General features: G+C 37.5%; 3 protein-coding genes and 2 long non-coding RNA genes across 6 annotated transcripts in view; 4 read left to right on the plus strand and 1 right to left on the minus strand.

Annotated features, from left to right (window-relative positions):
* Window positions 1-9,901: 9,901 nt before the first annotated feature.
* LOC145133656 (uncharacterized) lies at window positions 9,902-23,658 on the plus strand. Its single transcript, XR_013718673.1, has 2 exons — window positions 9,902-10,055; window positions 22,781-23,658. It is a non-coding gene; the product is annotated as an uncharacterized LOC145133656 (long non-coding RNA).
* Window positions 10,398-14,544, plus strand: LOC145133655 (receptor-like protein EIX2). The gene has a single exon (XM_079068591.1). It carries the CDS (start codon window positions 11,058-11,060, stop codon window positions 14,340-14,342), a length of 3,285 nt encoding a protein of 1,094 aa, XP_078924717.1. The 5' UTR covers window positions 10,398-11,057; the 3' UTR covers window positions 14,343-14,544.
* A 24,417-nt stretch (window positions 23,659-48,075) lies between the features above and the next one.
* On the plus strand, window positions 48,076-48,810 carry LOC145131532 (uncharacterized). Its single transcript, XM_079066208.1, has one exon. The coding sequence runs from the start codon at window positions 48,076-48,078 to the stop codon at window positions 48,808-48,810; it is 735 nt and encodes a 244-aa protein (XP_078922334.1).
* Window positions 48,811-65,798: 16,988 nt separating this feature from the next.
* On the plus strand, window positions 65,799-69,056 carry LOC145134271 (uncharacterized). 2 transcript variants are annotated; one of them, XR_013719054.1, is made up of 4 exons: window positions 65,799-66,139; window positions 66,888-66,938; window positions 67,709-67,832; window positions 68,514-69,056. It is a non-coding gene; the product is annotated as an uncharacterized LOC145134271 (long non-coding RNA). The 2 variants fall into 2 exon arrangements; XR_013719053.1 differs by lacking the exon at window positions 68,514-69,056 and having other exon boundaries at window positions 67,709-67,950.
* A 259-nt stretch (window positions 69,057-69,315) lies between these two features.
* Window positions 69,316-72,089, minus strand: part of LOC145133791 (uncharacterized) — a 3,704-nt gene continuing 930 nt past the window's right edge. Inside the window, exons 1-2 of the mRNA XM_079068752.1 lie at window positions 69,654-72,089; window positions 69,316-69,511 (exon numbers count right to left, since the gene is read on the minus strand). The exon at window positions 69,654-72,089 is cut by the window's right edge and continues 930 nt beyond it. Coding sequence (XP_078924878.1) covers window positions 69,666-72,089 — 2,424 coding nt within the window. The 3' untranslated portion in view covers window positions 69,316-69,511; window positions 69,654-69,665. The remainder of the gene's footprint in view (window positions 69,512-69,653) is intronic.

Here is a 72,089-nt window from a genome sequence, read left to right on the forward strand (position 1 = left end):
CAAAATAACTTGTATTCTCAGGTCGCTAGTAGACAGGTACCGATGACCAGGTTTTGAGAAGATGGAGCACTTTCAAGACTCATATTTTATTTTGATTATTCAATTTGGTGTCTTATAAACTTCAGAACACACTTGTATTAAAAGTATTACTATTAATGCAATGGATGATGTTGTTGCTTGTTTACTATTATTCCTTGTTGTGATACTGTACATGACGTCTTCCGCTCCCGAACGTTTCCGTCGTTCCGGTTTTGGGGTGTGACAATAACTTGTCCTCAAGTTATAGAAAATGAAAAGTTTTTCTTTTAAAGAGATCATTAAAATCATAGGTTATGAACTTGAAGAGTCCTTTTCCCATAAATGGTTTTATAAACTTCATAACTTGTCCTCAAGTTATGGATTTTCAAGAGTCTTTTCATTAAAGTATATATTAAACTCATATGTTATGGATTCCAAAAGTTTTTGAATAGTTCAAAACTTGCCCTCAAGTTTTGGAATTTGTAAAGTTTCACTTTTTGAATACTTTAGTTCCAAACCCTAGAGTTTTAAAAGTTTAAAATTCAACCGTTATGCTATTATAATATTATAGGTTTAATATATATATATATATATATATATATATATATATATATATATATATATATATGTATAAGAGTAAAGTCAGTCTTACCGTTAGTAGGCCTCATTCACGAAGCCGGTCTATAAGGGGGTATAAGGTTACTGCCTATAAAATGGCAGTTTAATGGGTGTCCACTCTCATCCACCGCTTCTTTGACTGGTGGAGGATCGTTAGCCGAACGGGTTTGATAGGACATTTAAATTCTCATTAAAAGTATAATGAAATACTAAGTAACTAAACACTTATAAATTCCCAATCCTAGTTACTTAGGAAAATGTGAATTTGGTGCTAACCCATGAAATTGCACTTTGCACCTTGTTAAGTCGTTAGTGGAGCGCGTGTGGTTAACTAACACACTAATCTGGGATTGACAGTGCGTGGAAAAGGGTAGCTTGATGTTAATCATAGATCAATGGAGCGTGTGTGGTTAACCGACACATTGATTAGGTGGTTGTAACATTGGGTGTACCAAGCTAATCTGCATGGTTATTCACACCTTGTTTGTGATCCTCGGCATCCCAGTCACAAACTTGAAGGGCACAATCGAGATTTAAACATGCCATTGAAAAGTTCAATGAATCTCAAAGGATCTAGGAGTTTCAATTCACTTAAAACCTAAAATTCGTTTTCGTGGTGGAAATTGGTAAATCGTCATTTACCTACCTTCAAATATTTTGCAATTTGGATTACGACATCCCTCTTCCGAATTGTAAAGTATTGTGTTGGGTCCTAGCCTTAATATTTCATTTGGGTGTTATATTAAGGACTAAAATCAACTAAACTTGAATTTCTCCCTCATAAATGTCTAAGTTCAGACAACTAGTCTTCCAAAATGTTTTGGAAAAAACTTTCTTTATAAAGATGATTTTCCACAAGGAAATCAAGGTGAAAGGTTAATCCCTTCTTTGTACTTTAGTAGAACTTCACTTCCTTCGCCTCCTCCAATAATTATCCCTAACTCACAAGTTCTAGGTCACTCAAAGCCATATTGGCAAGAAGGAAAGTCTGTATGTGCTCACGTCTTGGAGATGAAGTTACATATTGACAAGCTGGGAGACATGGGTGTCGAAGTCTCAAGGAAGTTTGCGGTTGACTGGGTTCTTCAATCACTTCCTAAGTCATATAGCGGGTTCCCTTAAGGACTACTATATGGGTGACCATGACATGACCCTTATTGATCTAACATATTTGGTTGTTGCTGCTGAATCAACAATGATTTGGCGCACTCGTAAATCAGATTTGATTGGAAGATCTACTCTCCAAGCATCCATGGACATTGACAATGGTAACATTGGAAGTCCAGAAAAGCTTTCTTTTCCCAATGGAAAGAGATCGGCCATGGTCAAGTCATTTGACCAAATGGTAAAGATAAAGGTCAAGTATGAGATAGTCCCGTGTACCATTCCAAAGATTCCATATGTTTCTATTGCCAAGAGAAGGGGCATTGGTTGCGAAGCTGTCGTATCTACCTGAAGGACCACAAGGATGGTAAAGTCAGAGTGTATGACTCTGCTTCAGGAAAGTACACTATCTAACTCTATTAAGTTCCTATGAAAGGAAGCTTAAAAGAAGAGTATGTTGAGTCTGATCGCGAAGAGATGGATTTCGATCGCATGGTTTGATGATCAGACTTGTGATCTGCTGCTTAATAATTATGATAGATTGCTTAACAATAGATAACAACATATTTTCACTTGTATTTTCATTGTAAGGATAAGTTTTCTACAATTTTTATAAATAAAGAAAAATTTTGAAATTTATCTTATTTTAAAAATTTCCTTACAATGGCATTTGTGAAAAATTGTTGCTTATATGTTTCCATTGATAGCAATATTGGAATATGAATTTGATTCTTTCGTTTGTGGTAGTGTCAAAATTTACCAAGTAAGGAAAGATTCTCATCACCCAAGTTTCAATTGGATAGAAACTTGGAATTATGCAACTTGTATTTATGATGAATGAGAATTTTCATCTTTGGTAAATTAAGACTAATTCCTTGTTCACATGTATATGTGAGTCAAGTGAAGGACTAGGGGATCGGGTACACTTGGTTGTGCGCTGGTCAGGTCCACCACAAAGAACAATAAGACTATTCGTTATGGTTTACTAAAGTTTAGTAAATATGGTTATACTTACAAGATTAAGTGTAATTCTGAATCGTTGGAAAAGTTTCAATGTGTAGCAGAACGAATAAGAAGAATCAAATTAGGCAGAAAGATAAAAGTTTCTCCAATCTGAAGAGATAGGAGAGTACTTGCGTATCTTGTTTTAGGATTATCTTAAAGATTATGGAAAGCCATATCACAATTGATCCTCTAAGGACATCTTGGTGCATTTGTTTGGCTAAGAAGAGGAATCATGAATTATTGAAAAGGTTAAATCAAGAAGATGAGTCATACTTCGTCTCAAAACAAGTCTTAGAGTCATACTCCAAGATTGTGCCTTGAGTGACATAATCTTAAGAAAGGTTTAAAACACTTATCAAATGTAGAGTAAAAGTTTTTTACTCTTGTACATTTGAAATTGGTAAGTTGTGATGTTTTGGATAAAACAAAAACCAACTAAGGCGAATTGTGTGAAGTGTTTGTCTTGATAAGAATCCGCACTAACTCTTGAATATTTGTTTTGTCAAGGAATGGTTCTTGACAGAGAATCTTATATGTCAAGAGGTCAGTAGGAGTCTTAAAGATCTTGAAAGTTTCAAGAGCTAATCAAGAGTAAACCTATTGTTAAACACTAGCACACGACTTGAGGTTTGTAACCTATCGTGTTGACATATTCTTATTTCTGTGCCCATTCCAGTTAAATTTGAATATGTATGTGAGTTCTATGAGTACTCAATTGTTTGCATGACAGTCTGGAAGCAATGGTAGGCCCTTGCGCTGCCAAGTGGCAAGAAATTAAGATTGAACTAGTTCAATCCATATGAGTTTGGATTTGTCACTAACCTTGTCTTTTGATTATGGTTTGACAAATTCACATGGATAGGAACACATACACCATAAAATATAAGTGTCATAAGGTTTCTCTCCGATTCATGAAAATGATGGTGAGGAAACGCTTTCACTAAGTAGATTTTAAGGAGATAGCAGTTGTGATATTTGTATTCTCAAATTTGATTATGATTGCGGCATACCTTTTCATAATTCGAATTGTGAGGAATGACAAAAATTATAAACACTTGAGACTTATTGCTGTAAGTTCTTAAATTTTTTAGACACGCATGTGAGCTATCTAAGGAAAGGTGTATGAGTTTGAGAAGCCTAGATAAAGTCTTATCAAAGCATCTCGTATCAGAAATCTGAACTTTGGTAATGAAAGTCAATAAGTATTGATTTCTAGAAGTCCAACTGATTTCTGGGTACATGTCATAGCTAGTGGGAGCATAAGTGTTATGCTAGTAAAGTAATTATTATGCTAGTGGAAGCATAATCAATTATGGTAAGTGTTGCAAGTTAGCAATGTTAATTATAGAAAACAAAGGTTTCAATTCGCCAAGTTGCAGGGTTTGAAAAGTTGTTTTGCTATAATTAAGGGAGAGGAATTCATACTTCATTTCAATTTTAAAAGCTTAGATTGAGATTTTAATTAAATTTAGTCAAGTATATATATGAATGTTCTGTTGGAATGCTTCAACATAAGGAAATTCTATATATGAAAATATTATTTGCGTTCTAAAATTCGATTATGATTACGGCATCGCTTTTCATAATTCAAATTATGAGAACATGGCAAATAGAAATATAAATATTATAGCAAAAGACTAGTCTAGTATCATGCTTTATGTGAGACATCATGAATCGTGTCCCATATGCTTCAGATATAGGATCGATTACATGTGCTATAATATTCATCCGTTCTAAATTTTCCAAATGCCTAGGGCAGTAAGAGGGAAAAAGGTCTAGAACCGGATATGACTAAAATGGTTAAGGAATTATCGAGGACAATCTGAGGTTTACCAAAGATTGGTTGCTCATGGACAGTTAGAAGTATATTTTAAAATTTTGGAAAGGACCATATTAACATACTCTGAGAAGAGGTAACTCTTGTTCAGAAGTGATAGTCAAAATGGGAATATGAAAATGTTTCCATAAGTGGAAGTTATTCTTTAAATCTGTGAAAGATTAGAAAACTTAATGCAAGAAGGATGTTCAAAGGAATGTACTTTGAATTTGAGACTTCGCTTCCATGGAATTGTCTTGCAACAATCTCCAAAGGAATACTTTGTAATATCGTTGGTCAAGTCTCTGTGACTTTTGGTACCTAGACATTACAAAGGACTCATTGCATGATAGTTTAAAATCTAACACATTTTGGGAGTGACAAGAATTTAGAATTCTTACACTGGTGATAAAGATTTGGAATTCTGAAATGAGTTTCATTAAAGATGTGTTCAATTGATCTATTTCACAAAGTAAGGACCATAGAAAAACATATTGTGCATTCTTGGAGCAGGGCATAACTATTGTTTAGACAAACATAGTGTGCATGCTTGGAGCATGGCATAGCTATTGTTTTAATTCAAGTATTAAGTTGATTATTCGAAACATTATACAATGAATAATGAGTAATCAATATGACTCAAAAGTTTTTGGGCCATATAAGATTAGTATTATTCTTGTGTTTCACTTTGCATGTTTTGACTTCCCGAATAACTAGGTTATTCAAACCATCCACAGTCGATCATACTTTGGAAGTAGGTATTGAGGCAAGACTGTCATGAATGGGTCTGTAGTTTGTCTAGGACATAGTTGCAGTGTTCATGAGTGCTCATGCAATAAGATTCAAGTATTGGATTAAACCCACGCTCATTTGTATCACTTCTTGGATTTTATCACGAGTAATCATGAGACGATAATATCTTATATTCTTAAAACCAAGACGTGTGAGTTGTAGTTACAAGTCGGTTGCACATTGACATATGTAAACGCACCAGTAACTTGGTGTTATAAAACATATTGTTGTGTGTGATTTGATGTGTAAACACAAGCAAGCATTTGAGTCGAAGTTTATCCATTCCTTTTACCCTTGGAGGGATAAAAGTGATATCTGTGGGCCCCTCGATGATTTAGTGATGACAAACCTAAGTGCTCGGCTGAGCCTGGATTGATTTGATTTGTTCAATTAGTCGGTCGTCATAAATCAGAAATCGGTAAACAACAGATGGACAGAGAGAATGATCCTAATCCATGCCTTGTAGAATGGAGGAATATATGATCCCTTATCTAATGGACGCGTCATTGACTAGATCAGACTTCGACAACGACTTTTAAGAGCTACGATTGCTAGTAGGGTTGTGGAGTCGTACTTGCAATAATAGTTATTAGACTTATCCAAGTGGGAGACTGTTGGATTAGGTGTCTAAGCCCATAACTATAATTGGTATGTACTTGACCCGAGAGTAGCATGGTCCATTTGGGTTGCATATCATCAGGACAATTTGTTAGGATGGACTTTTGAGAAGAGGTTATTTATGATTTATTAATATATTATAAGTTCTAATATATTAATATGAAATCAAATGATTTAATTAGTATTGATCAAGAATTGGTTTGGAATTAATTTAGTGATCAAAAGAGACTAATTAAATCAATGGGGATTAATTGTGTAAATTAGTTATATTTATATGTTGGGCTTATGATCCATGTTGGACTAAGTTTATGTATGGATACATAAAGAGTTGGGCCACATGAACCATGGATCATAAACCCATGGGTATGGATTAGGGTTAACCCATGACCCTTAGAATCCCACATATAAATATGTGACTCCATAGCCAAAATCGTACACTACTAGTTCTTGGAGTTCATGGACGCTTTTGGGTTCAAGATTCTCTCTCAAAATGTCATCCTTTGTCCTAGATGTGTTGTGATTCCATTTAAGGCATTCACACTATTGGTGCTAAGTTCTTAAAGGCCAAATACATCAAGGGCAACAAGCTACAACAAAAGGTATGTTATCTAACTTGTTTTATTACCCAAGTATCAAAGTTTTGTATGCTAGTTAGGGTAATACCTTGGAAAATGAAAGTTTGCATGTATAATAGACAAAAAAAAATAGATCCAAGGTATTTAGGGTTGTATGTACACCTTAGGAGTGTTAGAATGCTCAAATCCCATCAAACCATACATAACGCTGGACCCTATAGACTTTCGAATACCTGATCCTACCCTAAGCCCTTCATCAAACAAGAACAGGAAATAAGGCCAAACCAAACATTCTCAGGCTATTAGATCTTAATTATGTACGACCGTTATGCATACACTAAGCAACTACAGTAATGATGTCAATTTCATATAAGGAAAGACCCTAGGCTATCAGGCATCATATAATCAGGCAATTCTATCATGCAATTCCTGAAGATCCCCAGCCTAGTACTAGCATGTTGTTCTAACATATCACATAATCAAATAATCTGTAAGGTATTTTGGGGTCTATCCGCGAGCTCCGGCTGATCGTACACTTTCATCCTCCTTTATTATTTTGAAAACATTTTAAGAAAATCGTTTTAAAATCTTGTCCTCAGTTTGAGACTGGAGACACGCGAGTGTTTCCTCCAATTCACTCAAAACAAGGCTCCGATACCAACTTGTAACATATCACAAAAATCATGCCAAATTTAAACTTTTTAAAACAACTCAAAACCTATGATTATTACAAAATTTGTTTTCAAAATAGTATAATGTCAGAGTATCCCAGAATCAAATCACAAAATCATGAAATATGAGGAGCTGTACGATCACGCCTTCGCTTTCCCGCGATCATCAGAAGTACCTGAAACAATAATCGATAAATGTAAGCTCGAAGGCCTAGTGAGTTACCCCCAAAATACCAACGCCATAAAACATATCAATAACATATAAACAAACAACATGCAATATGAGCCTTCATCTTGCCTGGACCGCCTCATAGGCCTTCAGCCTATCTAGAGCGCTCTCCGAGCCTTGGGCACGTCTGGACCGCCTCGCAGGGCCTACAGCCTATCCGGACCGCTCGTCGGGCCTTCGGTCTGACTAACATGCCCTCCTGGACCCGTCGTCTATCCGGACTGCCATGGGTATGTTGGCCTTCAGCACAAAGCAGGACCGCCTCAACCCAACCCCTAATCAAGTAAACATGTGCACATAATATCATACGCTAGCATATATAACAGTCAAACCGATCTAACAGATCATCAATCATAGCAACATCCTATTACCAGGATACAGACCTAACCGATCACTAACATAGCATCATCCTATATACCGGGATACCGACCTAACCAGGTCACTAACATAGCATCATCCTATATACAAGGATACCGACCTAACCAAGTCACTGAGCATATCACCATCCTAACTACCAGGATGTAAATCAATAAGCATATCATGCAATAAACCTGGATACAAATCCGATAAGGGCCGGCATTGGTGCCTTAGACCCTGTTGATATAGTAAGGAGAACTCACCTCGCAAGTAGCTCGAAGTGATAAAGTCAAACTCCTCCAAATGCAGCTCCAAGTCCAACACCTACAACCACCGGTGATCCTTTTCCATAAATTCCTAATTACCAAAAACGCCCTCAGAAGTCAAACAGGTCAACCCTTGCTCCAAGTCAAAGTCAAAGGTCAAGGTCAACAGTCCATGATGACCCGACTCGTCGAGTGCAATATACTGACTCGTCGAGTTCCTCCAGAACTTACAGAGTCATAAAACCCTAGTCGACTCGCCGAGTTTCCAGGCAACTCGTTGAGTTCAAGCATGTCCAAAAGTCGGGAAAACTCCAACTGACCCGTCGAGTCGTCTCACTGACTCACCGAGTCCATGCAGAAACCATCCTCAGGCAATCTTCATCCGACTCGTCGAGTTGACCATGCAACTCGTCGAGTCCCTTCAGTCCATTACCCATTCAGATGATTTTAAGCCACCCCAAAGCTCCAAATTATAGATATAGCTTCCCAAGGCATAGATTCCACGTAAAGTTGCAAACTTTACGTGCATGCAAGGTCTTAAAGGCTTAGAACCACCAATACCAAGTCTAGAATGAGATTTATGATAAGATAAGATGTCCATATGAATTAAAGCTGAGAGCTTTATGCATTTGGGGCCTGTAGAAGTCCAGATCTGAAGCCTTGTTCTTGTGACAAGCTCAAACCCAATGTGGCTCCTTTAAACCCTAAGTGTCCAAAGAATAGATCTAAGTATGAAAGGGTCAAGGTACAAGCTGTTTACCTCATGGTAGCTCCCAAAACGATGTAGATGGCAGATCCACTTCCTCTTCTTCAATCCAAGCCTCTAAATCTTTGAGTGTTCTTAATGAAGGCACTAAAACACACTTTAGCTCCTCAAACTCTCAAGAATGGAGTCTAGATCGATTAGGGTTTCCTTTTAGCCGTCAATAAGTGATAAGGGGGCTAAAGGAAGGGACTTAAGGTCCTTTAAATAGGGTGCAAACCCTGAAATTAGGGTTTTCTCATTCCAGCTCCAACTCGTCGAGTCGGGTCTTCCAACTCGTCGAGTTGGTCACTTAATTCCCGCGGTCAAACCGGTCCCTACTCGATGAGTTAGGCAATCCAACTCGTCGAATAGATCTTACAAAATGAACATAAACTTGTAAAGCTTTTACCTGGGAGTGGGGGATCTTACATTTTTCCATCTTGAATTTGCCAGGCGTTGATGGGATATTATCAAGATAAGATGATTTCATAATTTCCAAGGAAATCTTGAAATGGAACACACCCAACTTTTTTTTTTCCTAATTCCAAACTAGGTTAGATTTGATTTTCTTGGAATGTGACCAGAGTATGAATAAACCTCAAATAATATGTGTGTGCGTGTGTGTGTGTGTGTGTGTGAGAGAGAGAGAGAGAGAGAGAGAGAAAGACCCTTCTTATTTTTTTAATTTTTAAAATAAACAAATAAGTTTTAAAAAATGAAAGAAAAATGGAAAATAAATACCTCAAGGGTATTATAGTCATTTCAATATTCGGAGGGACTAAATACACAACGAAACTTGATCAAAAGAACCATCAATCCAAAAAAGTCGGAGTTTGGACCAAAACCCAGAAAAAATGCATACCATGGAGCATTTTTGCAGTTTTTAATGTGAACCAAATCCACATAGAAACATGGTCAAAAAGACCACCAAGCAAAAAAAATTAGGATTTAGACTAAAACTCTAAAAAAAATAAATACAACATGAACCATTTTTGTAGTTTTGTCCATAAAGAAATTTAAACTTTTCATATCTATAATCTTAAAAGGAATAAGGAAACAAAAAAGGACTTTCCCCTACAATTTTTATTCCTCCCCAAAACGAGTTGCTTTCCCAAACACTACCCCCTCCATCCAGTCCTCCTCACCACCAGCGATGCAGTTGACTTAACATTTTCATTCTCCACCACTCAAGTCATCTCTCTCCACCCACTCTTGATTTCTCAGTCGTCGATGATCACCTCGTAAGTTTCCCATTCTTTTCTCTGTCTCACTCAATTAATTCTCATCGCTTAGTTATCCAGATGCATTCCAAACTTGCAAAATTTTAATGGTAGGCGGACAAACACATAATTCAGTTTTTACCTGTTAATGGGAGAAAATGCATAAAACTCGATAATTTTCCATACTTTTAAGTAGACCCTTTGGTACTTACACAAATGACTCATTTGGTTTTGCGTCAAATAATCTCCTGATTTCATCACAGTATTCATGATATGTATTTCTATTTGATCTTGCACCCGATTACTGTTGGAGAAAATTGAAAAAAAAATCTTTTAATTCTGCTAGATACATAATCAGTTCTTCTTCATATGCTATGATCTAGCTGTTTCTACAAGTGAAATTGTTATAACTGTATATCTCAGCTTAACATATGCAAATCATCTAAAGTCTAAATGATGTATGAATATTACATGATATCATCATTATATCATTGAAGTTGTGAATATACATATATATACACACACACACATGCATATCATTTTCATCGAGAAGTGAAATTGATATGCTATGATCTTTTAATTCTGCTAGATACATAATCAGTTCTTCTTCATATGCTATGATCTAGCTGTTTCTACAAGTGTAGCTGTTTCTACAAGTGAAATTGTTATAACTGTATATCTCAGCTTAACATATGCAAATCATCTAAAGTCTAAATGATGCATGAATATTACATGATATCATCATTATATCATTGAAGTTGTGAATATACATATATATATATATACACACACACATGCATATCATTTTCATCGAGAAGCCGAACAATAGGCCAGGACTAACAACGTACTAATTTGTGGATACAACATGTCCATTGACTTCCAAGTCTTCCATGACAAACAATTGGTCTTTGTTTATTGCATTATAAATGAACTATTTTCAGTTCTTCATCACTTCATTATAACAACCCATCTTTCCAGTTCAATATTTTTTTTCTTCTATTTGATACTGAGTCAGGGTTGATAATGGGCAATCAGTGGAGTTTGGGGCTCCATTTCATTTTCATAAGTATTTTTTTGTTAGCAACCACATGTACTTGTTTGGGTGTGGGAAATATAAGTGTTGTTTGCTCTAAGGAAGAGCGAGTTGCTCTTCTCAAGTTCAAACAGAGCATCAAAGACGACTCTAAAATGTTGTCATCATGGGTTGGAAATGAGTGTTGCCTGTGGGAAAGAGTCCGTTGTGATGATGATTCTGGAAATGTCAAAAGTCTTGATCTCAGAGGAGACAAGCATTCTGGTGAAGGCTACTACTACTTAGTTGGTGGTGAGGTGAACTCTTATTTGGCTCAGTTGAAGCATCTAACGTATTTGGATTTGAGTGGGAATGATTTTGGAGGAAGCCGGATCCCTAAGTTCATTGGATCCTTGAAGCAACTGAGCTACCTCAATCTCTCTCATGCTGGATTTCAAGGTATTATTCCTCATCACATTGGAAATCTTTCTAATTTGAAGGTTCTTGATCTTAGTTCAAACCAAGGGTCTATGCCAGACGACGAACCACTGGTGGCAAATGATGTGGCATGGACTTTTGGCCTTTTGTCACTCGAGCATCTCGACTTGAGTGATGTAGATCTTAGCAGAGCACAAAATAGGGACATGCTGCTTTACATGATTCCTTCGTTAAAAATTTTAAGTTTATCAGGTTGCAGACTTCCGAGTGTTTTTCTTGGTCTTTTTCTTAATTCGAGTAAAATACTTCCCAATATTAAACACCTCGATCTTGGCTTGAATTCTTTTGAAGGTCCACTTCCTAGATTTTTTCAAAACCTGACATCGCTAGAATTCCTGGATCTTTCAGGCTTTGAGCCAAGTTCGTCATGGAACTTTGCAAACTTGGTAAAGATGATCCCTTCTTTATCAGAGCTGCATTTGTCAAATTGTGGGATCGATAAAACGTTTCTATCTTTTCCCCATCTTAATATCAGTACACTATCTAAGATCCAACACCTGAATCTTAGGTCTAATTCAATTCAAGGTGTATTTCCATCTGTTTTAACCAACATGAGTTCCCTACGAGTCCTTGACCTCACTGGAAACAATCTGAATTCCTGGATTCCTATTATGCCTAACCTTCTAGAGCTTTATCTTTCTGAAAACTCGTTTCATCGGATTGAAGATGTTGGAATCTGGAGACAATGTCACCTTAGACATTTAAGTGTAGCGGAAAATGCAAATAGTATGGAAATGATCGACTCATCAAGAAACGTATCTGAGTGCTCTCAATATGCTTTGGAGGGGTTGGATTTGGAGGGGAGTATCATAAATGGTACAATTCCAGAAGCACTTGGAAGAATGGTGAATTTAAGGTTCATATATCTAAGTAGGAATGGATTGACAGGTTCAATCCCAAAATCACTAGGAAGATTAAGATATTTAGAACTATTATATCTATCTGCTAATGAGTTAACAGGTCCCATTCCGACATTCCTTGGGAAACTTTCTGTAATTGACCTTTCTAGGAATCAATTGCATAGTTTGATTCCAGAATCCTTTGGAAATTTAACAGATTTAAAAGAAATGAATCTAGAATTCAATCAGTTAACAGGCCCCATTCCAGCATCTATAGGAAGGCTTGTTTCGTTACGAGCAATGAAGCTATCTAGAAATTTATTAAATGGGAATATTCCAGTTTCGATTGGGGAACTTGCCAAACTGCAATCTCTAGACATCTCTTACAATTTTCTAGAAGGAGTAGTTTATGAAGCCCATTTTGCTAACCTTTCAATGTTGAATAACTTCGATGCTTCTTTTAACATGAAGTTGACATTCAATGTTTCACGTGAATGGATGCCTCCATTCCAGTTGGTAACTCTTCAACTCGATTCTTGCAATATAGCAAATGGATTTCCACAGTGGCTTCGAAATCAAAGGAAAATTGAGATGCTAGTTTTGTCGAATGCTACAGTTTCAGGACCGCTCCCCACATGGTTGCAGAAGATGCCCATCATTCCTTTCTTAGATCTCTCTCACAACAAACTTATCGGACCTTTGGTGAACCTTCCCAATGGGGGAAATGTTAACTTTTTTGGGCAGGTATTTGCCCGCGGATTGCTTCTACAAAATAACCTTTTCAATGGGTCGATTCCTAGGTCATTGTGCACAAGGACAGATTTGCAATATCTCGATCTTGCTAAAAATAGGTTAACTGGGAAAATTCCCAACTGTTTTGAGAACCTGAGAAACTTGGTTGTCATGAGATTTAACTCAAATCGTCTTCGTGGTGTGATTCCAAGTTCCGTAGCTCTTAATTCTTTAAAGCGGTTAAGACTCAACGGAAATAACTTTATTGGTGAACTTCCTCGAGAATTAGGGAATTTAAGAGATTTAGAAGTCTTAGATGTCGGTGATAATAGATTGTCTGGAAAAATACCCGTTTGGATTGGTGGAAATCTTACATCTTTAATCATTTTGAGGTTGCACAAAAATAACTTCACTGGAAGAATTCCTCGAACTTTATGCAAAACTCCAAAACTTCAAATTTTGGATGTTGCATACAACAACTTAAGAGGAACCATCCCTCATTGCCTAGGGGAGTTGGCTGCCATGGTTAGGAGTGAAATTGAATTTCTTATCGATCCTGATTTTGATGAGAGTCTAATTCAGGTCATGAAAGGTGTTGAGCTTGAATATACAAAAAATTTGGCTTTACTTTTTAACATGGACCTTTCAAGCAATAAACTTGTTGGAGAAATACCAGTCAAGTTAACTGCGCTTTCCATGTTGGTGGGTCTGAATTTGTCAAATAATCATCTCAGTGGGGCAATTCCAAGCAGCATTGGAAACTTGACGGCGTTAAATTCTCTCGATTTATCTAGAAACGAGTTGACTGGGAGGATCCCTCCGAGCATGGCATCTTTGACCTTTTTGAGCCATTTGAATTTGTCACAAAACAACTTGTCCGGGCGAATTCCAACCGGGAATCAACTGCAAACCCTTATTGATCCATCAATATATATGGGGAACAATGATCTATGTGGACCTCCATTGTCAAAGGGTTGCTCAAATCCGGAAGACCCAACAACAACAACAACAACAACAAGCAAGAAGAAATACGAAGCAGCTGATGAGCCTATGAAGATATGGTTTTACGTGAACATAATGAGTGGCTTTGGAACAGGGTTTTGGGGTGTTATTGGAGTATTGTTGTTCAAGAAGCATTGGATACAGAAGCTTTTCATGTTTGTTGAGGATACCATGGAGAAGATATACGTTGCCTTCGTGGTTATAGTTGCCAAGATGAAGACATGAAGAGAAGCCGCATCCTCTCGAATGCAAGTAGTGTAGTTTGTGAATGTGTATCACCAATGATTTTTCTTTTTGCCTTTTCATATGTAGTATTATTGTCCTTATCATTTATACATATTTTGATTTCATATTTGCATGAGAATTTGTAACATGGTGTTGTTTAAGCTGTCAAATTGGACTTATTTTTGTGTTAAGTTTTATCTCTAACGAGTCAAGTAAATAATTTTAGCTAAAGGGAACACGTCAAAATAGGTCGAAAGTTACCTAAACTGTAGCTGCATACAATCTCTTTAATCATTTTATCAAAACAATTAGATTGTTATTATAGTAACATAGTTTTTGAATCATATTGAATAAGTTGATAATCTATTTTACTTTTGAGATGATCGACAGAATCTATTTCCCTCTTCTATTTTTTCCTAATTATATATATACACATGCATATGTGCATTTGTTTTTGTTCTTGACTAGCAATTTTCTGAGGCATTTGTCTCTTCTTTTTACTATCTTAATAAGCTTTTGGAAAGGGTTATTTGTATCAGAAATAACGACTTATAGTGTAATAAGTGGTTGATAAAAAACCCTTTTTGTTAACTGATAAATGTTAATTTTTAAAGAAAAACTTAATTTTGAAAAGTTATGCATTCGAAAAGGTCTCTGCAGATAGGGTTTCTTGTTGAATAGAAGTTTAGGTGGCCTTTGGTTCGCTAGAATCCTTGGGAATTAGACAGAATTGAAATCTAATTTCACCATATACTCATGTTTGGTTCAATATTTGCTAAGGAATTAGATTCCTAAATGAGGTTAACTTTCCATCAAATGAGGAAAAGTCCATTCCATCAAAACTAGGATGGAATTAGATTATAATTCGTGACAGATTACAATTCTGCGAACTAAACGTCACCTTAACAAAAAGAAAGTTTTTTAATTATTATTATAAAAATAATGGTGGAAACATCGATGTTGATTGCATTCATTTCTATTTTCCAAATGATCTCGTTTTCGATGGTTTTATATCTCATATTTGTTTTCCTGTCTTTCTCCGGGAAGAGAAGATGTAATTCTGTGATAGCCTTGTAAAATCTGAACTTCATTTTTCTGTTATACCTTGAAATTATATTATACCCTTTCACTGTATTATGGAGTTTGTGGATGCAAACTAGGTGATTGATATGGAAAGAAATTTAACTTGTTGATTGTAACTAAACTAAAGCTCGAGGTTTACTGCTAAAGAAACAAATTAGTGTTCGCACAATTCTCAACTGGTTGTGTACGTGAACCGTATAGAATGCAAATTAGATTGTAAAAATATTTATCTCAACTATGTAAGACAGGTTGTCAATCTCCAGTGTGTGAAAAATACGTGAATGCACTGTGTGTGCGTGTATTTGCTCCACATCGTTAGGCTGCTTGCAAGCTCTATTATGGCACCCGGCTGGAAACTCCCAAAAGTAGGAAACAAAAAGAAATTGTCCACGAGAATTTGAGATTTCAGTCCAACTTATGGTTTTGTTACCAATCAGTCCTTACCTTTGATGTTGTTATGGTTTGGGTTCTTACCTTTATGAGATCCATTCTATTCTATCTCTTCTAACTAAAAGAATCAGAAATTTGCCAGTTGTCATTTTTTTTAAAACCCATCTTTGCCACATGGCATGTTGTAGTTCTACATGTATTTTGCTTTCCCGCTTATTTTGAATCTCCATTTATAATTAATCGTATCCCAACAAATCAGCAAAACATTCTTTCATTCCTATTGTACCTAATAAAATCATGAAATATGATCCATTCCAATTTTAAATTTTGATGGTAGCCTTCCTACGAAATCAACAAACATTCCATGAAAACTGATCCCCCAATCACGACTGTATCTTTGGAAATCAAATCACCATTAATCCGTCGTTTCATTATTCAAAAAATAAACACAGAAGATCATCAGTCTCCATTACTCGAATGCTCACATTAATCTGATGAGGAATGCCACAAGCTCACACATACGCATTCATCTGACAAGGAATCCCACGAGCTCACAGACACAGAACATAACATAACAGAACAGAACAGAACAGGTATGTTATCTTCTTCCGCAGACTATTTTGGGATTTCCTATTTTATTGGAATTTGATCATATACTGACAATCGGTTTTCTAATATGGATTATATGGACGGTGATTGCTCATATAATTGTTGGAGAAAGCAACATGAAGATAGGAGGAAGAAAGGAGATTTGCTTTATACAAAAGACTACAAGAAAAATACCCTTTAATGACACGTGAACAATGACACGCACTAATTTACAATACACATTTTTTGTGTGTCCTAAAAATATTGTCAACCTTCCAAATTTTGAAGGATAGAGGACACACATTTGTGCGTGCCTTAAAATTATTGTCCCACAAAAAAAATTACAAACACGGAGGGCGCTTATTTTAAATGTGCGTCCTCTGTGAATGTCGCTTTATAAATTTTTACTCAAAACGCGCGTTCTTAAAGGAAATGATCAATCCTCTAAAATTCTAATTTTGAAATACCCCGCTTCAAGATATCCCTTCATTCTCTTCTTCCCTTCTCTCCACAAACCCTAATCACGATACCATCTCTGCTTCAAGGCATGTACATGATCTTATATTTCTCCACCGCCTTCAACATGTTCTCGAAATCAAATCTCTCCATGAGAACCAGTGTCTCGCCAACCGATGCCGTCCTGATCAACGTAAAGACTCCGACTGTGACGTCGGCTCACCTCACCTCGCCGGCGATTGCGACTCCTCGAAGATTTAGGGTTGTGCTCGGTGTTGTGCTCGGTGATTCTCAACGAAAGTGTCACACCCCCAAACCGGAACGGCGGAAACGTTCGGGGGCGAATGACGTCATGTTTAGTATAACAACACATGCATCATAGTAATCAAAGTAACAAACAACCATTGCATTAATATTTAAGTGTTTACAAAGTATGTGATGCACATAAGATTGACTCCAAAGGTAAATAACAAAACAAGACATAAAGCTACTATGCTCCATCTTCTGAATCCTAGAACGCGTACATGTCTACTAGTTTCCTGAGAATACAAGTTATTTTGAAAGAGTAGATCAGCATTTACGCTGGTGAATTCATTAGTATTTAAGTGATGGAAGTAAGTTGTAAGTTCTTTTTTAGAAAAGTTCGCCTGTTCCTCCAGAAAATCCTATATTTTCTGATATGATGAATGAAAGTAAAAATGACTCTACAATTCCTTCTATGAGTACTAAATGGATACAAGTTATATACAATTTAGAGTAAACAGACCATCGATTGTGTGAATCTGCCCTAAGCCCACAACCAAACAAGGAACAGGGAATGAGTCGAAAGTCACACATCTCATTGTTTGTTAGATCTTCACTGTATATAACCCTGGTGTATTCATTTGATACTTATGGACTAAACTGTAATAGTTCTTTATATTTGATGAAAACATTCTTTAAGAAAATCATATATTTCCTTTAGTAAAAATGGTAACCACAATACTTCATTCTATAATCACTTAGTTTATACAAGCTATATATAATCTAATATCGAACGGATAGTTAATTGTGTGAATCTGCCCTAAGCCCACAACCAAACAAGGAATAGGAAGTAAGGCGGAAAGCACACATTCAAATGCCTATTGGATATTAATTATATATAACCTTGATGTATAAACTAAGGTATTATAGAATTAACCACTAAAGGTCCTTTAAGTTATACTGGCTTAATAAAATGAATTAAACCCTTTTACTGATAAGTTTCTACTTTAGCCTACTAAATGTTCTATCTGAAAAGTATGTTTTGGTACTAGAAAACGGTATATTGAATTTGTATACTATGACCTGACCCATACCTGGTACTCTGTCACACCCCCAGCCGTCGGCGGAAACACCGGGTGGTGTAACGTTGTTGGGTCAAAATTATGGTTTATACTTTACTTTTCTAGGAAAATGTATTTTTCAGTGTTTACGGTTTCGTTTACGGTCAGGTGGGTGTTTACGGCCGTAAACAGGTTTACGGTCGTAAACCCATTTACGGCCCATGTTCCCCATATTCATATAAATAGATGTTAGGTGGGTGAGGAGTGCATTAGTGGAGGGGAGCTTAAGTGTGTGTATTCTAAGGTGTGAGAGAAAGAAGAGAGAAGAGCTAGCGTGTGAACTATGTGTATGGAGCATCATTCGATTCACTGAATACATCATAGATTCAAGTTATTATTCTTCTTCTTCTCTTCTGTTTTGATCTGGCATCATCCAATTGATTGGGATTCCGCACCATCAATTGGATCTGATTGATACACAAGCAGATTTGGGGACTTACAATTGGTATCAGAGCTTGGATTGTATCAATAAATTTTGTCAGATATGGAGCTTATTTGATCTTACTTTTGAAGGATTCCTACGTTTTTGGATAGATCTTGGCAAAATAAGGGGGGGTTTGTTCTTCGCGTTTTTGATAAAAACGAGTTCTGGATCGAGTTTTGGAGCAAAAATGGTGAAAAACGTCGTTTTTTTCGCGATCTGAAACTGTGTTTACGTTCCGCGGAGTTTACGGCCTCGGTTTGCGGTCAATCTCGCACGTATACGGTTCGGTGTACGGTCAGCCTCGCATGTTTACGGTCAGCGTTTCCGGTTCGCACCTCGTTCTCGGTTTTTGGTTCGGCCTCGGTCAGCAGCGGTAGTCGTCCTCGCACCTGTTCAGCAACCTTCGTCCTCGCATAAGCTTCATATAAAAAAAGAAAGGGGAAATTGGGGCTGCCGTGTTTCGAACCCGGGTCTCCAGTTTCAGCAAACGCGCCTCTTATCAATTGATCTACCAAGGAACTCCTTAAACATCTCACTCCTTTTAAACTTATTGTCTTCGCATCAGAAAATAAATCAAAATAAATTCGAGGGTTGCAAGTTTCGAACCCGGGTCTCCTCCAAACTCAACAAGGCGTCGACAGTTGAAGCAGCTTGCATCACGTTCCTATACTTCGAAATTTAATTCAAAAACAGTCCTTCTCGGTTCCCATTTTCACAAATTTTACATTTTTAACCCAAAAATCAATTTCCTTTATTTTCAAAATCCATTTTCAACCAAAAATTTTAGTTTTTAATTTTTATTTTTTATTTTTGCCTTTTGACCTTAAATTTTGACTTTGACTTTTCAAGTTTGGCATTTGACTTTAAACTTTGACTTTTTCGTTTAACTTTCAATTTTTCAAATTTAGTTTTTCGGTTTGACTTTTAAGTTTGACTTTTCAAGTTTGATTTTTAAGTTTGAATTTCTAAATTTGAATTTTAAGGTTGACTTTCTCGGTTTTTAAGTCAAAGGGCAATTCAAATAATAATAAAAAAATAAAAAAATAAAATAAAATAATATGAGTTCCTCAAACATCCCGGTCAATGAAGTTTCATGTACTCCATCTTGTGAAACTACTATTAAATTTCTCCAAGATCAAATCGATTTTTTAAAAAGAGAAAATGAAGACCTCAAATACGAAGACTATACCCTTAGGAAAGGTCAGAAACCTCTGAAAGCTCAATTAGAGACCAAAACTAAGGATTTCCGAAAACTGCAAGAAGATTACAGCAACAAGTGTGAAAATTACGATCACATTAAGAAAAAACTTGTTGTTGTAACTGTCAAACTTGATGCATTGAAAGCTAAATATAATGATGCTGAATTTACATTTAAGAAATTCGATGTATCAAGTGAGGTAGTTGCGTCCATGATGGAACATAGTATGAAATTTAAGGATAACCAGCAAAAGGGTCTAGGTTATGAGGGTGTCCCTCCTCCCTTCAATCATAACTACACTGCCAAACCTTTGACTCAGGAAGAGATTGACCGAGAACCATTTATGGTATACGGTAAACCAACTGCTAAACAGCCAACTGAGGGTGTTGAGGTGACGAATACCGATGCATCTACTTCATGTGCAGGTAAAGTAGCGGAAGATGAGATCAAGGAGAATACCACTGAACAAACTAATGACTCCTTGAACTCTGAATCTGTTGCTTCGAACTCAGTTGCTTCTAATCAACCTGCTGTTGAGGAATACATGCCACCAAAACAAGCAAAACCGACGGCCTGTTGCAACTGTGCGTGTGGGAAAAGCAAGAGACAAGGCAAAGATACGCCACCACGGGTAGGAAGAAACAACTTCCCAGTGAAGAAAAAGACATGTTTTCACTGTGGAACACCTGGTCACATTGCCAGAAACTGTCCAAATCGCGCATATGTTCCCTACTATGCACAAGGCTGGAAGAATGCGCAAAGTGGGAGATTCTACAAAAGAAATCATTCGAAGTCACAATCGCGCAGTGGTGACTGGAATGCGCAGGAGGGCAAGAATCAAACTCCAAAGGCTAAGAATCAAAATCCCAAAGTCAAGAAGGGTATGCCGACCAAAAAGGCCAATTCAAGAGATGCTCCAGTGAAAATAAAATCAAAGCCATCTCGAAGATCATATTCAAATTCAAAAGCAAGTACCGAGGCACCCATCCGATCGAAAAAGAAATGGGTTAAACCCAACTACAGATGGATACCAAAGGTTCAATCTCCCAAATCTTCTAACGATTCTAATATTTCGTCATCTTCTGTTTGTGATAAGCAGGATATGTCATGGGAGAGGGTACCTTGCAAATATGACAAAGGTCGACCCAGTTTCAAAATGGACTGGGTTCCAAAGACCAACTGATCTCGCTCTATGTCGGAACAGCTATGGAGGCATATCATCAGACTTCGGTTTGTTGATAGTGGTTGTTCCAGGCACATGATAGGAGGCATCTCTTAACTGTGCAACACTCAGAACTTTGTTTGAGAGTATGTGTCCTTTGCGGGAAGGGAGGAAGGAGAGGATCATACATTGGGTTTGTGCTTAACGACGTGAAGAATTTTCGGATCTGTTCTGAGATTATGCGTGCTGTTCTCAGACCTTCTGGATGCAAATTCAATCGGTGAATTACGGTTTGAGTCTTCTTCTCGATACTTCTGAATTTTATCTTAAACTGATTCATTTTGAAGACAATTTTTTTATTTTCCTATAGTTCTTCGTTAGTAGGTATTATTGGGAAGTGATATTAACTAAATGATAACAGGCAATCTGAATCTGTGTAAGGTACCAAAGCTGAATTGTCTAGGCTCTGTGTTCGATGTGCTGGTAGGCACGAAAGATTTTTATGGACTTGACTAGGCTCAGATGAACTTAAGGAATCTAGAGACTTGACAAATCTTGACCTAGATAGATCCGTTTAGCCTGACAATACGACGCTCGGATAGGTTGAGCAGGGAGATATACATGAGAATCCACCAGTCACATTAAAGGAACCCGTATCTAGAATCGTGGTTTAACTTTTCCTCGATGTATGGACTTTGTCCTTAATTCCGGTATTGACGGGGCGACCGGGGAATTCCGATAAATTAGGTCTGTAGAAGGTTATTTTCTTTCTTTCTGTCTGTTAGTCATATGTTGCCTCCTTTGCGTGATTGAAATACTTCCGACCTGGACTACAACATAGGCAATTCTATCTCTCTGCATCTTCTATCTATGTAATTATTTCTGTCTGTTAGCCATATGTTGTCTCCTTTGCGTGATCGAAAGATTCGACCTGGTACACAGCATATGCACCATTCTACTTCTCAATCTCTCTAAAACTCTAGTTAGTCATATGTTTCACCCTCTGCGTGATTGGAAGAGATCCGACTTGGATGTACATCATATGCATTCTAAATATATCTTCTCCCATAATAATTGTCTGTTCATCTAAGGTAAGGAGTATTCTGGAAGTCCCTGATTATTAGGGTATATCAGGAAGCGGGAAACATGTTCTAGTAGTACATTTAAAATTGAACATTTATAGATTGTCTGTAGATCTCGTTGCTCAATTTAGGTGGACAACAATATCCTTGGTCGTCGTCAGCTGAATGGTCCTTAGGAATTTTATCTAGGAACATAGGGTCACAATGTCTTGTCACTTGTAGTATGTCCTAAATTTCTCACAATTTTTCATGTTTCAGTGGACCACAATACTGGTGATTGGCCAGATCTATTCATGAAGGGGGAGGTACCGATAAACGGATTGAGGATGTCTAAAAACCTTGATCCCAAATCACTCTTAATGTTAGTTATTATTTTTGTTTTTGTTAAATTTGTTCATAGTTTTCCTTTATGCACAAATTTAGGGGGAGAATTAAAAATTTCAAAAATCAAACAAAAATTCAAAAAATTCAAAAATCAAACAAAATTCAAAAAAATTCAAAAATCAAACAAAATTCAGAAAATTCAAAAATCAAACAAAAATCAGAAAATTAAAAAAAATCAAACAAAAAATCAGAAAATTAAAATTCCAAAATAGTGTTACTTTTGTTTTATTTCTTGTTCAGAAAAATCAAAAAAAAATTCAAAAATATTGTGTACTAACTTTGTTTTTAGTTTTGTTTTATTTTTTAGTTTTGTTTTGTCTTGAAAAGTGAATTCAGATTTAGATGAGACTTGTGGAGACTGTATCGAGATTTCCTGAGCCAAGGCTTCATCCGTGATCATCGAAGAATTCTCATTCGAAGGAACAAGAAATGAAGATTATTCTTTCAACATTCAATTTGTCAACCCCAGAAGCAAGGTGAAGCTGACTTGAAGATTATGTGACAGATTGCATTGAAGCCTCCTCAATCAATTTGTTGTTATTCTTGTGCCTGCTGAAGTGATCCAGAAGATTTGATCTCTCTGTTATTCTCTCTGAAGATTCTCAAGCTGAAAGCGTTAATTTTCAAGAATCTTTTCAAGAAGCCACCTCACCCAACGCGCGTTCAATGTCAAATTCTGAAGAAAAACCCAACTGCTCAAGATGAAGTCATTTATTGAAGATTCATCAAGTTCATCTTGAAGCTGTGAAGAAATCGAAGATAAACGCTGAAGCCAAGCTCCAAATGAAGACTAACAATAATAGTCAGCTACTTTTTAGGGGGAGCTTGTTGAGTCAATTAGAAAAGAAAGCAATAAACCAAGGGGGAGATTGTTGGGTCAAAATTATGGTTTATACTTTACTTTTCTAGGAAAATGTATTTTTCAGTGTTTACGGTTTCGTTTACGGTCAGGTGGGTGTTTACGGCCGTAAACAGGTTTACAGTCGTAAACCCATTTTGGGCCCATGTTCCCCATATTCATATAAATAGATGTTAGGTGGGTGAGGAGTGCATTAGTGGAGGGGAGCTTAAGTGTGTGTATTCTAAGGTGTGAGAGAAAGAAGAGAGAAGAGCTAGTGTGTGAACTATGTGTATGGAGCATCATTCTATTCACTGAATACATCATAGATTCAAGTTATTCTTCTTCTTCTTCTTCTCTTCTATTTTGATCTGACATCATCCAATTGATTAGGATTCCGCACCATCAATTGGATCTGATTGATACACAAGCAGATTTGGGAACCTACAACTTTGATCCCAAATCATAAAATTATTATTAACAGTAGTGAAGGTGAAATTAGTTTAATTTTCAATTTTATTCTGTTTCATTTTTTTTATTATTTTTTTTATTATTATTTTTAGGATGATAAAATTAAATTTTTGTTAGAAATCATTTTATTTTTCATTCTTTTTATTTTTATTTTATTTTAGTTTTATTTTATTAGTCCTCAAAATGTTTTATTTTAAAAAAAAAATTCTTTTGAGTTTTGGGCTTCATGTTTATGAAATCCGGATACAGCCCATGGGTACTGGACTCGGGCATGGGTCTGGTATAAAAGGAAGAGTTCTCCTCCGTAATCCCCTTCTCCTTCATTTTTTCATACTCAACCGTATACTGCTCTTTCTCTCTCTTATCTCTGAAAAACTTTTGTGTTATTTTTGTGAAATTCCTCGTTGTATCTCAAATGTATGATGATTTCGATCCTAGCAAAGCAAATCTCGCATCAAATCGTTGAGTTTTTAGGGTTTAATCATCTAAAAACGAACTGTCGGCGAGTTTACGGTCAGACCAGAGCTTACGGTCCAGCCAAGCTTACGGTCCAAAACGGCTTACGGTCGGCTTACGGTCCAAAACGGCTTACGGTCGGCATAAAGTCCAGACGAGCTTACGGTCCTGAGTTTACGATCCTGAGCTTACAGTCTGAGCTTACGGTCTTGACCATTTTGACCGTAAACTTGTCTTTAACCAATAAAATTTGATTTTTATCATTTCCAAGGCCAATTTAATTTGTTTCAATGAGAAAAACAAAATTTTAACTGTTAAATCAAAGGTTTTCTCACTTGGCTTGGTTTGTGCAGGATAAGATGGCAAGCATGAAGTTCGCAGATAGTCACAATGTGGCTATCATCTTGGCTGACCCTCCTGCTTCTCATGCAGAGTTTAGATCAATGATGCATGGATTAAGGAATTGCTGCTTGGCTACTGCACTCACTGTAAACCCAACCATCTTTCAAGGATTGATAAAAGAATTTTGGAGTTCTGCAAAAGTGATGAAAGGAGATGATGGTGTGATCTCTATTCAAGCCACTGTCAAAAAGTGCAAGGTGATAATTACTGAGCAGTTCATCCGGGATGCTCTCAAGATTGATGATCAATCATCCTTTCCTACTGAGATTGAGGCCAGCCAGATTGAAAGATTTTTGATCAAGATGGGTTATGAAGGCGACTTTCCACCAACAATCAAGAAGCTGCTTCCACCCTATTGGAGGTTTCTGGCTCATGTGTTTGTGAGCTGCATATCTGGGAGAAAGTCAGGATTTGATGAGATTTCCTATCGTAACACTCAAGCCATCATTGCTCTGGCTGCAGGAATTGACTTTAATTTCTCAAGGTTTATATTTGAAGAGATGTTTGCCAATGCCAACGAAAAGGTCAGGGAGAAATTATTGTTGTATCCAAGATTTGTTCAAGCGTTTATTGATGAACAATTTTTGGAGATTATCAAGGCTGGAGACACTCTTGACATGAAGTCCCTTGGACCGAACACAGTAGGTCTTATCAAGTAAAACAGGAAAGGAAAGATCAACTTTCAAGGAAAGTATCCTCTTGAAAAGTTTGGTATGTTCGCTGACTCTGGTGAGGCTTATGAATCTCATGGATCATCAGAGCGTGTCTCATCTGAAGAAAGTGTCATTCCGGAAGATGATGTGATTCCGGTCTCTGATAATGAAGAGAATGTGGTCACTCTTAGTGCTATTGTGGCCTAAGAACATGATTTACAATCTGTGCGGGTTGATAGTGACTACAGTGAAGTAACAATGGAGGTTTTGACTGAAACTGAAGAAGGAGAAGATATTTCTCTTGAAAATATTGATTTATCGGGTTTTGACAAAGATGATATTCCTATGAATTTTGGAGTCAATGATAACCTTTTTCCAAATGATGAACTCGACAATTTTTTTTGACAATATCGATGATGTTGCTCATCATGCAACGGAGATAAGGGAGAAAGAAGATGTTTGAGAGACGACGCCTCCTACTTCCATCCAGATGGCCGATACTTCAATTCCAATGGATACATCATCAGGGATTCCTCCCCTTGATGATGTTGTTCCTACCACTGAGCCTCTCGTGAGTGATCCACTGACGACTCTGACCTCCCAGCCTCCATTGAAAAGAAGAAGACATGATCCAAGGCCGGGAGTGCTCACTCCTGAACAAGCTCAAGAACCTGTGATTCCTCTTTCAATTACTTTTGTCTCTGCATCATCCGTTCCAACACAAGAAGGTCCAAGCTTAATTCATGAAGTTGGCTGTTCATCAGCCGGTCAGAGATCATCTCCTACCAGGCCTTCACACGATGCTGCCTCTGAGAGGCTGGCAATGCATATGGCTCAGCAACTAATTTCAATGCCTTCCTCTCATGGCAAAGGTATATCTTTATAGGAAAGCTACTCTGGAGATGATGATCCGTCTGTTCCGGAGCTTAGAAAAGAAATTGGTGTCCTGAACCAGAAGATTATTGAAAAAGATCTTGTAATCAGCCAGCACGCCACTCGAATAGCTGATCTTGAGGCCAACAATGCTCAGCTTATTATTCAAATTGATGATCTTGAAGCTGATAAATCACTGAAGACAAAGCAAATTTCCGATCTTCAGACTCACTTTGGTCTCCTCACTGCCAGCTACTTTGATCTGAAGAAGAAGTTAGAAGATGAATTTGGAGACAAGTTTAAGTCCTCTGTTGATGAGTCAAGGATACATCTACCTTCTCAAGCTCCTCCTGTTGTGCCACCACCTGTTCAAACATCTCGAATTGTGGATCGTTTTGAAAAGGAACCAGCTCAAGCTCCAAATGTCGTAGCTCTGAAACGTGCCAAATTAGCCAAAGCAGCTGAGAAAAGTCAACTCTTGTTTAAAAGGAGCTCAGATCAAAATGCTCCTGAAGATCAGCCAAAAATCACCGTCACAGACCTTCAAGAAAAACGTTTTAGAGACACATATGGTGATAGGTCAGGAATCGTCTCATGGGGATTTCATGATACGCTAGACATGTGGCTCATGAGACGCAAGAGTGGCAACACAGAATACTATAAAGATTTTCATGATTTCCATTCCTGGACCAGGGTTAATCTTTCAGAATTATCAAAAGCTCCTTTTGCATACTTCACAAAATTCCAAGGCAACACAATTCAAGCTCTTTTTGGAAAATCAAGTGGTAAAGGGTTTTCCTTCAATGAAGACTGCAGAGTCAATCATCAAACTATACCCAAGTGTACTTGATCCCAAAACTAAACTTCCTATTCAAAATGTGATGTGGCCTGCTACCAGTCAAGTAAAACAGATTCCTGTGCTTCAGAATTATCCAGATGGATCATTGACGTCCATGCTCTACTGGGTTTTTGATGAAACTACAGCCTCTGCTGTCATAAAACTTAAAGATGGATGCATTCGATTATATGACAAAAGAGATCTGTTTCAGTTTGGGAGATGAGATATTCATCAGTTGAACCTTCATCAGATCAAGGTTGCAGAAGACATTTTTGAGCCAGCTGCTAAAGAGTATACTTCTATGGTTGCTGATATCATCAACAAAAGGATGTGGAACGGGGCGATGGGAAAATCAGATGTTCTTCTTGTTGACAATCTCTAAGTCAAGCTAGTCCCAAACCAAGGGGGAGATTGAAAGGTCTTATTTTGTGGTTTGGGCTAGGCAACTGAATGTATAGATGTTATAGGGCTTTTGTTTATGTTGATTGGAGTGTTTATGGTCAGAACTGTGTTTACGGTTTATTGTGACCGTAAACCTGTTTATGGTATGCCTGACCGTAATCAGGTTTACGGTCTGTCTTCCTATATATATAGCTTGTCAGAATCTGTCAGGGGATTGTCAGTCAGTTGAGTTTACGGTCATCAAGTTGTACCTGACGTTTTTCAGTTATTAACGTGTGCAAGCTTGATCCTTATTCTTCTTCTACTCATTTCTTACTTTATTTGATTGTTTGATTGATCACTGGTTAAGATCCTTGTATTGAGGACCTTACAAACGTCATTCTTCGTATCACTGTTATCTAACATACACTGAACAGTACTAAAGAAAATACATACCTTTATTGATTATTGAAAGTTACATTATTGTTTCCCTAGTACTTATTACATAATATCCGGCTATGGCATACTTCTTAATGAACAGAAAGGTAATAGTAAAACTTCTCCTGTTCGAATACATACCAGCTTTTCAATTTCCTGAAAACACATGCATTTAAAAATACGTCAACATAAAGTTGGTGAGTCCACATGTTTTGACTCCATATAAAAATAATACATTTTCCAAGTTCAAAAGTATAGTTTTGAAAGTATCATTTTGACTCTCCAACGATTAGTAGATATATTAGGTATAATAGTTTACTTAACAATTAAGTGATATACCTAAACGTTCCATGTACTTAGGGTATAAGTATGGGGAAACTTATACTTAACATTTATACTTGTATAACGACAAAGTATAATGTTTCTAACAATTTGCTACCATGAGCCTATAACCACTGCTTTGACATAATACCTCTGATAAAACCCACTCATGATTTCCATGAGGACAACCCACTCATGATTTCCATGAGGACAACCCACTCATGATTTCCATGAGGAACACCGCACGCTTCATCGACGCTGGAACAAATAACAAATAAAAGGATAGTTCGTCACTCCTTATAGTTGACTGTAGCTAACAATCACAAGTGGGGTGGTCAACCCATATACTAATTATACATGACTTCCTCGCTCACACGAGATTAACAGTTACAGTTCAGATGATTTCCGCTCAGATCCCCAATCTTAGTTGATGAATACAATTACTCATGTAGACTTCAACGGCTTCCTATAGCTCTAACAACAAAAGCATTTTCGTGTCTAAAACCCTATGCTATTAGACTTTGCTTTTAAACATTACTCCTAAGTTCATATTACTTTAGGCAGTATAACAGCTATAACTTGAGGAAAAACCAGATTTTATCATAAAACTAACAACAACATATAACATACCAAGTTTTATCTTGTCATAAAACTAACAATAACTACATATAACATACCAAGTTTTATCTTGACATAAAACCAATAATAACAACATACTTTATAAATTAACATATAGAACTTCCGAATATAACTTCGGAACTATATCGCACACAACATATATATAGAATCCTAAGTATAACTCAAGATCTACATTCGTATAATAATTTGCTAACAAGTTGATAATAGTTGTATATATTCAAAATATTATATTTAAACAACTATATCCTAGTTAATATAACTATATGACGTTGATACTAATATACTATCATATAGACATAATATTAACGTGTATACAATATTTAGCATGCGTTTTCCCCCAAAAATATTAAAAGGTGGGCCGTGAAACTCACCCTAGTAGCATGATTTTATGTAATTTAAGCAGAAACGGTCAGCGGTACGAGGTCGTCGGGGCTTGGGATGCAAGAGGGATTCAACAAATGAGAGAAAGGAAAGAAGTTCAGGTGTAAGAATGGTTGGGGTCGAACTTGCTATTTATAATAAGTTTTTGGAATCTCACATCGTGAGTTTTATAAGACTCACGTCGTGAGTCAAGCATGGTCATCTCGTAGACTTGCCATTTGCGTCCCTAGCTTCGGAAGGTGGCCAGATGAGTCCTCACGCCGTGAGATATCCTTGCTCACGTCCTGAGTTTGTGTGACAACCCGAAACTTCTAACTTGTAAGATCAGTTAATGTTATCAATATTAAACTCGATTTTATCGTCATTTAACACCGTTTAAGGGTGTAATGATACTTTCTAAGCCTCGTACAATCAAAGGTTGAGTTCTAGGTCAAGTAATACCAAGTCGTAGTACAACATTCGGGCCATACACTCTATCAGGAGGAGTGTACGGCCGTACATATGGGTGTGCGGCCGCACACCCACCCTCCAACCGTACACCCTCCTCTATTTAAAGGAGGAGACCCCTTCACTCATTCCTTTCCTTTGGCTGCACTCTACTTTCTCTCACTACTTTCTCTCTCTAAAAACTTCATCCAAGAACACTCTAAAGGCCTCAAAAACGTGAACTACTTCATCATTCAGCTTGTTATATTGGTAAAACACTTGAATCTAAGCGTAAAACTCATAGTGTTCTTCGTGTTCTTCATCCCTTGAAGGTGTACGGCCGCACACCTTCATGAGGTGGCCACACACACCTTAAGACTCTCCAAAGTGAAGAGTTTGGCCTCCATTTTCTAGTTGGACTTGGTATTAGCACTAGAACACCTCAAAATCGACATTTCGGGCACAAATGAGGAGTGTACGGTCGCACACCCCTGTGTACGGCCGCACACCCTCTCTGTACGGGCGTAGACTTCTATGTACGGCCGCACACGCCCCCTGTACGGCCACACACTCTTGTGTGCAACCGCACATACAGGCTGAACGCACACCCTGGCCGCACACACACTCCTTTGGCCGTACACCTCCCTTGTTTGATCATATAGGGTCCCGACAAGCATTTCCAAGTCTTTAGGGTGGTTTCCCGTCATGTTTAGTCATGAAACATCCTAATTCTAACACAAATATGTGTTATCACATGTTAATAGGATCCACTTGCGTACGAAACATCGGTTGACACTCAGCATTCGTAACCGATCATTCATCCAGATCCTACGTCAAACGGTGAGTTCATACCCCTACGCTTTTTCCGAGTTTTTCATGTTTTCAGGGGGGGGAATACAAGCAAAAGTACAAGGAAACTTGTGCACAAGTATATTATTTTGTTTGAAATAATTATATGTTCAGTATGCTTTTAACACAGAAAACAGTTTTACCAGACGATTAAGAAATCAACTCGTAGAAACAGTTTTCAAAACTAAAGCAAGGAACTTGTGAATCTTGTCGTAACATGCGATATTATGCAAAGGATTTTCAATATTATTACTTGTAAATTTGTTAGGCTAAGTTTTGAGACACGTCCTTGGTAACACTCCACCGGATACGAGAGTGTAGGACTAACCCTTGTAACCAGAATCTCTTGGAGAGAGAGCGTGACTATTGTGTATAGATCTATATGGGACTGACTATCCCGCACCTTCGCTGCTAGCTACAGCGGGACCGTTAGGTTCAGGGGTGACAAAGTCATAAAAAGATACTAGCCTCCTGTACGTGCCATATCCAGTCTAAGTACGGTTATGACACTCACAACCTAGATAACGAGAATTTACTTTTGTAATAATGAAACAAGTGAACTAACCTCAAAGTAATAACCGATTTGATTACTAGAGGGCATTAGTAATACCCTTAGGATCTAGTTCACTACTTATTTATTAGTTTTATTTATGTAATAAGGCTAATACACCTCACTGAGAGCAAACAGGGTTTTTCAGAAAATTACATCTAACGATACAAGTATGGTAAATGAAACAAGTGAACTAACCTCAAAGTAATAATCGATTTGATTACTAGAGGGCATTAGTAATACCCTTAGGATCTAGTTCACTACTTATTTATTAGTTTTATTTATGTAATAAGGCTAATACACCTCACTGAGAGCAAACAGGGTTTTTCAGGAAACTACATCTAACGATACAAGTATGGTAGATACTTGTGCACTTCATTCCAGAACTATTAACCAACTATCAACTTTTAAGGAAAATATAGGATTTTCCTGGGATAACTCAACCTTACATAAACAGGCTGTTAAACAAATAACGAATGGATAATCAAACATCTTTCATGAGAAAATATAGGATTTTCTTGGGAAATACTTTTCAAAGGATCAAAGAAACATTTCTTTCACCAGAACTAAACGCTTATGAACTCACCGGCTTTATGCTGATATTTTCAAAATTGCTTGTATTCTCAGGGCAACAATAGACAGGTACTCCTGCCAACTTTTGGAGAAGACGAAGCATTTTGGAGTCACGTATTTTACTTTTGTTATATATTGTTATGTATAAACCATGTTTTCAAACAATGTAAATATTCTTATTATAATGTAATGGTTGTGTTTACTTCGCTTACTATGATACAACTGTTGTGATACTACGCATGACGTCGTCCACCTCGGAACGATTCCGCCATCACGGTTTCGGGGTGTGATAGTTTGGAACATATCTCTTCGTTGCCTCGTCACGTACCTTCTAGATCCGAAATGTGGCAAAATGACTCCTCACGTCGTGAGTTTCTATGCTCACGTCGTGAGTTCAGTCGGATTAGGGTTTCTGGCAGCTGTATCTTCGGAAGGTCGTAACTTTCGCATACGAACTTCATTTTTGACGTTCTTTGTATGCACGCGTAGGTATTTACAAGTACTACAACTCTCTTTTAGACTCCAATAGCTAATACTAAGTCTATTTGAAATTCTTCTTTTATAGATATTTATAGTGTTCGGTTTATCATAACTTCTTCATGCGAAGTCAGATTCAGACGTTCTCTATATTTTTGGAATCGTATGAACGTATACTTTGAGTTGTATCATAAAGAAAGTTCATATTTATATTAGAATTTATTATGAACTACATAGTAAGTTTATCACCTTACTAGTTTACAAAATCACATTACATGATTGGTATAATCACACGTGATTTTCTATTGACCTATTTTGACTGGTGTTACATTCTCCCCCCGTTAGAATAATTTTGTCCCGAAATTTATCTTATGGATAGGGTTTTGTCAAACAGTTGGGGGTATTTTTCTTTCATCTGATCTTCACGTTCCCAAGTAAATTCAGGTCCTCGTAGAGTTCCATCAAACTTTCACTATAGGAATACGACTTTGCTTTAATCGTTTGACTTCTCGATCCATGATCTCGACAGTTCTTCTACAAAGTTGAGTTTCGTATTGACTTGTATCTCTTCGAGAGGTATAACAAGAGTGTCATCAGATAGACATCTTTTCAGATTTGATACTTGAAAAACATCGTCTACATTACTTAACTCTTGAGGCAACTTGAGTCGGTATGCGACATAACCAATTCTTGCTAGAATTTCAAAAGGTCATATATACCGTGGATTTAATTTTCCTCGTTTCCCGAATCAAATTACGCCTTTCCAAGGAGAGACTTTCAACATTACTCTATCTCCAACTTGGAATTCTAAAGGCTTACATCTAACGTCAACATAGCTCTTTTGACGATCACGTGCAACCTATAATCGATCCCTAATTTGCACGATCTTTTCAGTTGTCTCGTGGATTATTTCTGGTCCAGTACGTAAGGTATCGCTTGTACGTTCTCTGGCCATCTATGTATCTCCAACTTCTGCCCAACATATTGGGGAACGACATTTTCGTCCATAAAGAGCCTCAAACGGTGCAGCCTTGATGCTGGTGTGATGACTATTGTTGTAGGAAAACTCAATAACGGTAAATGAGTATCCCACACATTTCCAAAGTCTATTACACATGCTTGGAGCATATCTTCTAAAGTCTGAATGGTTCTCTCACTCTGACCATCAGTCTGTGGATGGTAAGTTGTACTCATATCTAGACGTGTTCCTAAGGATTTTTGTAGAGATTGCCAAAATCGTGAAGTGAATCTACTATCTCGGTCAGAAATAATAGAAATTGGAACTCCATGCAATCTGAAAATTTCCTTAAGATAAATTCTAGTCAGCTTCTCCATCTTGTCGTTCTCCTTAATTGGTAAGAAATGGGTGAACTTAGTCAATCTATCGACTACTACCCAAATAGTGTCGAACCCACTAGGAGTTTTAGGTAACTTAGTGATGAAGTCCATTGATATCTACTCCCATTTCCATTCAGGTATTTTTGGTTGCTGAAGTAAACTTGAAGGCCTCTGATGTTCTGCCTTTACTCTAGAACAAGTCAAGCATTTTCTCACATAAGTAGCAATTTCAGCCTTCATGTTTGGCCACCAATAATGTACTTTTAAGTCTAAGTACATTTTGTTAGAGCTTGGATGCACGAAATATATGGACTTGTCGGCTTCTTCTAAGACCAAGTCCCTGACTCCACCGAACTTAGGCCTCCAAATTCGGTTCATAAAGTGTCGCGTTCCGTCATCTTTTTGTATAAGTTGCTTTTCCATTCCTCGCAAAGCTTCGTTCTTGATGTTTTCTTCTTTTAGAGCCTCAATTTGAGCTTCTCTAATTTGTGCGGTAAAGTTAGAATGGATAGTTATAGTTAATGCTCGTACCCGACGGGGTTTAATATATTCTTTCCGGCTCAAGGCATCTGCTACCACGTTTGTCTTTCCGGGATGATAACGAATCTCACATTCGTAATCATTCAACAATTCGACCCATCTTCGTTGTCTCATATTAAGATCTTTTTGGTTGAAGATGTGCTGGAGACTCTTGTGGTCGGTAAAAATAGTACACTTAGTACCGTATAAGTAATGTCTCCAGATTTTTAGTGCAAAAACTACAGCTCCCAATTTAAGATCATGGGTAGTGTAACTATTCTCATGCACCTTAAGTTGTCGTGATGCATAGGCGATAACTTTTCCTCTTTGCATCAACACACATCCCAATCCTTGATTTGATGCGTCACAGTATACGACAAAATCTTCTGTCCCATCTGGAAGGGATAGGATTGGCGCAGTACACAACATTTGCTTCAGTTTCTGAAAAGCAGCTTCTTGTTTGTCTTCCCAGTTGAACTTCGTATCCTTTTGGGTTACTGTTGTAAGCGGCTTGGCTATTTTGGAGAAATTCTCTATGAATCTGCGGTAATAGCCAACAAGTCCTAGGAATTGACGCACTTCTGTTGGCATCTTTGGTACTTCCCAATTCCTAATTGCTTCAACTTTGGACGTGTCAACATGAATTCCTTCGTTGCTAACTACATGACCTAAAAATTGTACCTCTCTAATCCAAAACTCACATTTGGAGAATTTGGCATACAACTTTTCTTTTCTCAGTAGCTCCAAGATTATTTGTAAGTGTTGACCATGTTCTTCCTTGGTTCGTGAATATATCAATATATCATCGATAAATACGATCACGAATTTATCCAAGTATGGTTTGCAAACACGATTCATGAGATCCATAAACACTGCTGGGGCATTGGTCAATCCAAAAAAGATAACTAAGAACTCATAATGACCATAACGAGTTCTAAATGTTGTTTTTGGAATATCATCTTCTTGTACTCTGAGTTGATGGTATCCTGATCTGAGATCTATCTTTGAGTAGTAGCTGGATCCTTGCAGTTGATCGAATAGATCATCAATTCTTGGAAGCGGGTAACGATTCTTGATCGTTAGCTTATTCAGTTCCCGATAATCAATACACATTCAAAAGCATCCGTCCTTCTTCTTGAAAAACAAGATTGGTGCTCCCCAAGGTGAAAAACTTGGTCGGATAAAGCCTTTGTCAAGTAGTTCTTGTAGTTGGCTAGACAATTCTTGCATTTTGGATGGAGCCAACCGATAAGGAGATTTCGCTACTGGTGCTGCTCCTGGAATTAAGTCGATTCGAAACTCGACTTGTCGGACGGGAGGTATTCCAGGTAGATCTTTAGGAAACACGTCAGGGAAATCACATACTTGAGGTATGTACTTGATTTCTTTTGTCTTTCTCTTCTTATCTACAATGTGGGCTAAGAATGCGCTACATTTCTTATGTAGATATTTCTGGGTCTTGGTACAAGAGATGACTTTGAAGTTCTTCCCAGATTTATCACCATAGATAATTAGGGCTTCGCCGTTTGGTAAGGGTAGTCGTATGGCTTTCTCATGACATAGAATTTCAGCGTGGTGTGAAGATAACCAATCCATGCCAATTATAACATCAAAACTACTGATAGGCATTGGCATGAGGTTGACGTGAAAAAGGTAGTTATTAAGAGTTAACAGACAGTTTTCTAGGATTTCATGTGTTTTCTCGGTTTGACCGATAGCGATTTCTACTTCATAGATTTCTTTTAATTTGCTAGACTCATGACTTAACAATTTTCTAAACGTCGGAGTTATAAAACTTCTATCTGCTCCAGAGTCGAAGAGTATGGTAGCATATAAATTATCTATGAGAAACATACCAGATACGACCGAAGGGTCCTGGATAGCTTCTCTGCTTCCGATCACAAATGCCCTGCCACGCCCTATGCCTCCTTGATTCCTTAACTTTGGACATTCTCTCTTGATGTGTCCAACCTCGCCACACTCAAAACACTTTCTTCCTTCACCATGGCCTGCTCCAGTATTTGCTCCCCGATTCACTGTTGCAGGTGTTGTGCTCCTGCAGTGACTAGCAGTATGCCCCTTCTTCTTGCACTTCGTGTAAACAAAACAGTCACCTAGATGATGACGGTTGCACTGACTGCACCATGAAGATTTTGGTTGCGTGGGTACTGCTGTCGTGGCTGTATAATTGGTTGCCACTTCTTGTCTTTTCTCAGATGATTGTCTGGGATTCTTCCCATTAAACTTGCGCTTGTTTGTTACAGATTTGGGAGACTCAACCTTTTAGACCACTACTGTTCCTTGGATCTCTGTGAGGGTTAGCTGATGAGCTATTGTCTTAGTGTTGTCATAGGTTGTAGGATTTGATGCGATCACCATGCCTTTGATTTGTGATGCTCAACCCTAGATATATCGCTCAATCTTCTTATATTCAGGGGTTACAAGTGAAGGGTTTTGAGCAATTCTAACACTCCTAAGTGTACATGCAACCCTAGAAAACCTTGGATCTATATTTGTCTAAAATACATGCAAAATATGATTTCCAAGGTTCATAATCCTATCTAGCGTACATGGGGAACTTTTAAACATAAAGATGGCTAGAATTACATACCTTGTAGTTGTTATGATTCCTTGAATAACCTTGAGAGCCTAGCACCCCAAGTGTGATGCCTCAAATGTTTCACACAACACCAAATGCTTTGGAATAACTTTAGAGAATGTATAACACTTGTAAAAATCGGCTTGCCCTCTCTTGTTCTTAGTGTAGCCGATTTTGGTGAGCAACATGTTCTTTATATAGTGTGTCACATCTAGGGTTACATCATGTAAACCCTAATGTGACATGACTCTTCATTTCCATCACCCATGGGTTTGTAACTCCCATGGAGCATCCAATGGGTTTAACCCAACTTGATTATCCATGGAGCCTTTTAGCCCACTATACAAGTTATGGATGATTTACATAATCAACCCATATATTTAATTAGTCATCATTTGATCACTTAATTAATTCCAAATTAATTCTTGATCAATACTAATTAAATAATACTATTAATATATTAGAACTTATAATATATTAATAAACCACAAGTGTTTTTTCTCTCATTTTAGTCTATCAAAATGCATGATGCCATGCAACCCAAATGGACCATGCCGGGTCGGGTCAAGTACATACCAGATATAGTTATGGACTTAGACACCTTATCCAACAGTCTCCCACTTGGATAAGTCTACTAAATATAACTGCAAGTATGACTTCAGGAACCGATCAGCAATCGTAGCTCTTTTGAAGGTCTCTCGGAACTGAGAAGATGATGATATGCCATTTAAGATAAGTGATCATATAATCTTTTGTTCTAGATATCAGCCGGACAAATACATGGAACAATGTCTTATTTTTGTCCAGCAGTTTGTTTCCCGATTTCCGATTTGTTTGACATAGAACTTAATTGAACACATCAACTTAGTTCTGACCGGGCCCGGTACATGGGTCAAAACAAAATCATCGAGGGGCCCAGATATCGCTTCTAATCCAAGAAGGAACAGATAAACTTCGACTCATATGCTTGTTCTACTACTTGTTAAATCACACACAAACGCACATTTTATAGCATCGAGTTACCAATGCGTTTTTTGCACGATCAATGCATAACCAACTTATAGACAACAAGTCATATCTCTAGGTTTGAAGACTTATATGATATTACCGTCTTGCAATCACTCGAGATGAATTCCATGAAGTGATACCAGCGAGCGTGGGTTGAATCCAATACTCAGAACTTATGAGCACTCATGAGTGTTGAGGCCATGTCCAACATCTTAGACCTCTACAACCAACTCATGACAGTCTTAATTCATATCTACTTCCAACATATGACTGACTGTGGATAACTTTGAATAATATGTAAAACACAACATAAATATTCTGGATGTCAAAACATGCAAAAGAAATAATAGTAAACGATTGACAAAAGATAGCAACACTTTACTCATAAATAAACACAACTTTTATTCATCATCAAATGTCAATTACACTGTACAAATTTCAAAATTATCTAACTACTAAAACTAATATCATCCTTCAGCCTTATGGTCCTTGCATGCTGGAGATGCTTAACCCTACCCAGTCCCTTCGTGAGGGGATCTGTCGGGTTCTCATCCGATGATACCCTCTTTGCCACGAGGAGTCCTTCTTCTATACGATGTCTGATGAAATGGTATTTTCTGTCAATGTGTCTGGATCTCCCGTGATCCCTTGGTTCCTTAGCTAAGGCAACTGCGCTTTCACTATCACAGAAAATCTCTATGGGCTCCTTTATAGCAGGTACAACTCCAAGGTCTCCAATGAAGTTCTTTAGCCATATCGCCTTCTTTGCTGCCTTGCTTGCCGCTATATACTCTGATTCGCAAGTTGAATCAGCCACTGTCTCCTGCTTGGAACTTTTCCAAGAAATTGCTCCTCCGTTTAAGGTAAAGACCCAGCCCGACTGAGAGCGGAAATTATCCCTATCAGTCTGGAAGCTAGCATCACTATACCCTACAACTCTCAAGTCATCACTCCCACCAAGGGTAAGGACCCAGTCCTTAGTCCACCGCAGGTACTTGAGAATGTTCTTTACCGCCGTCCAGTGAGCCTTACCAGGGTTCCCCTGATACCTTCTAACCATGCTCAAAGCAAAGGCTACATCAGGACGAGTGCAGGTCATAGCATATATGATCGAGCCTACTGTAGAAGCATAAGGTACTTGACTCATTTCTGCTATCTCAACCTCGGTACTCGGGCTCTGAGTCTTACTTAATCTAGCATTACTCTAGATGGGTAACTCTCCTTTCTTGGAATCTTGCATGCTGAACCTTTTCAGCACTTTATCCAAGTATGTACTCTCACTAAGTCCAATTAGTCTTTCACTCCGGTCTCTCAGAATCGTTATCCCTAGAATATAGGCAGCTTCTCCTAGGTCCTTCATAGCGAAACACTTCCCAAGCCAAGACTTCACTTCCTGCAAGGTTGGGATGTCATTTCCTATGAGTAGTATGTCATCCACATACAATATGAAAAAGCTAACTATACTCCCACTAGCCTTGACATACACACAAGATTCATCTTCACTCCTCGAAAAGCCAAACTCTTTGACTTTCTCATCAAAGAAAAGATTCCATCTACGAGGTGCTTGATTTAATCCATAAATGGATTTCTCAAGTTTACACACTTTATTAGGGTTCTCTGTACTGACAAAACCCTCTGGATAATTCATGTAAACATCGTCAGCCAACTTTCCATTAAGGAAAGCGGTTTTGACATCCATTTGCCATATTTCATAGTCATGAAATGCAGCAATGGCTAACAACACCCTAATATACTTAATCTTGGCTACTGGTGAAAAGGTCTCATCATAATCAACTCCTAGAGTTTGAGAAAAGCCCTTTGCCACCAGTCGTGCCTTATAAGTGTGTACATTACCATCCATGTCAGTCTTCTTCTTGAAGATCCATTCGCACCCTACTGTCTTACGACCTGGTACATTGTCAACCAAGTTCCAGACTTGATTGTCATGCATGGACTGTATCTCGCTGTCCATTGCCTCTTTCCATTTAGCAGACTCGGGGCCTGCCATGGCTTCTGCATAGCTGTTAGGTTCATCTAGACTTACCAGTGTCTCATCACTGATAAGTGTCTCACCTTCCGCAGTAATATGGAAACCATAGTAGTGCTCAGGTGCATTCCTAACCCTTGTGGAACGCCTCAGAGGTACAGACTCATCAATTGGATCAACAGGATTTTCCTCCTCAGGTTGACTGCTAGGGTTTGAGGTTCCTCACCACTTGACTCTTGAATTTCTTCAAGGTCAATTTGCCTCCCACTGTTTCCTTGGCTTATGAACTCTCTCTCTCTCTCTCGAAAGACACCCCTCCTTGCTACAAAGACTACATTCTCACTAGATCTGTAGAAGAGGTTACCAAAGGATTTCTATGGGTAGTCGATGAAAATACACCTCTCACTTTAAGGTTCGAGCTTGTCGTGAGTCTCGCGTCTCACGAATGCTTCGCAACCCCAAATCTTGATGTGGGCTAGATTGGGAACTTTTCCAGCCACATCTCGTGAGGTGTTTTGGCAACCTTCTTTATAGGGACCAGATTAAGGATATGGGCGGCAGTCTCTAAGGCATACCCCCAGAATGAGATTGGTAGCATAGATCGACTCATCATAGAACGAACCATGTTCAATAAGGTTCGATTACGCCTCTCAGCTACACCATTCAACTGTGGTGTCCTGGGAGGTGTCAATTGTGAGACAACCCCACATTCCCTAAGATAGTCGAGGAACTTTGTACTAAGATCACCACCACGATCGGATCGAAGCATCTTAGTGTTCCTTCCCAATTGATTCTCTACTTCCTGTTTAAACTCTTTAAACTTATCGAAATTCTCTGACTTATGCTTGATCAAGTAGACATAACCATATCTACTATAATCATCTGTAAAAGTCACATAATAACGATTAGCATCCCTTGTGGCAGTTTTGAAGGGTCCACACACATCCGTGTGTACTAGATCCAACAAACCTTCACCCCTAGCACAAGAACCTGTGAAGGGTGACTTTGTCATTTTTCCAAGTAAGGATGATTCACAACTATCATCTGACTTTAGGTCAAATGATTCCAAGACTCCATCCTTTTGGAGTTGGCCTATGCGTTTCTTGCTTACATGTCCAAGACAACAATGCCATAATGATGCTTTATCCAATTTATTATCATTAGTAGAATCAATACACAACACATTATTTCCTAAATTATCTACAATAGACACAAATTCATACACACCATCACAAGGTAATGCTTTAAAATAAAACATATTATTAAAGAAAGCATTTATTCCACCAACTTCATTATCAAAAGAAAAGGTAAAACCTTGGTTGTACAAAGCATGAAAGGAAATAACATTTCTTGCCATTTCTGGCGAATAACAACATTTATTCAAACCTAAAGTAAACCCACTACTTAGCAACAAAGTATAAATTCCAATCTTGGTGACAGGTGAAACTTTCCTATTCCCCATGATCAAGTTTATCTTTCCATGCTCCACATTCTCACTTCTTCTTAGTCCCTGCAAATCAGAACAAATATGAATACCACAACCGGTATCAAGGACCCAAGAGTTAAAATAAGGTGAGTTTTTAGATAATATTGTGTAAATACCTGCATGGTTGGGTTTCACTTTCCCATCCTTTAAATCTTGCTGGTACTTTGGGGAGTTCCGCTTCCAGTGTGCCTTTTCATGGAAATAGAAGCATTCAGCCTCTTTTGGGGTCAGCAGAAGGAGTGACGAAACCTTTCTTGGTTCCGCTTGAAGAGGAGCCATCAAGGGTCTTACCCTTGGTACCCTTCGAAGGGTTCTTCCTCTTCTTCCCTCTACCTCTCCCGATTGCCAGGACAGGTGTGGAGTTTGGAGTAGGAGTAGAAGTGGTAACAACCGACTTACCTTTAAGACCTGATTCTGCGGTCTTTAGGAGTCCTTGAAGTTTTCTAAGTGTAACTTCATCCTTGTTCATGTGGTATGTCATGCGGAATTGATCATAACACGGAGGTAAGGAGTGCAAAATGATATCTATTACTAAATCCTCTGGGAAGTTCACATTCAACTTCATCAACCGGTCCACAAACCTTTGCATTTTCTGCATGTGGCCAGTGATGGGTTCACCATCTTTCATTCGGGTTGTTATCATGGAGGAGATGATTTCATATCGCTCTTGACGAGCACTCTGATGGTAGCGGTCCATCAAATCCTGGTGCATCTCAAAAGGATAGTAGTCCTCATAGGACTTTTGGAGCTTGGTTGTCATAGTGGCCATCATGATGCATGCCACTTTGGTAGCATCTCTTTCATGTGCCTCATATTCAGCAAACTCCTCAGGAGTAGCAGTCGGCTCAGGTACCTTAAGTTCCTTGTCGAGAACATATTCTTTGTTCTTGTATCGAGTGACCATCCTGATGTTTCTGATCCAATCAGTAAAGTTGGATCCATCAAAGATGACTCTCCCACAAAGGTTCATGAGAGAGAAGGAGCCAGTAGGGTTTGAGCCAAAAGCAGAATGGTGGTAGACATCTGAAAAGAAGAAAAGACAAGTTTAGTTTAGATACAAGGATAATCCTTAATAAAACACCCAAATGTAATATTAAGGCTAGGATCCAATCACAATATATTATAACTTAGAAGATGGATGCCGTAATCTAAGCTAAAACATATTTGAAAGGTAGGTGAATGACGATTCACCAATTTCCACCACGAAAACGAAATATATAAATCATTAAGTTTTATTTGGTTTTTAGAAACTCCTAGATTCATTGAACTTTTCAATGGCTTGTTTCAATCTCGAGTGTGCCCTTCATGTTTTGTGACTGGGATACCGAGGATCACAAAACAAGGTGTGAAGTAACCACGCAAATTACTTGGTACCCTTAATGTTTTTTCACTTAATCGATGTTCCGGTTAACCACACGCGCTCCACTAACCTATGAAAAACCTTAAGTAACCCTTTGCCTACCTTGTTAAGCCCAAGTTAGTGTACCGGTTAACCACACACGCTCCACCAACGACTTAATCAAAGTGCAAAGTGTAATTTTATGGGTTAGCACCTTATTCACATTTTCCTAAAGTAACTAAGATTGGGAATTTATAAAACATTTAGTTACTTTATAGTAATCATTATACTTTTAATGAGAATTTTAAGTCATTGTCCTACCCGTTCGGCTAACGACCCTCCACCAGCCAAGGAAGCGGTGGGTGAGAGTGGACACCCATTAAGCTGCCATTTTATAGGCAACAACCTTATACCCCCCTTATAGACCGGCTTCGTGAATGAGGCCTACTAACGGTAAAACGACTTGATCTTATACATATATATATATATATATATATATATATATATATATATATATATATATATATATATAATTAAACTTATAATATTATAAAGTATAAGGGTTGAATTTTAACTTTTAAAATTCTAGGGATTGGAACTAAAGTTTATTAGATGACTTTACATGTTCCAAAACTTGAGGGCAAGTTTTGTAACTTAACAAAACCTTTCAATTCATAACTTATGAGTTATTAAAATGAAGACTCTTCATTTTTGTAACTTGTGTGTTCTTTTAATGGAATTAAAACAAAGAGTCTTTTGGTTATCCATAAATTGAGGACAAGTTATGGACTCCATTAAAACACATAAAGATCATGAATTCAACATTAAACAACTAATTCCTATGATCTATCAAGAACTCATAAGAACATCAATTAATCATATCAAAATTTCAAGAACATATGAACACATATAATCATGTAATTTTGATATTAGTCATTGTAAATGGATTAGAACAATCATTACACCATATAAAACAAGTTTAATAACACCAAAACAGTTTAGGGTAATGTTTCTAGTCCATTTCCAGCAGCAGAAGTCGAAAATCTGCATTCTGAGGCTCTGACTAATAAACAAAAGTCGAAAATCTGCATTCTTAATCTCAAGGAAAATCTTAAAATAAAATAAAACTAATAAACAAAAGTCTTCAAATTGTATTTGAAATTCCTGAATCGTTTTTCCACTTTTGAAAAAGACTCGTCCTCGAGTCTTCGTATTTTATTCGTATTACTCATGGCTTCCAAAGGGCAAACAACTTCCAAACTTTAAAACGAACATATAAGCAAAAAAAACAACCACGATAAAAAAAATGTTTTCGGTATGCTCTTGAGTTGCTTCGAATATTATTTATTGAGTACCCATAGAAGAAGATCATGTATATAAAGAACGTAAAAAACTGAAAACTTGTCGTGGACATTATCATCACCAGCTTCTGTAATCACGGACGTTGGAAAATATATCTTAATTTTCAACACCAACTTCTTCTTCAATGGTTTCGCCTTCATCTTCGGTGTTATAGACAGGTTTCGTATCATGGACGAAATCAATATCACAAAACGGACAACTCTCGTTTTCATCGTCTTCATTCCAAAAGATTGATTTTGATTCAGACACACTTGAGGGAGATTAGTGCACATGGCCATACCAAACTGGTATTATTACTATAAATATCAGTGTTCTTTTGGGTTACATGCAAGAACAAAATAAAGCAGAACTGAAAATATATTTATTTTAAAGACTTGTTTTGTTAATTAATTAATCAGAAAACATAAAGAATATAGAATATTCTAAAATACATGCAAAATATGATTTCCAAGGTTCATAATCCTATCTAGCGTACATGGGGAACTTTTAAACATAAAGATGGCTAGAATTACATACCTTGTAGTTGTTATGATTCCTTGAATAACCTTGAGAGCCTAGCACCCCAAGTGTGATGCCTCAAATGTTTCACACAACACCAAATGCTTTGGAATAACTTTAGAGAATGTATAACACTTGTAAAAATCGGCTTGCCCTCTCTTGTTCTTAGTGTAGCCGATTTTGGTGAGCAACATGTTCTTTATATAGTGTGTCACATCTAGGGTTACATCATGTAAACCCTAATGTGACATGACTCTTCATTTCCATCACCCATGGGTTTGTAACTCCCATGGAGCCTCCATGGAGCATCCAATGGGTTTAACCCAACTTGATTATCCATGGAGCCTTTTAGCCCACTATACAAGTTATGGATGATTTACATAATCAACCCATATATTTAATTAGTCATCTTTTGATCACTTAATTAATTCCAAATTAATTCTTGATCAATACTAATTAAATAATACTATTAATATATTAGAACTTATAATATATTAATAAACCACAAGTGTTATTTCTCTCATTTTAGTCTATCCAAATGCATGATGCCATGCAACCCAAATGGACCATGCCGGGTCGGGTCAAGTACATACCAGATATAGTTATGTACTTAGACACCTTATCCAACAACAAGTGATGGACACATTACCGCAAGATCATTAAATCTAGCGGTATAAGCTTTTATCTCTGAACCCTTCATGGTTAGGGTCCACAATTCTTGTTCCAGCTTATGTATTTCCTCCCTAGGACAATTCTCCTCTACTAGCATCATTTTTAGCTCTTCCCATTTCATGGAATTTGCAGTATCAATTCCCATTGTATTTACATGGCTGTTCCACCATGTAAGTGCTGCATCAGCGAAAGTACATGTTGCAAATCGTACTTTACAATCGTCTGGACAGAAGCTTATTTGAAAGACGGACTCTATCTTTTCTATCCACCTAGTCAAATTAACAACCCTTTCATTTCCATGAAAGCTCTTTGGCCTGCAATTCATAAAGTCTTTGTAGGTACACGTTCTAGCGGTCCCTACATTGCCTTCATTTCTAACTCCACCTCTTGTGACATTAGATAGTGCCGCAACAATTCTTTGAGCTATGATTTCTTCAAGTTCTGTTGTACTTTTTGGGGGGGTTTGGTCTGGTGGTTGTTGTTGTGGTGTTGATCGTTGGTTAGGGTTTATCCGAGCACTACTCCTTCTAGGCATTTTGTTTTAGTTCCTATTATAAATAATAATAATTTTATAAGTTTCATGAAGAATTAGTCATTTACTACACGAGTACTAAATACTTCAATTATTCTTCAAAGTGTAAAACATAATGGATAACACAATGATTACTGTAATATATGCTTCATATTATTACCAGCGGTTACATCAGTTTATTTAGGCTTATAAAAGAAAAGTTTCTATAAACATTGCAAAATTTGCAAGGTTTTCTACATCCTTGCTATAAACTTTACTCTTCTTGCCTTAACTAGTCTGACTTCTCTATTTACACAACCACTAGTTTTATCTTATCTACCAGTAACCTAGGTGATGACCTAGCACGTCAGTGGCATTAACCATGGTGGTTGTCGCCGGGAAAAGCTTTTTTGCCACCACTATCCACCGTGAAAGGTAGCTTTGGGCGTGTTGTGGTGATTGTGCCCGTGTGTTGTAACGGTTCGAGGCTACAAGAGAGTTTTCTTGGCTGGAGATCCGAAGAAGGACCCCACCGCCACCACCGTGAGGTGGTGGCTGCCGCCATTCGCCACCGCCGGCGGCCACAAGGTGGCTGTTCGTGCATTTTATTTTTGATATGTTATTTTGAGCTAAGCATTGTAACATTGTAATAGTGGCTAGAATAATGAAATGAAAACTCAAAACCACCACCGTGAGGTGGTGGCTGCCGCCACCGGCCGCCGCGTCGGGTGGCGGTGTGCCATGTTTGGTTTGTGACTCGTTTGGATCTTTAGACAATGGACTAAAACCCTAATGGGCCTAATAAACCCTAATGGGCCCAATGAAGCCATAAATGGCCTAAAAGCCCAAACATGTGACTAATGGGCCTAGTGAGACCCTAATGGGCCTAATGAACCTTAACTGATCAAAAGACCTAGCTATTGGGCCTGTTGGGCTAAGATGGGGGTTGGAAACCCTAATTAGGGTTTAGAAAACCCTAATATTAGATTTATGAGCTTGGACTTATTGGGACCCACATTTGGGACATTGGAATGGAATTGTGTATTAAGCCCAATCACACCATATGATTTATTTAGAAGAGTGATGGACTTAATGGATTAAGTCCTTAATGGGTTAAGTGAGAAACACTTAACCCTAATTGTCATTTCATGTGAAACCCTAATTTCACTTGGGTTTATTGTTGGGCCTTTCTATTGGGCCATGATGATTGGGTTATTAATGGGCTATCCAAGATCAAGCAAATGGACTAGAATAATTAATGGGCTTTGAGGTAGGGCCCATATGAGGAGTTGGGCCCAATTTGGAAAATTGGGCCATAGATGGGCCATAGTTTGGGCCTTTATGATTATGTGATATTGGGCCATTAGAATGTTGAATGTTGGACTGGACTAAATGGTTGGGCCTTATGGTGAGACCTTATAAAGGTTTGGGCCCATTTTGGAAAATTGGGCCATGTATTGGGCTTTGGCCCATAGTTAACTTTTGGGCCTTTGGATTGGGCCTTGGGCTTGAATCAAGCCAAGATAGGGGTAAAACAGTCTTTTACCCTAACATGGACTTATGGACATGTGTTGGAACCCAATTATTAATTGGGTGATGTTTGATATTGACAGATCGGAAATCTGTCATCCAGCAGCTGGGATTGTGTCTACGGAACTTCAGCAGTGTGAGGTGAGTTACCTTCCAGTAGAAGTGGGTCTAAGGCACCAAGGCCGACCCACTAGTAGTTGATTACAATTGAGATGATTGTCTTTGTGATAATTGTCTGGTTTTCTATTACTTGATGTGTTCTATGTGCCAGTATGTTATGTTCTATGTGATAGCGGTAGTAGGAGGGGAATAGTCCCCCGATCGGTTGTTAGGACCGAAGGGTAGGTCGGACACCCCAGATATGTCTGACAGCATGTTTATGATATGTTATTATGTGATAGTAGTAGGGGTGAAATAGTCCCCGTGACCGGGTGAGATAGACCGGAGGGTAGGCAGGCACCCCAGAATGGCCTGACACGGGTACTCAGCACCCCAGAATGGCTTGACACGGGTAGTCAGCACCCTAGAATGGCTTGACATGGGTAGGTCGGGCACCCCAAAATTGCCCAGCAGTATGTATGCTACGTGGTTGTATGGTATGTGGTATGATGGGGGAACTCACTACGCTTCGTGCTTACGATTTTCAGTTTTGGTTTCAGGTACTTCGTTTTTAAAGGAAAGGAGCCGGCTTTATCGCAGCGCATCACACTATGGTTTTCCGCACATGAGATCTTTGGGATTACTCTCTGATATTGTTTCATGATAACACGTTTTGATTATTTGTACTTTGGTTTTGACATGTCATGATATTATGGATGTTTTCTTATACTATTGGTTTTATAATAACTTATTTAAAAATGAAATTTTTGGCCTTGAATTTTGGGATGTTACAACAGCGCATCTCACTATGTTTTCCGCACATGAGATCTTTGGGATTACACTCTGATATTATTTTATGATAACATGTTTTGATTATTGACACTTCGGTTTTGACATGGGATGTTATTATGGATGTTTCTTATATTGTTGGTTTTATAATAACTTAAATAAGAAAATGAAATTTTTGGTCTTGAATTTTTGGATGTTACACTGAAAACTTTGGAGTCTCTAAATCCCTAAGAAGTTATGTTTTTACAAAAAAACCAAGTTTGAGATCTAAGAAACCGATAGAGCAATCTTTTGCAATAATGGAGAGAAGTGCAGTTGATTTGAAAACTATGAGGGCCTTATGTGCTAATGGGATTCCATTTAATGTTTTGCGGAATCCTCAAATTCGTGACATGGTAAACGCATTAAGAAAGGCACCCGAAGGTTATAAAGCGCCATCAAGTGAGAAAGCAAAAACTGTTTTACTAGACGAATGTGTCAGAGATGTTGAGAAAGACTTGATACCATTTAAACAAACATGGTATTCACACACTATTTCTATTGTATCTGATCGGTGGTCAAACATAAAACATAAACAATTACTCAATGTTCTTGCTGTAAACAGTCGAGGTTCTATGTTTATGTATGCCACTGAAGCAATTGCTCAATTTCAAAGCCAAGCGATTGATTCTGTCGACCCAAGTAATGTTCCCAGTTTTGTGACGGACAATGCCACCAATTATAAAGTTGCTGGAAAGGAAGTGGAAAATGTGTACAAGCATATTTTTTGGTCACCATGTTCTGTTCATACCTTAAACCTGATTTTTAAAGATTATGCAAGCGAGTTTATTTGGTTACAGGACACATATAAAAAGGGGAAAATGATTGTCAAATGTTTTCTAAATCATGGACAAGCTTTGTCCATTTTTAGGGTGACTTCAAAGTTGGTGCTTTTAAAGGTTGCAGAAACCCGATTTGCTTCTCACTACGTTTTGTTGAAGAGGTTATTCATTTGTAGAGATGCACTATCTACAACAATTACTCGTAATTCGTAGAGATATTGGGTGAAACACGACGATGAACACACTAGAAAAATTGGACAACTTGTTGTTAATTATATAAGAGATGATGACTTTTGGGTCGAAGTTGAAAATATTTTACGCATCACGAAGCCAATTTATTGGTTGATCAAATTTTGCGATGGTGAAGGCCCGAAAATGGGCGAAATTTATGAAAATATGGATAATATGTTGGGGGAAATACAAAATGTGATGAAGGAAAATATGTATGCATCGTATTTCCCTCAAGTACAACAAATTGTATGGAACAGGTGGTAGAAAATTAGCATACCATTACATTGTTTAGGATTTGCTTTAACTCCACGGTTTTACGATAGCCGTTATCTTGAAACATTAGCACCGGGTGGAACTCATAGAAAAGCGCCTAACCTTGATAAATAAGTTATACAAGGTGTAATGGAAGAATTTAATCGCATTTCTGAAAATAGAGACGAAGAACGATTGTTGCGGGAACAATTTGCCACATTTAACATGAAGAAGGGTCTTTATTCTCTACCGACAACTCAAATGGACGCGGTTACTATGGAAGCAATTGATTGTTGGTCTACTTATGGCGTGGAAACACCGAAGTTAGCTGATGTGGGAAAAAAAGTATTGTCACAACCTATAAGTAGCTCTTCAGCCAAAAGAAATTGGAGCACTTATTCCTATATTCACAATGTGAAGAGAAACCGACTAACTGTAAAAGGGCTGACAAACTTGTTTTTGTACATTCAAATATTCGTTTGAGTTCAAGTTTTACCAAAGAATATAAAGAAGGGCCACACAAAAAGTAGGATATGGATCCCGAATCTACAGACTTGGAAGAATCAAGGCTAGAAGACATAGAATGGGAAGATCTCGAGGAAGACGAAGATAATGGCCATGGAAAAAAAACAAAGGGTGGAGTAGTAGATTAAGTTACATGTTTGAGTTTTAAGTTTTAAGTTTATGTTTTCTGTTCTGACTTTTGATGTTTGTTGGATTTGATGTTGTTAGTCTAATAAGATTTTGGACTTTATCTTGTATTGGGCTTTATGATTGGGTCTTTTAGCTAGGAAACCCTAATTAGCTTATATATATATATATATATATATATATATATATATATATATATATATATATATATATATATATATATATATATATATATTATGTATTTCCCTTTCATTGTATTTGTACTTCTCATTTAATAATAATATGAAACTCTAGCCGTTCTATATTTTGTTAGTTTGTACTTTCGTTTACATGGTATCAGAGCTTGGTTGATTGTATGTACTTTCGTTTTGGAGGCGAGTATTGTTCCTTGGTACAGTTCACAACATTGTTCATCGTACTGTTCACGACACTGTTCATCGCTACTATTCATCGTACTATCCACGACACTAATCATCGATACTATTCATGTACTGTTCATTGCGTTGTTCACATTACTGTTCACCGCACTGTTCATGTTATTATTCATCGCAATTTTGGGTATGGTTTCTTACTCGTTTCGGTATTCAGTTTGATTTGATTTGTTCGTTTTGTCGGTTTCGAGGGTTTCGTTTCTTCTGTTGGTTTTGTTGATTTCGAGATCTTAATTATTTCTGCTTCTACTCGTATTTACTATTTGAATGATATTGAAATATGGCCCCAAGAGATGATTCTCTTCATTCAATTAGTATTCAATTCGATGGCAAAAACTATGCCTATTGGAGTTATGTTATGAAAATTTTCTTGCGAGGCAAGACTATGTGGGGGATTGTTACAGGTGACAAGAAGAAACCAACAGACAAGAAGGCTAATAATTATGCAACCTTATTGGATTAATGGGAGACTAATAACTCCAAGAACATTAATTGGATTAATAATTTTTTTATCAAGTCTATTGGTACTCAATTGGCTAAGTATAACACAACAAAGGAGGTTTGGGATCACTTGGCTAGCCTATATACTCAGTCTAAATTTGCAAAGCAGTATCAGTTAGAGTTTGATATTCGAGCCCTCCAACAGAACAATCTCAGTGTTCAGGAATTTTATGTAGCTATGTCGAATTTGTAGGATCAGTTGGCACTTACAGAAACCTGATGTGTTGAAGGCTTTTAAGCCTTATATTGATAGAAGGGAAGAGCAACGTTTAGTTCAGTTCTTCATGGCATTACGTTTAGATTTTGAAGGCTTGCGCGGATCAACCTTGCATCGCAAACCTCTTCCCACTGTTATTTCGGTTGTTCACGAGTTGATTGCTGAAGAAACTCGTATCAAGTCTCATGCTGACAAAGGTCTCAAGACAGCCACTCCTGCTGTTTTTGTTGTTCCACAACGACCTCAGTCTTCAAACCAGAATCGTCCTAAAGTTGCATTTGATGAGTGTGCTTTCTGTAAAAAGAAGAACCATTGGAAGGCAAATTGTCCATTTGCTGAAAAATAAGGGAAACCAAAAGCAACAGAAAACGAGATCACCTGCACAGTCTCAGGCTTCACAACTGAACAGGTCTTCTGGACAGTCACGTCCCTTGTATCCATCTTTTAGTCCACCACAGTACGCTGCTGCTACACCTTCAGTTAAGAATGAAACAGATTTCACACCACCCTCAGCCTTGGATCCACATAATGTTGAGTAGTTCAGACAATTATTAGCTGCCAATCCAACTGCCATGTCAGCTTCCATGTCTCATTTAGGTCTGTCTTCATCCAACACGTCAGGTATTCCTTCATCCTTGTGGATATTGGATTCTAGTGCATCTCATCACATGTCACCACATTTGTCATCTTTTGCTTCATTATCTTCTCGTACACCTGTCTCTGTTGTGTCTGCTAGTGCTACACCCATATCAGTAGAGGGTGTTGGTTCAATTGTCACTCCTTATATATCTTTAACAGATGTGTATTACATTCCCACACTTGCTTTGAATCTTGCATCGGTCAGTCAGTTGTGTAAATCTGGTTGTTGGGTCTTCTTTTATGATTCATTATGTTCTGTATAGGACATTCGGTCTTGGAAGGTGATTGGGATAGGTCGTAGACTTTGGTTTTGCTTGAAGAGGAGCCTTCAAGGGTCTTACCCTTGGTACCCTTAGAAGGGTTCTTTCTCTTCTTCCCTTTGTCATGCCCGATTGCCAAGACATTGGCCGCAGTTGGAGTAGGAGTAGGAGTAGTAACAACCGACTTACCCTTTAGACCACTTTCGGGGGTCTTCAAGAGTCCTTGAAGTTTGCTGAGGGTGACTTCTTCCTTGTTCATGTGATATGTCATGCAGAATTGATCATAACACGATGGCAAGGAGTGCAAAATGATGTCTATTGCTAACTCCTCAGGGAAGTTCACATTCAGCTTCAGTAAACGGTCCACATACCTTTGCATTTTCTGCATGTGGCCCGTGATGGGTTCACCATCCTTCATTCGGGCTGTTATCATGGAGGAGATTATTTCATATCGCTCTTGACGAGCACTTTGATGGTAGCGGTCCATCAAGTCCTGGTGCATCTCAAAAGGATAATAGTCCTCATAGGACTTTTGGAGCTCGGTTGTCATGGTGGCCATCATGATGCATGCCACTTTTGTAGCATCTCTTTCATGTACCTCATATTCAGCAAGCTCTTCAGGAGTAGCAGTTGGCTCGGGTACCTTCAGCTCCTTGTCGAGAACATATTCTTTGTTCTCATACCGAGTGACCATCCTGATGTTTCTGATCCAATCTGTAAAGTTGGACCCATCAAAGATGACTCTCGCACAAAGATTCATGAGAGAGAAGGAGCTAGTAGGGTTTGAGCCAGAAGCATTGTTATTGGAAGACATCTGAAAAGAAGAGGGAATAGATTAGATTAGATATAGAGATAGTCCTTAACAAAACACCCAAACGTAATATTAAGGCTAGGACCCAACACAATATTTTATAACTTAGAAGAGGGATGCCGTAATCTAAGCTATAAGATATTTGAAGGTATGTGAATGACGATTCACCAATTTCCACCATGAAAAACGAAATATTTAATTAGGTTTTAATTGGTTTAGAAACTCCTAGATTCTTTGAGATTCATTGAACTTTCTTCAATGACATGTTTCAATCTCGAGTGTGCCCTTCAAGTTTTGTGACTGGGATGCCGAGGATCACAAAACAAGGTGTGAAGTAACCATGCAAATTACTTGGTACCCTTAAGGTATTACCCCTCAATCGATGTGCCGGTTAACCACACACGCTCCATCGATACTATGATAAACATTAAGTCACCCTTTACCTACCTTGTTAAGTTCAAGTTAGTGTGCCGGTTAACCACACACGCTCCACTAACGACTTAAACAAAGTGTAAAGTGTAATTTCATGGATTAGCACCTTATTCACATTTTCCTAAAATAACTAAGATTGGGAATTCAATAAAGTTTAGTTACTTTAGTATTATCATTATACTTTTAATGAGAATTTATAAGTCCTTGTCCTACCCGTTCGGCTAACGACCCTCCACCGATCAAGGAAGCGGTGGGTGAGAGTGGACACCCATTAAGTTTCCATTTTATAGGCAACAACCTTATACCCCCCTTATAGACCGGCTTCGTGAATGAGGCGTACTAGCGGTAAGACGACTTGATCTTATACATATATAAATATTATTAAACTTATAATATTATAAAGTATAAGGGTTGAATTTTAACTTTTAAAATTCAAGGGGTTGGAACTAAAGTTTTTAATATGACTTTACATGTTCCAAAACTTGAGGGCAAGTTTTGTAAACTTTCAAAACTTTTCATTTCTTATAACTTATGAGTTAATGGTTATTAAAAATGAAGACTCTTCATTTTTTGTAACCTATGTGTTCTTTTAATGGTTATTTATAAATGTGACTTTTGGTTATTCATAACTTAAGAACTAGTTATGGACTCCATTAAAACACATAAAGATCAAGAATTAATCTAATCAATTATTAGCACATAATTTCTATGATCTTCTAAACTCATATGTTTATGAATGTTCATATCAAAAATTTCAAGAATCGTAAGTACATATACAAAACTTGAAATTTTGATACGAGCTTTTGAACAAAACTTCGATTTTCAAGTTTTTTTTTTTTGCATCAAGTATCAAATAAACAAACCAGACTCTGATACCACTGATGGGCTTTTAAGCATTCTAACACTCCTATGGTGTACATGCAACCCTAGAAACCTTGGATCTATGTTTGACTATGATACATGCAAATAATTTTTTTTCCAAGGTTCTTATCCTATCTAGCATGGCATGGGGAACTTGAATCAAATCAAGCTAGTAGAATTACTTACCTTGTAGTTGTAGTTGATTGCTTGGAGTTTTACAGCCTAGCACCAATAGTGTGGATGCCTCAAATGGAAATCACAAATCACCACAAACTTGGAACTTTGAGAGAATAGTAATCACCTTCTTGAAATCGGCCCTCTTACTTTACTCACCACAACTCATGTGATTTCAAGAACCAAAGCCTCCTTTATATAGTGTGGTGGATTAGGGTTACATTCATGTAAACCCTAATACCCATGTCTTTTCATTTCCATGAGATCCATGGGTTAAAGCTCCATGGAGTATCCATGGACTTTCCATGCAAGCCTAGCCCATTCCAAATAAGCATTAGCCCACACTATATAAATACAAGAGCCCATATTTAATTAGTCATACTTTTGATCTCTAAATTAATTCTAGATTAATTATAGATCAATACTAATTAAATAATATGATTTTATATTAATATATTAGGACTTATAATATATTAATAAATCATAACTTATACTATTCTCAAACGATTATCCATAAATTGTTTGGGTGAAGTGCAACCCAAATGGACCATGCCGGGTCGGGTCAAGTACATACCAAATATAGTTATGGACTTAGACACTATATCCAACAGTCTCCCACTTGGATAAGTCTAATAATTATAGTTGCAAGTATGACTTCAGGAACCGATCAGCAATCGTAGCTCTTTAAACTCTGTTGAACTATGAAGCGCCATTTTAGATAAGTGATCATATAATCATTTGTTCTAGATATCGGACAAATACATGGAACATGGTCTTGCTTATTGTCCAGCATTTGTTTCCCGATTTCCGATTTGTTTGACATAGAACTTAACTGAACACATCAATTTAGTTCTGACCGGGCCCGGTACATAGGTCAAAACAAAATCATCGAGGGGCCCAGATATCGCTTCTAATCCTAGAAGGAACAGATAAACTTCGACTCATATGTTTGCTCTACTACTTGTTGAATTACACACAAAAACACGGTTTATAACATCGAGTTACCAATGCGTTTTCGTGCAATCAATGCATAACCAACTCATAGGTAACAAATCATATCTCTAGGTTTGAAGACTTATATGATATTACCGTCTCACGATCACTCGAGATAAATTCCATGAAGTGATACAAGTGAGCGTGGGTTGAATCCAATACTCAGAACTTATGAGCACTCATGAGTGTTGTAGCCCCGCTTTGTCTAACATCTTAGACCTCTACAAGCCAACCCATGACAGTCTTGATTCATATCTACTTCCAACATATGACCGACTGTGGAGAGTTTGAATAATATGATATAAACCATAACATAATTATTCTGGAAGTCAAAACATGCAAAAAGAAATAATAGTAAACGATTGACAAGAGATAGCAACACTTTACTCATAAATAACAGCTTTTATTTATCATCAAATGTCAATTACATTTTACAAATTTCAAGATTATCTAACTACTAAAACTAATATCATCCTTCAGCCCTATGCTCCGAGCATGCTGGAGATGCTTAGCCCGAGTCAGTCCCTTCGTGAGGGGATCTGCTGGGTTCTCATCCGATGATACCCTCTTTGCCACGAGGATTCCTTCTTCTATTCGATGTCTAATGAAGTGATATTTTCTGTCAATGTGTCTAGATCTCCCATGATCTCTTGGTTCCTTGGCTAAGGCAACCGCACTATTGCTGTCACAGAAAATCTCCATTGGCTCCTTTATAGCTGGTATAACTCCAAGGTCTCCGATGAAGTTCTTTAGCCATATAGCCTCCTTTGCTGCCTCGCTTGCTGCTATATACTCTGATTCACAAGTGGAATCAGCCACTGTCTCCTGCTTGGAACTTTTCCAAGTAATTACCCCTCCGTTTAGAGTAAAGACCCAGCCCGACTGAGAGTGGAAATTATCCCTGTCAGTCTGAAAGCTAGCATCACTGTACCCTATAACTCTCAAGTCCTCACTGCCACCGAGGGTAAGGACCCAGTCCTTAGTCCTCCGTAGGTACTTGAGGATATTCTTTACCGCAATCCAGTGTGCCTTGCCAGGGTTCCCCTGATACCTGCTAACCATGCTCAAAGCAAAGGCTACATCAGGTCGAGTACACGTCATAGCATACATGATCGATCCTACAGCTGAAGCATAAGGTATTCGACTCATTTCTGCTATCTCAGCCTCAGTACTAGGGCTTTGTGTCTTACTCAATCCGGCGTTACTCTGGATGGGTAACTCTCCTTTCTTGGAGTTATGCATGTTGAACCTTTTCAACACTTTGTCCACATAGGTGCTTTGACTAAGTCCAATTAGTCTTTTACTCCTATTTCTCAAAATCCTTATCCCTAGGATATAGACAGCTTCTCCAAGGTCCTTCATAGCGAAACACTTCCCAAGCCAGGACTTTACTTCCTGCAGGGTTGGGATGTCATTTCCTGTGAGTAGTATGTCATCCACATACAGTACCAAAAAGCTGACTATACTCCCACTAGCCTTGATATAGACACAAGATTCATCTTCACTCCTTGAAAAGCCAAATTCTTTGATTTTCTCATCAAAGCAAAGATTCCATCTGCGAGGTGCCTGTTTTAATCCATAAATGGATTTCTCGAGCTTACACACTCTACTGGGGTACTCTGTACTGACAAAACCCTCTGGCTGAACCATGTAAACATCTTCAGCCAACTTTCCATTAAGGAAAGCGGTTTTGACATCCATTGGCCATATTTCATAATCATGAAATGCAGCAATGGCTAACAGAACCCTAATAGACTTAATCTTGGCCACTGGTGAAAAGGTCTCATCATAATCAACTCCCGGAGTTTGAGAATAACCCTTTGCAACCAGTCGTGCCTTATAAGTGTGTACATTACCATCCATGTCGGTCTTCTTCTTGAAGATCCATTTGCACCCAACTATCTTACGATCAGGTACATTGTCAACCAAGTTCCAAACTTGATTGTCATACATGGACTGTATCTCGCTATCCATAGCCTCTTTCCATTTAGCAGCCTCAGGGCCTGCCATGGCTTCCGTGTAGCTGTTAGGCTCATCCAGATTTACTAGTGTGTTATCACTGATAAGTGTCTCACCTTCTGCAGTAATATGAAAACCATAATAATGCTCAGGTGCATTCCTAACTCTGGTGGAACGCCTCAGAGGTATAGATTCTTCAGTCGGCTCAACAGGAGTTTCCTCCTCAGGTTGAGGGCTAGGGTTTGAGGTTCCTTCACCACTTAACTCTTGAATTTCCTCAAGGTCAATTTGCCTCCCACTGTCTCCTTGGCTCATGAATTCTCTCTCTCGAAAGAATCCTCTTCTTGCTACAAAGACCACATTATCACTGGGTCTGTAGAAGATGTAACCAAAGGATTTTTGTGGGTAGCCGATGAAAATACACCTTTCGCTTCGGGGTTCGAGCTTATTGTGAGGCTCGCGTCTCACGAAAGCCTCGCAACCCCAAATCTTGATGTGGTCTAGATTGGGAACTTTTCCAGTCCACACCTCGTGAGGTGTTTTGGCAACCTTCTTTGTAGGGACTAGATTAAGGATATGGGCGGCAGTCTCTAAGGCATACCCCCAAAATTAGATTGGTAGCGAAGCTCGACTCATCATAGAACGAATCATGTCCAACAAGGTCCGATTGAGCCTCTCAGCTACACCATTCAACTGTGGTGTCCTAGGAGGTGTCAATTGTGAGACAATCCCACATTCCTTAAGATAGTTAAGGAACTCAGTACTAAGATACTCACCACCACGATCGGATCGAAGCATCTTAATGTTCCTGCCCAACTGATTCTCCACTTCTTGCTTAAACTCTTTGAATTTCTCAAAGGTTTCTGACTTATGCTTGATTAGGTAGACATATCCATATCTACTAAAATCATCAGTAAAAGTCACATAGAACCGATTAGCATCTCTTGTGGCGGTTCTGAAGGGTCCACACACATCCGTGTGTATGAGGTCCAACAAACCTTCACCCCTAGCACAAGTGCCAGTAAAAGGTGACTTTGTCATTTTACCAAGCAAACAAGATTCACAACTATCATCTGACTTTAGGTCAAATGACTCCAAGACTCCATCCTTTTGGAGTTGGCCTATGTGTTTCTTGCTTACATGTCCAAGACGACAATGCCATAAGGATGCTTTATCTAAGCTAGTGGAAGAGTTAATAAACAATACATTATTTCCTAGATTATCTACAACAGATACAGTTTCATACACGCCATCACAAGATAATGCTTTAAAATAAAGAACATTATTAAAGAAAGCATCAATACTACCATTATTATTATCAAAATAAAAGGTAAAACCTTGTTTATACAATGCATGAAAGGAAATATCTTGCCATTTCTGGCGAATAATAACATTTATTCAAATCTAATGTAAACCCACTATTTAGCACTAAGGAATAAACTCCTATCTTGGTGACAGGTGAAGCTTTCATGTTTCCCATGATCAAGTTTATCTTTCCCTGCTCCACATTCTCACTTCTTTTTAGTCCCTGCAAATCACAACATATGTGAATACCACAACCTGTATCAAGGACCCAATACTTAGAATGAGGTGAGTTATTAGACAATATAGTGTATATACCTGCATGGTTGGGTTTTACTTTCCCATCCTTCAAATCTTGCTGGTACTTTGGGCAGTTTCGCTTCCAGTGCGACTTTTCATGGCAATAGAAGCATTCAGCCTCATTAGGGTTAGCAGAAGGAGTGACAAAACCTTTCTTAGTTTTGCTTGAAGAGGAGCCTTCAAGGGTCTTACCCTTGGTACCCTTAGAAGGGTTCTTTCTCTTCTTCCCTTTGCCATGCCCGATTGCCAAGACATTGGCCGCAGTTGGAGTAGGAGTAGGAGTAGTAACAACCGACTTACCCTTTAGACCACTTTCGGGGGTCTTCAAGAGTCCTTGAAGTTTGCTGAGGGTGACTTCTTCCTTGTTCATGTGATATGTCATGCGGAATTGATCATAACACGATGGCAAGGAGTGCAAAATGATGTCTATTGCTAACTCCTCAGGGAAGTTCACATTCAGCTTCAGTAAACGGTCCACATACCTTTGCATTTTCTGCATGTGGCCCGTGATGGGTTCACCATCCTTCATTCGGGCTGTTATCATGGAGGAGATTATTTCATATCGCTCTTGACGAGCACTTTGATGGTAGCGGTCCATCAAGTCCTGGTGCATCTCAAAAGGATAATAGTCCTCATAGGACTTTTGGAGCTCGGCTGTCATGGTGGCCATCATGATGCATGCCACTTTTGTAGCATCTCTTTCATGTACCTCATATTTAGCAAGCTCTTCAGGAGTAGCAGTTGGCTCGGGTACCTTCAGCTCCTTGTCGAGAACATATTCTTTGTTCGCATACCGAGTGACCATCCTGATGTTTCTGATCCAATCTGTAAAGTTGGACCCATCAAAGATGACTCTCCCACAAAGATTCATGAGAGAGAAGGAGCTAGTAGGGTTTGAGCCAGAAGCATTGTTATTGGAAGACATCTGAAAAGAAGAGGGAATAGATTAGATTAGATATAGAGATATTCCTTAACAAAACACCCAAATGTAATATTAAGGCTAGGACCCAACACAATATTTTATAACTTAGAAGAGGCATGCCGTAATCTAAGCTATAAGATATTTGAAGGTATGTGAATGACGATTCACCAATTTCCACCATGAAAAACGAAATATTTAATTAGGTTTTAATTGGTTTAGAAACTCCTAGATTCTTTGAGATTCATTGAACTTTCTTCAATGACATGTTTCAATCTCGAGTGTGCCCTTCAAGTTTTATGACTGGGATGCCGAGGATCACAAAACAAGGTGTGAAGTAACCATGCAAATTACTTGGTACCCTTAATGTATTACCCCTCAATCGATGTGCCGGCTAACCACACACGCTCCATCGATACTATGATAAACATTAAGTCACCCTTTACCTACCTTGTTAAGTTGAAGTTAGTGTGCCGGTTAACCACACACGCTCCACTAACGACTTAAACAAAGTGTAAAGTGTAATTTCATGGATTAGCACCTTATTCACATTTTCCTAAAATAACTAAGATTGGGAATTCAATAAAGTTTAGTTACTTTAGTATTATCATTATACTTTTAATGAGAATTTATAAGTCCTTGTCCTACCCGTTCGGCTAACGACCCTCCACCGATCAAGGAAGCGGTGGGTGAGAGTGGACACCCATTAAGTTTCCATTTTATAGGAAACAACCTTATACCCCCCTTATAGATCGGCTTCGTGAATGAGGCGTACTAGCGGTAAGACGACTTGATCTTATACATATATAAATATTATTAAACTTATAATATTATAAAGTATAAGGGTTGAATTTTAACTTTTAAAATTCAAGGGGTTGGAACTAAATTTTTTAATATGACTTTACATGTTCCAAAACTTGAGGGCAAGTTTTGTAAACTTTCAAAACTTTTCATTTCTTATAACTTATGAGTTAATGGTTATTAAAAATGAAGACTCTTCATTTTTTGTAACCTATGTGTTCTTTTAATGGTTATTTATAAATGTGACTTTTGGTTATCCATAACTTATGAACTAGTTATGGACTCCATTAAAACACATAAAGATCAAGAATTAATCTAATCAATTATTAGCACATAATTTCTATGATCTTCTAAACTCATATGTTTATGAATGTTCATATCAAAAATTTCAAGAATCGTAAGTACATATACAAAACTTGAAATTTTGATACGAGCTTTTAAACAAAACTTCGATTTTCAAGTTTTTTTTTTTTTTTGCATCAAGTATCAAATAAACAAACCAGGCTCTGATACCACTGATGGGTTTTTAAGCATTCTAACACTCCTATGGTGTACATGCAACCCTAGAAACCTTGGATCTATGTTTGACTATGATACATGCAAATAATTTTTTTTCTAAGGTTCTTATCCTATCTAGCATGGCATGGGGAACTTGAATCAAATCAAGCTAGTAGAATTACTTACCTTGTAGTTGTAGTTGATTGCTTGGAGTTTTACAGCCTAGCACCAATAGTGTGGATGCCTCAAATGGAAATCACAAATCACCACAAACTTGGAACTTTGAGAGAATAGTAATCACCTTCTTGAAATCGGCCCTCTTACTTTACTCACCACAACTCATGTGATTTCAAGAACCAAAGCCTCCTTTATATAGTGTGGTGGATTAGGGTTACATTCATGTAAACCCTAATACCCATGTCTTTTCATTTCCATGAGATCCATGGGTTAAAGCTCCATGGAGTATCCATGGACTTTCCATGCAAGCCTAGCCCATTCCAAATAAGCATTAGCCCACACTATATAAATACAAGAGCCCATATTTAATTAGTCATACTTTTGATCTCTAAATTAATTCTAGATTAATTATCGATCAATACTAATTAAATAATATGATTTTATATTAATATATTAGGACTTATAATATATTAATAAATCATAACTTATACTATTCTCAAACGATTATCCATAAATTGTTCGGGTGAAGTGCAACCCAAATGGACCATGCCGGGTCGGGTCAAGTACATACCAAATATAGTTATGGACTTAGACACTATATCCAACATATTATTGAGGAACTTGCAACTCTTTATCAGACCACTATTATTGAGGAACTTGCAACTCTTTATCAGAATCATACATGGGATCTGGTTCCGCTTCCGCCCGGAAAGCACACGATTGGTTGTCGTTGGGTATGTAAAATCAAAACAAAGTCTGATGGATCCGTTGAGCGTTATAAAGCCAGACTTGTTGCGAAAAGGTACGCGCAAAAGTATGGTATGGATTATGAGGAGACGTTTGCTCCTGTTGCAAAAATGACAATTGTTCGCACCTTGATTGCAGTTTCTTCCATTTTCCAATGGAAGATTTATCAGATGGATGTCAAGAATGCTTTCTTGAATGGTGATCTTCATGAGTACTATACATGTCTCCTCCCCCTGGTATTGCTCACAAACCAGGTGAAGTTTTTCGACTTTGGAAGGAACTATATGGCCTCAAACAAGCCCCTCGTGCTTGGTTTGAGAAATTTTCTACGGTGATTACTTCGCTTGGTTTTCAACCAAGTAACCATGACTCGGATCTATTTATTCGATGTACGAATGCAGGTCGGATTATTCTTTCCTTATATGTCGATGACATGATTACTACTGGTGATGATCATGATGGTATAGAGTCTTTAAAGCGTGGTTTGGCTCACCGTTTTGCTATGAAAGACTTGGGTTTGGTACGTTATTTCTTGGGGATTGATATCATGGAAAAGCAAGAAACAAGATGTTGTTTCTCGATCTTCTACAGAATCTGAGTATCGAGTCATGGTTATCGCCACTTGTGAGATTGTTTGGTTGAGATGGCTTCTTGCAGATATGGGCGTTCACATCTCTCAGCCTACCCCTTTGTATTGTGACAACGAGAGTACGATAATGATTGCCAAGAATTCAATGTTTCATGAGCGCACAAAGCACATTGAGATTGACTGTCATTTTAGACGTCATCATCTCCAGAAGGGCACTATCTCCCTTCCTTATGTTCCTTCCTCTTTGCAGATTGTTGATATTCTTACGAAGCCATTGACTGCTCTTCGATTCCATTTTTTGTCTGACGAACTCTTAATGCTTATTGTTGTTACATTGTGAGTTTGAGGGGGGATGTTAGCCTAATTAGCTTCTCTATATATTATGTCTTCCCCTTTCATTGTATTTGTAGTTCTCATTTAATAATAATATGAAACCCTAGCCATTCTATAGTTTGTTAGTTTGTACTTTCGTTTACAGATGTAATCTGTTTTGAAATTTTGATGTTTGTTTGATTGCAAGTTTTAAGTTTATTTAATATGTTTTGAATTTTGGTACATGGTACCACAATATTTGGTACATCGTACCGGAGCGTCCCGAAGCGTACAGAAATGAGCCTACCCCCTCGTACCTAATTTCAGGGACCTACCGAATTGCGTACCGCATACCCGTACCCGTACCAAAGTGTACCGCAAATTATGTGACTATGGTGTAACCTTAAAACAATCAAATATAAAACATCTCCAATCCATTTGGGTATGTTTCCAGACAATTTGTTATCACCGACATCTAAGACTTCTAAAAATTCTGAATTCCTAAATTCCCGAGGAAGCTCACCAATAAAGTTATTGTTGTTGAGTCTTAACTTGCTTAAAAATTGAAGAGCTATCCAATTTGGAATGACACCACGCAGCCGATTTGAGTTGAATCTCATGGTCTCCAAGTATTGTAAATTCTTAAAACAATTAGGATTTTTTCTGGTTAACCTATTTTGGAAAAGATCAAGATATTCCAAATCTGTCCTTGTACACAATGACCTTGGAATCGACCCACTAAAAAAGGTTATTTTAATGAAGCAATTTGTGGCAAAATACATCTCCACAAAAGTTACCATGTCCCATACTAGGAAGATTTGTCAAGGGTCCGCTTAGTTTGTTGTCAAGAAAATTAAGAAAGGAATATTGATGGGCATCTTGTGCAACCATGTGGGTAGAGGCCCGAAATCGTAGCATTGGACAACACTAACGTCTTAAGTTTCCTTTGATTTTGGAGCCAACGAGGAAATCCATTTGCAATTTTTCAAGAATCTAGTTGAAGAGCTACCTGTTGGAATGGAGGTATCCACTCACTTCAAACATTGAATGTCAACTTAGTGTTATAAGAAGGATCCAAGTCTTTCAACATCAAAAGGTTAGAAAAATGGGCTTCAAAAACTAATCCTTCTAATGAATTGTTAGAAATATCTAGAAATCGAAGTTTGGCAAGCTTCCCTATTGAAAGTGGAATATTACCACTTAACAAATTTCTAGACACTGTCATTTCCCATAACGAAACAAGTCTTCCTACAGACGCTAGGATGGGTCCCGCTCTGTTATGTTAGATTCAGTACTCTTTAAGCTTCTAAATTTTCAAAAGATTCTAGAATCGAACCATTCAAATGCTTCTGGAATTGTACCATTTAGTAAAGTCCACCGTAAATCCAACCCTTCCAAGGCATACTGGGAGCACTCATATATGTTTTGCGATGAGTCGGTCATTTCCATATCAAACTCATTTTCCTTCGAACTTAAATGTATTAGATGGCACTGTCTCCAGATTCCAAGTTGCTGAATCCTATGAAATTTGTTTCAAAAAAGATAAAGCTATAGAGGGTTACGTATAATAGGAACCGATGAATTCAAAGTGTTTTGTAAGAGGTCAAGGACTCTTAAGGAACTGATATTTGTTAAAACATATAGAAATATGTCTTTTATCAAATTGTCGCTAAGATCCAAGTGTTGTATATTAGAAAGCGTATTGGAATTAAGATGAGCGGAAGACAGAAACGTATTACCAAGCCCACAACCAGATAAATGAAGCTCTGATACAAAAGGGATCATGTTTAGCAACTTCAATTCGAAACTAATATCAGAGCCGGTAAGATCCAGGAATGCAAGGGATGTCATGCTTTGTAAAAAGCTAAGTGGACCTTTGAAAGAATTTATGCCAAGATCAATGAGTTTGATGTTAGGATGTATCTTACTCGACCAAGATCAAGATTACAGCTATACAAACTTAACTCTTTTAATGAGGGAATCATGCAAAGCAACATGTCTCTGTTCTGTGCGTTACCAAAATCTACTAAACTCAAGTCGAGATACTCGAGTGACGAAAGGCCAGAAGTCCATGCCATATCGTTTGCCATCATGTCAAAGTTCCAACTGAGATCAAGAACCTTTAAATTAGAAAGATTTCCAATGTGATGAGGAATATTACCTTGAAAATAAGCACGAGAGAGATTGAGGTAGCTCAGTTGCTTCAAGGAACCAATAAACTTAGGGATCCGACTTTCTCCAAAATCATTTCCACTCAAATCCAAGTATTCGAGATGCCTCAACTCTGCCAAGAGTTTAACTCACCACTAACTAAGTAGTAGTGGTCTTCACCATCATGTTTATCCCCACTACAAGAAAAGTCCTTATTAGTGACTAATTTTTAGTGACGACCTAAAATTTGGTCACTAAAAGCATCTTTTAGTCACTAGAAATTAAGTGGTCACTGAATTTTGGTAATCCTACAAATTTAATGACGAATTATATGTGGTGGTCACTAACTCGGTCACTAAAACGTGAAAAAATTAAACTACTTTTGTTTCATATGATAGCAACTATTTAGTGACTAAAAATAATGGTCACTATGTTAACTATATAGTGACTAAGGACAATCATCAATATGTTAGAAGTTTAGTGACAAAAAAGTAGTCACTGTATTGGAGGTTTAGTGACCAAAAATAATGGTCACTGACAACTCTTATTTAAAATTACACGCCTACTCTTTAAATGGAGAAAAACAATTAGTGACCACTCAATAGCGGTCATTGATGAATTACAAGAAAAAAAACAATTAATGACCATAAAAACTAATAATATTTTCAATTAATAAAAACTAAAATATTTTTAATTAATATTTTTTTATTTTTGAAAATAACTACAATTTTGTTTTTTTATATATAATTTTGCAAAGACTCCTTACATTATTGACCGGTCCTTATCAAACATTTTTACTATAATAATATTTGGAAAAAGTTGAAAAAATAAAAATAGAAACACATTAGAAAATCCTGGTTGTATTTACATTTTGAATAAATAAGGAGGCTTGACTAATTTTGACTATAATTGACTAATTTTGACCAAAGTAATTATACAGATACTTTTTTTTGTAAAGAAGTTTGACTACCGATAAAGTTCCTATGCCCTAAATCGACTCACACGTCTCTTGTGCCCTAAATCGTTTCACCGTCTCTTTTGCCCAAAATCGATACACCAACGATCTCCGGTTTCACAGCATCGCGCCGACCCGTCGTCGCCGGACAATCGCCGCCGGTCCATCGTCGCTCCACACCCGACGCACCTCTGTTCTCCACTCGAAGTCAAAATCGAAGTCAAACAGCTACCCCTTCCTTTGACAGTTGGATCATTTCTCCTGATTCTGCAGATGATTATATTTTTTAGAAATAGGCGGATGCTTCAATGAAAGAATGTATATGATCATTTCTCATTCCATTTCCTCAGCTGTTACCATAAAACAGTTGAAGCTAGAGGTCAGAAAATAGCTAAATAATAGTTACCATTATTCTTTTAAACTTGCAGTACAGCATCGTCATAACAGTTTCATACATCACTCAGCATTGTACTTTCATGAATCTAGTCTAGTATAACTATAACTATATATGTGGGTGTTGAAACTAGGCTTTCCCTCCTCCTTTTACATATTTTTATTTGCCCTCATGTTTTTTTCTTCCATTTCATCATTTCTCTTAACATAATTTATATGGGTTTTAAAGAGAATGAACAAAGAAAGGAACATAGACAAGGATACAGTTGATCAACAAGTTTATGTAGCAACAGATAGCAGATTAATGTGACTCAATTTTTGACACATGCTGATTGATGTCAGGGGAAGAAAAACAACACTTGCTAAGTTGCTATGAATGAACTGTTATTGCATTAATAATGACAATGTTACACACCTATTATAGTTCTTTAACCACATGGCCAAGATCGAGTCTCTAGAAAGGAATCAATGGGACAAAACTGGCAATTTGTTGTCCCAACCAAACAAAAGACATGAATGCCCCCATCTCATATCATCAATAATGTCGATGGATAGGTGATCTAGAGCTAAACGAGTAGAGTAATGTGAAGTAATTCATCATGAACGAGACATACTTCAATTTAAGAAACGTATATAGGATCAAAATGTCTAATTTTTTCATCAGCCTTGTACTACTCTATCGTATCGACCTAACAAATATATATATTTTTTTCGTTTTTTTGGGCATTTTTCAGTCTTTCTGACCTCGTGGTTCATAACATACAAGGGTACGTCAGCTGTAAAAGGTATGATCACTTTTTTTCTGAATTACCTGACATTGCAATTCAAACGACTTGTGACATTATCTGGTCGAACTATAAAAAATTTGGTTGGAACTATACAAAATATGTCTAAAATGTTATTATATTATTTGTTTATACGACTATTGTATTAAAGTTCACATTTGGGTCGTTATTGGAGGCCATGATTTCTATTTATGTCATGGAAACATGTCAGCATGTGTTACCAATTATACTTACCAATTATACTGGATTATAAAATGTTTAGCATTTGTTGTCAATTATACTGGATTATAAAATATTTGACCAAATAATGACAATTATTTGATAATTACACTCCTTTCGGCCTTAATTGGAATAAAAAAACAATTTGCGGTTCGGTTTGGAGCTTGATTTAAGCAGTCCATTGTTCTTGATCTTTGGGATAAATCTCATAAACTAAAGCATCTGATTTTATCATATTTTTCACCAATCAATTTTGCGACATTAAATTTTAAAACAACAAACATCAAATGTAGTTCTTACACGTTGGCGAAGCCATGATGCAAATTGTTTTTCATGACGCTCATTTGATATTTATTGTTTTAAACTACATTTGATGAAAAACCGGGTGGAACTACATTTGATGTTGTAATTGTGTATTCAATTTGCAGAATTATAAAATTGGTCCATGTTTTTTTTGGTTCCTATGTTTTTACTTCGCATAATTACAAAAATCTCCATGTGTCTTTACACTTTGCATGATATAATCTTTTTCACTTCTTTAATTGTTGCAGAAAGTTAGCATTAGAAACAGAAGAACAAATCATTTAATCAAGTTCCACCCGCGGTTGGCACAGTTTCAAGATGAGCAGATCAAATATCGAGAGGAGCAAAATAAGAAAATGGAATTTATGATGAGTGAGCTTTCACGTTTATCTCAATTACATTGATCAATTGAATTAACTTTTAATCCACATTGATCTTTATATGTTTGTTTTTTGAAATATTGGATAAAATGTATGGATTTTGTTTTCTAAAAATGACATTTAATTTTCATATTATAAATGTGAAGATTTATTTGGTTACTATTGTTGTATTGTAAAAATTTATAACGTTTTTTTTTCTTTTGTCTAATTGGATATTGTTATATTGCATATTCGAAATGACATTTAATATTTCAAGAAACTCTTAATTATTGACCCATTTTTTTGTCTAATAGGATAAATCAATGACGACCTCTAACAGTCACTAACTAGATAAACCAGTGACCACTTTCTATGGTCACTAATCGGATAAAACTAATCCAACAAAACAGTGACGACTTTTATTGGTCACTAAGTAGATAAAATAGCGACGACTTTCAATGATTAGTGACAACATTTAGTGACGAAGCGGGTCGTCATAGATTTAGTGACGACTATATTTTAGTCACTGTTTAGTGACCATATTTATATTTGGTCACTAAATCGGTTTTATGACGGACCTATAGTGACGAGAAGTGATGACCAGAATTTTGGTCACTAAATCATTTAGTGATGACTCATTCTATTGTTAGTGACCATTTTGTTTTTGGTCACTAATTGACATTTTTTTTTGTAGTGTCTCCTCTCAAATCAAGGTTTTTGACATTTCCAGAGCCACCATCTCATTGACTCTTTCCCACCTACAAGAGTCATTGCCAACCCATGATGACAACATTCCAAACTCATCTTGACGCTCTGTTTGAACTTGAGAAGAGCAACTCGCTCTTGTTCATAGCAAAAGACACTCGCACTTCCAACACCCAAACAATTATATGCGGTTGCTACCAAATAAGTACTTACGAAAATGAGATGCAGCCCGAAACCCCTGTGATTCCACATTATCTACCCTGACTCATTTGATTTAGAAAATGAAATATAAAAGATAGAAGTGGAAATATGTTTTGTTATGCTGAAATGATGAAGAAACCAGTTCATTTATAAGGATGAAACAAATGAAGAGAAGCTTATAGCGATGGAAGACTTGGAAGTCGGCAGAGAAGACTTGGTAGTTAAATGGAAGACCGGAAAGTTAAAGGAGAAGACTTGGAACTTAATAGAAAATTATATTGTTAAAAATATTTTATAAGAATAAACTATATTTTTTCATGAAACTTTGTATGTTACAGCAATTTATATTTGATGGTCAAATCAATATTATTACCTTGAATACATAAGATTATTTTATTTTATATTTTGTTTTAGATGATACACACGTAAAAAGACATATTTAAAATTATGTAAAATTAAAATTTATTTTTAAGGCGAAACAAAAAATTTAAATATATTTTCGTAAACAAAATTTGAAAAGTTTTGGAATACACTTTATCTTATCGATATCGATATCTTATAATAATTGTTTTAGCCCAAACAGAAAACTTTTTATCGTAAACGTTTCTAATACATATTGTACTTTTGAAACAATGCAAAACAAAAAATATACTATATATTTATGTTATATATATTGTCCATTATTTCCACATCCGCTGCTGTGCTACCCTTAAACTTTCACATGTTTGTCACCTTCAATCTTTCTCTTGCATCAACTTTCTTCCTCATTTCCTTTTACGACAACACCTACAAATATAAACTCGACGTCATTATGATTCCATTTGTACACATTTTCCAAGTCAAGATTGAAAATATCCTTTTTAATTTTACACTTCCAACGGGTTATGAAAAAAAAAAGATTGACGAAATGTATTCGAGAATTACTTACACTCGAGAGGATCTATGCGGTTTCTCTTCCTCTCTTCAACTTGACAACTCTTACCACAACTGCAACATATATCTTCTCTATGGTTTCCTCCACAGACACGAACAGCTTCAGTCTCCACTGCTTCTTGAACAACAAAACTCCAATAACACCCCAAAACCCTGTTGCAAAACCACACATTATGCCCACATAAAACCATATCTTCATCGGCTCATGATCAGTTTCTTCGTATTCCTTTTTGGTTATTGTTGTTGGGTCAACCTGATTTGAGCAACTTTTTGGCAATGGAGGTCCACATAAATCTTTGTTCCCAACATATATCGATGGATCATCAAGGGTCTGCAATTGATTTCCGGTTGGAATTCGTCCCCACAAGTTGTTGTGTGACAGATTCAAATAACTCAAAAAGGTCAAAGCTGCCATGCTTGGAGGGATCATCCCGGTCAACTCGTTTCTAGATAAATCTAGAGAATTTAATGCGGTCAAGTTCCCAATGCTGCCTGGAATTGCCCCATTGAGATGATTATTTGACAAATTGAGACCCACCAACATACAAAGCGCAGTTAGCTCGACCGGTATTTCTCCCACAAGTTTATTGCTTGAAAGGTCCATGTTAAAAAGAATACCCCAATTTTTTGTAAATTCAAGTTCAACACCTTTCATGACCTGAATCAGATTCTCATCATGATCAGGGTCACTAAGAAAATCAGGGAGACTCTTAACCATTGCAGTTAACTCCCCTAGGCAATGAGGGATGGTTCCTGTTAAGTTATTGTATGCAACATCAAAAATTTGAAGTTTTGAAGTGTTGCACAAACTTCTAGGAATCCTTCCTGTGAAGTTATTCTTGTGCAACCTCAAAACGATTAAAGATGTAAGATTTTCTCCGATCCATATCGGTATATCTCCAGACAATTTGTTGTCACCCACATCTAAGACTTCTAAATCTCTTAAATTCCCCAATTCTCGAGGAAGTTCACCAATAAAGTTGTTGCTGTTGAGTCTTAACCGCCTCAAAGAATTGAGAGCTACTGAACTTGGAATCACACCACGCAACCGATTTGAGCTAAATCTCATCGTAACCAAGTTTTTCAAGTTCTTAAAACAGTTGGGAATTTTCCCAGTTAACCTATTTTTAGAAAGATCAAGATATTGCAAATTTGTAGTGCACAATGACCTTGGAATCGACCCATTGAAAAGATTATTTTGCAGAAGCAATCCACCACCGGTTGCATGCCATAAATGGTTAACTCCACCGTTGGGAAGATACGTCAAAGGTCCAATGAGTTTGTTGTTAGAGAGATCTAAGAAAGCAATGATGGGCGTCTTCTGCAACCACATGGGCAGAGGTCCTGAAATTGTGGCATTGGATAAGACTAAACTCTCAATTTTCCTTTGATTTTGAAGCCATTGCGGAAATCCATTTATGATATTACAAGAACCAAGTTGAAGACTTTGCAATTGGAATGGAGGTGTCCACTCACGTGAAACATTGAACGACAACTTAGTGTTATGAGAAGCAACCAAGCGCTTCAACATCGAAAGGTTAGCAAAATGGGCTTCATAAACTACTCCTTCCAGAAAATTGTAAGAGATGTCTAGAGATTGGAGTTTGGCAAGTTGCCCAATTGAAACTGGAATATTCCCATTTAACAAATTTCTCGAGACCATCATTGCTCGTAAGGAAACAAGTCTTCCAAGAGATGCGGGGATGGGGCCAGTTAACTGATTGTTTGCTAAATCCAGTTCTCTTAAAGCTGCTAAATTTCTAAAGGATTCGGGAATTGAACCATTTAATTGATTATTAGAAAGCTCAATTACTCTTAAAGTTGCTATATTCCCTAAGGATTTTGGAATTGAACCAGTCAATTGATTCCAAGAAAGGTCAATCGCGGAAAGTTTCCCAAGGAATGTCGGAATCGGACCTGTTAAGTCATTAGTAGATAGATCTAATACATCTAAATATCTTAATCTTCCTAGTGATTTGGGGATCGGACCTGTCAATCTATTATTCCTACTTAGATATAAGAACCTTAAATTCACCATTCTTCCAAGTGCTTCTGGAATCGTACCATTTTGAAAACTCTCCACTAAATCCAAACTCTCCAAAGCATACTGGGAGCACTCGGATACGTTGTGCAATGAGTCGATCATTTCCATACCATTCACATTTCCAGCCACATCAAAATGTATCAGGTGACAGTGTCTCCAGATTCCAAGTTGCTCGATCCGATTAAACATGTTGTAAGAAAGATGAAGCTCAAGAAGGTTAGGCATAACAGGAACCATGGAATTCAGAATGTTTTCTGTAAGGTCTAGGACTCTTAGGGAACTCATGTTTGTTAAAACAGATGGAAATATGCCTCCGATTGAATTCCACCTAAGATTCAGGTGTTGGATGTTCGATAGTGTAGAGAAATTAAAATGAGAGGAAGATAG

Source organism: Lactuca virosa, chromosome 8 (assembly GCF_052849685.1).
Source record: "Lactuca virosa cultivar CGN04683 chromosome 8, Lactuca_virosa_CGN04683_v6, whole genome shotgun sequence".
In the NCBI taxonomy this organism is placed as follows: domain Eukaryota; kingdom Viridiplantae; phylum Streptophyta; class Magnoliopsida; order Asterales; family Asteraceae; genus Lactuca; species Lactuca virosa.

What these genes read in the sequence shown, in the direction of transcription:
- LOC145131532 (XM_079066208.1), top strand. Translation starts at nt 48,076, where the DNA reads ATGGAGAGAAGTGCAGTTGATTTGAAAACTATGAGGGCCTTATGTGCT.
- LOC145133655 (XM_079068591.1), top strand. Translation starts at nt 11,058, where the DNA reads ATGGGCAATCAGTGGAGTTTGGGGCTCCATTTCATTTTCATAAGTATT.